At 31.5% G+C, this 72,089-nt stretch overlaps 4 protein-coding genes across 12 annotated transcripts; 1 reads left to right on the plus strand and 3 right to left on the minus strand.

Moving 5' to 3' along the window:
* Positions 1–12,705: 12,705 nt before the first annotated feature.
* Positions 12,706–13,470, plus strand: LOC113862199 (zinc finger protein 1-like). Its single transcript, XM_027495313.1, has one exon. The coding sequence runs from the start codon at positions 12,706–12,708 to the stop codon at positions 13,468–13,470; it is 765 nt and encodes a 254-aa protein (XP_027351114.1).
* A 9,881-nt stretch (positions 13,471–23,351) lies between these two features.
* Positions 23,352–24,710, minus strand: LOC113862200 (phosphatidylinositol 4-kinase gamma 1-like). The gene has a single exon (XM_027495314.1). It carries the CDS (start codon positions 24,708–24,710, stop codon positions 23,352–23,354), a length of 1,359 nt encoding a protein of 452 aa, XP_027351115.1.
* A 2,724-nt stretch (positions 24,711–27,434) lies between these two features.
* On the minus strand, positions 27,435–42,560 carry LOC113862638 (4-alpha-glucanotransferase DPE2). Of its 7 annotated transcripts, none has more exons than XM_027495729.1 (23): positions 42,119–42,535; positions 41,477–41,832; positions 40,398–40,521; positions 40,218–40,276; positions 39,954–40,081; positions 39,709–39,835; positions 39,425–39,621; positions 38,022–38,100; positions 37,884–37,922; positions 36,817–36,936; positions 32,850–32,951; positions 32,687–32,770; positions 32,350–32,592; positions 32,132–32,257; positions 31,929–32,003; positions 31,721–31,792; positions 30,931–31,050; positions 30,444–30,541; positions 30,084–30,243; positions 29,870–29,968; positions 29,040–29,237; positions 28,211–28,304; positions 27,435–27,963 (listed from the first exon to the last, which is right to left on the minus strand). In XM_027495729.1, the coding sequence occupies exons 2-23, from the start codon at positions 41,828–41,830 to the stop codon at positions 27,758–27,760; spliced, it is 2,904 nt and encodes a 967-aa protein (XP_027351530.1). In that variant the 5' UTR covers positions 41,831–41,832; positions 42,119–42,535; the 3' UTR covers positions 27,435–27,757. The 7 variants fall into 7 exon arrangements, 5 of the variants coding, with proteins under 5 accessions (XP_027351530.1, XP_027351529.1, XP_027351533.1 ...); XM_027495728.1 differs by having other exon boundaries at positions 27,436–27,963; positions 41,477–41,872; positions 42,119–42,560; XM_027495732.1 differs by having other exon boundaries at positions 27,436–27,963; positions 40,218–40,273; positions 40,404–40,521; positions 41,477–41,874; positions 42,120–42,353.
* Positions 42,561–45,579: 3,019 nt separating this feature from the next.
* On the minus strand, positions 45,580–50,603 carry LOC113861165 (inactive histone-lysine N-methyltransferase 2E-like). Of its 3 annotated transcripts, XR_003504134.1 has the most exons (6): positions 49,914–50,555; positions 48,144–48,256; positions 47,687–48,061; positions 46,649–47,408; positions 45,941–46,074; positions 45,639–45,850 (listed from the first exon to the last, which is right to left on the minus strand). XR_003504134.1 is itself a non-coding variant. In XM_027493793.1 (5 exons), the coding sequence occupies exons 1-5, from the start codon at positions 50,131–50,133 to the stop codon at positions 46,007–46,009; spliced, it is 1,536 nt and encodes a 511-aa protein (XP_027349594.1). In that variant the 5' UTR covers positions 50,134–50,603; the 3' UTR covers positions 45,580–46,006. The 3 variants fall into 3 exon arrangements, 2 of the variants coding, with proteins under 2 accessions (XP_027349594.1, XP_027349595.1); XM_027493793.1 differs by having other exon boundaries at positions 45,580–46,074; positions 49,914–50,603; XM_027493794.1 differs by having other exon boundaries at positions 45,639–46,065; positions 49,914–50,378.
* Positions 50,604–72,089: the final 21,486 nt, after the last annotated feature.

Below are 72,089 nucleotides of genomic sequence, written 5' to 3' on the forward strand. Positions count from 1 at the left end.
CTCGGTTTCCTTTTCTTATATACAGGACCGAACCGTTCTCTACCCAGTACAGAATTTATATATAATAAATAAAATTAAAACATAATATATTTTATCTTTATAGAGAGAGACGTAGAATTTAATAATTAATTAGAGTGGAGGAAAATCAAATTTACCTTTTGTTTGTTTCTTTCTTTACCGTTATTACATCTTGGTTGTCACTAATACTGGGAAACTTCACCAGGTAACTATTATTTCACGTAAACTTTTTGGGGGTGAAACCATTGATACCGTACTCTTGCCATGTCATAAATGTACGTCCTGGCCAGTTTAGGAAGATACGATTTGAATATTTGGAAATCAATTTATGTGGGTGCATCCTCATTTTCCTCAGGATTTGCCTACTACGTACTTACCATATTAATTAAGCTAATAATGCATTAAAGTAATGTATATGAAAAAAATCTTCAAGCTGATCTACTAAAGCATGCATATCTAATCTCCATGTTACCATCTATGTCTTTAAATTAAATTAATTCAATCAACACTAACGAACATGCTAAATAAACATTTCTCAAAATCCTTCACCAAAACGCAACTCTCTCTACACGATGTTAAGCATAGACATGAAGGGGAAGGGCAAAGTGAGTGAAGAATCTGAAGCCAACATGAAGGATGACAAGGTGGAAAAGGAATTACGTGCAAAGGAGAAACGGAACAAAGGGAAGGAGGTGTTAATAGATGCACAACCTAATTTAAACCGTGACAAGCGAAAGGCGATCATGGTGGAAGAACCTGAAGGGGGTGCAATGGATTCCCCCGAAAGAAGCATTTCAGAGCGTTATTTTGGATTCATTGTTGATTCTATTAAGAGAAAGAGAAAGGCTGGTTACCCATGTGATTTCTGTGAAAAGATCTTCCTTTCTCCACAAGCGTTAGGAGGCCACCAAAATAGCCACAAATGGGAGCGAAACCTGCGACAAGAGTTGCAGGCTGTGAATATAGCCAAGGGAAGAAACCCTTATCATTGGGTAGGCCTAAGCCCCATGATCTTCAATCTTGAGGAGTATCAAACCCTCAACCCCTATTCTCAGACGGGTAATGGCTATCAATATTACGGACTAGACAGAATGTTTCAACATGAAGGTAGGGACGGATTTAGAGGGGGGTGAGTGAGAACACTCTCACTCCTTCCTCAATATATATTTTTTTAACATCATATATATAAAGTCTAATAACTAGCATGTTTGGTCAATTATTTAGAAGGATCTATGACGGCCACTATTTCATTATTTTTGTTTTTACCTTTCTTTCACTATTAAAAAATTTGAAGGAAAAAAAATAGGTTTTATTTGATAGTTGAAAGTTAGATAAAAATAAATAAGGATACGAGCCTCCCAAACTTCTATTTTATTCAATATTTGATACATATCAAAGGATTTATCAGATAATTATCCTATTTTGTACTTTTTATGATTACGATAATGAGATATGAATTATATTAAAATAATAAAATTATTCTTCTATCAAAATTACATGTGATTTTTTAAAATTATTTTTACTTTTAATTTTGTACATAATTCATTTTTAAATTATAAAAAATTATGGAGATTACCCGACAGAAGTGAAGGTGTTGGGTAACAGTGGAGAGTAACAAGTGACAGTATTGGCAGTGAAGGGTGTAAAGTGGTGGACGTACAGGATCTTAGGTGACAATGGCAGTGGAAGATGTCAAGTCAGACCGACAATAAAAAAGTGTTAGATGATTGTAGCAACGGTGAGAATGAAATGTGTTAACAATAGTGGTGGCAATAACAATGAGTGTTGTGTGATAATGATGATATATAGAGAGAGCATTATGTCACAATAATATTGATGGAGGTTACTAGATGAGGCATCGTTAATTAGAGGGTGTTGAGCAGCTATGATGGATGGATTTTAGTGATGAGGCAATGGTAAACGGTGTCGTGGTAGTGATAGTGGAGGGTGATGCAAATAGTGATGGAGGAAGGAGTCAAGCAATGGTAGAAGTAGTAGGAAAAAAATGATGCCAAGTGGTGATGGTGGTGGAGGGATTTCAACAATGGCGAAAAAAGCAACCACATGACTAAGGTACCTAGAATATCATCAATGAAGGATTTGGGCATTGGTGATTGAGGGTGTCAAGTAACAGTGATCACATGGGGATTTCAAGAAACGATGGTAGAGTTGGCAACAACAATGTCAAGTGTTAGCTAGGTGGTGTTGACAATACTAATGGGGAAAGTTGCCTAATGATCATAATAGTAGTAAAGGGTTTAAGTTAGGGTAAGAAGGTGAAAATATGTATTATCGTATTCTATTTTTTTAACCCAATTTCAAGATAAATTATACTAGAATGATAATATAAAATAGCCAATAAAATCAGTTTATCTTATTTTATTGGTTCATCGAGCAAATTCAAATAAAATAACTTACATTTTCTTATTTAACTATCAAATGAATCCTAAATTATATCTTTACCTTCAAAACTTATTATAAATGACTTTATTTGTCTCTTATAAAATTGTGATGATAAGTAAATCATTTTACTTCTCCTTTCTCTTATAAATTAAACAAGGTTTCTTATAAACAAATATGTTAAAAGTTTGATTACTTTTGACCCCTCTTCTTTACATGTTTCTTGAATTCATCCCTACAGCAAACTTTGATAATGGAACTTCGCATGGTGCCGCGGAGAGTCGCAAGAACAATGCATTCCCTTACCCACAGATGATAAACACTGGTTGTGGCACCCATGCTGATTCGCTAGACATTGGAAATGATGCATTTCAACATCAAGAACAGGTACTACTCTATCCTGGGTTTGTGACTCAGGAAATTGGCAATACTCGAAGTAGAAATTTTTATCAGCACCCAGTGACTGGGGGTTTCAATTCTAGGTTTGGGACAAGTTATGGTACATTGGGTGTTGAACATGGTGCATTCCGGCATCCAGAGTCGGCATGGTTAAATCCTGGGTCTGAGACTAATGATTATGGCAGGGTCGAAAACATTTGTGGTATGCTTCCAGTAATAAATGAAGTGGAAGAGACTCATCAACAGGGTGGAAAATCAACAATTGACTTTGTTTTGCTGCCAACGATAAACGATCATCTCATAGGGAGTGAGCAAGTTAAAAGGGCAGAGATTGACTTTGGTTTGGTTCCAAAGAGAGGTGGTATAGACACAGAGATTGATGAACAGGATAAAGCCTCCAAGATTGACCTACTCCTTAAGCTTTAATTAATGTCTAAGTGTATGTTTGAATACATTTATTTTTGAGAAAATAATCATTTATTTTTATCACCTTTTATGAAAAGTTTTTTTTAAATGATTGTTTTTCTAAAATGACATCCAAACATGCACTAAATTTATAATTAACTTTGAGGGTGTCAGTTTATCTGATAGGTTTTTCATTGCATATGAAATGCAACGTATATAGTACTATACAGTAATTAGGGTCATAACAGTATATCAGTAATGTGTGTATCGTCATATGTTTGGTTGAGAATATATGGAGTTGAAATTATCTCTTTCTCTCTCTCTTTTGTCAAAAAGGGAAAACCTTCTCATGAAATTAATAAAAAGAATATATTTTCCTAAATAAAATTTATCAAATACACTTTAAGAATATTAATGTATAGTTAGTTTGTATAGATTATTAGTTTGGCAATTGGTATTCTAAGTAAACACATAAAACGTTGGAAAGATGAAGATTGAGCATGCGGAGATAGTAATGGAACCTTAAGAGTGTAATACGAAGACACCTATCAGCGAGTTTTGTGGAAAAACTCAATGAGAGTCCGCAATAGTTCTTTCTATAGAAATGGCACACTAAAGTGGTGCTAGGAAAACCCATCTTTTAGATCAAAAGGTTGAAGAAGAAGACAATTAAGAATATGTTGAACTTTGTTAATTATTGAACTAAGAATTATCCATTCATGATTTAATACATTCACAGTGCCAATTCATTTTCATACAGTAAAACTTTTTTCCTTTAAATAATTCTTAGCATAGATATTGTTTTAAACTTCGAAGGGTAATTGGCAGCTTTTACTTTTTTATCAGAATTTAAAAATTGACTAATATACCTTGTGTCGTCATTGCCCAAATCCTGTCAAATTCCCTGCGCGAAAGTTATCTTTATAAACCACAAAAATATATTCAGAATAACAATCATCTCCTTAACAATTCAATCAACTATGAGGTCAAGATAATCCTAATAACATTAACTATCATATTGTGCATTCCTTTATTCCACAACTTATGTTAACTCGCACCATCTCACGCAAATAATGAAAAGGAACAACAATTGCCTTCATTTTCTCAAATTATATAGTCTCATTAACTTCTCATCCTAATTAAAAGGTGAAAATCATATGAATTAATTAAAGCGTCAACATGGTTACGTTTCTATTGATGTTGCCTAAATTCTAACACCAACTTCATTGATAGAATTTAATAATTGAAGTATCAATGAATAAAATAAGTTTACGAACCTCTAAATGCTGATATAATCTCTTAATTTAAGCTCCACGTGCCATAAATTAATACTCTACAAGAATAATCACCCATTAATTTTTTATTTTTTGTATTTCTATTGTTATATCCTTGCAATCTTTTTCTTTTTAAATTCTGGGTTCAATTTTTTAAAATATATACGTGGAAACCTAACTTTTGCTGATTAAGAAGAGCTCTAGTGGACCATTCTTTGCTTCCACTTACCTTTCTTTCCTACGATCATTGATGATATCTATCTATATGTATAATCTGAATATATAATCTAAATCTAACAACAATCTGTAATGCATAATCAATGGTGCAAGAATCAGAAGTAGAAAAGAAAAAAGAGTGAAGTAGGCAATCTAGTATTTGGAAGCAGAGACTGCAAACTAGTGGCGGTATATGGACAGTTGGCAGCAGAGAAGATGTAGACAACGGACCGGTGACGAACATAGAGAGATGAGAGAGAAAGATAGGGCATTGAAATGGAGAAAATAAATTAAAACTTGTTCTCCATATTTAAAACAATTTATTAATGCATCAATATATCAATATATTTATATTGTTCACTATTTTTCACTAAACAACAACCTTTGGAGGTTTGAATCCTATAGAATTATAATAATGCTTGCCTTTTATTTTTCTTAAATCAACCTTGTTCTTTATATTATTTCCCCAAAATATGGGTACTTCTACGTGTTGAGTATGACTCTAACGAGACTATAAGCGAGTTGGGGTATAATTAAAAATGGCTTATCTAAATTTTGCCCATTTTAATTTCCTAATGAGTCTGGATGTGGGTTGGTGACTTTTGCTTACAAATTGGCCATAATTTTAAATAATAAACCATAGATTGCACAATAAATTACTTTTTTTTTAAATAATTGAATTTTCTTCATAAAATCAGGGCTATTTACTAGATTTTTTTGAATCTTATCTAGATATCCTGTATTGGCTCATGTAATTAAATGGATTGTATAAGAAAAAATAAAAATCCGACGAGTCCATATGAAGCTGTCTATCGATCCTGTTCTTAGGTAAGTAAATATGCTTTCTTTGCAGCTCATTGTATTTATATTTGATATCTACAATAACGCTAGAACAAAAATATGGTGCAACATATAAGAATTGATATCAACAATTATCAATATCAAAACCAGCGCAACAATCAATTAGATGTTATAGCTACATTCTGATATCCAATATCAAAATTGCCTCTTAACTTATAATGTTACTAAATAGATCTATAACATTTTATGCTGACTTTAATTGTAACATTGCATTGCCCCATAAGAATATTGGATTAAATTTGTTTCCCAAAAATACAATTCGAATTGAGATAAGAAAATTTTAAAAGGTTTGGCTTTTGCAACTGTGTAAGAACTAGACTTTACACGCCTTCATAAACAACAATTATTTTGATTTATTTCATCATTTTAACAGATAGAATTTTGATTTCCCCATATATTGAAATTCTATATGACCTACCAGTTATATTATCTATCAACACTCAATCTGGTGGTTAGCAATGAAGGTAAAGAAAATTGGTTGGTGGGTACGTACAATATAAAAAGAAAATAGGAAATGGAAGGTATACATAATTTTGGGATGAAGATTAGAGTGGGAGGGAGAAGTTGAAAAACAGATTCATTAAATTATACCAACAGGTTATGTGGGTGGTGAGTGGAGAAACCTCAAATTGAGAAGGGGCTTATTTGAGTAGAAAATACCTGTTATCAAAAACTATTGACAATTAAGGTTAGATCGACCATGAAATTGACTTAATGCCAACTTGAATAGTTGCTAGTTTTCTTTTATGGATTGGTACAAAAAAACTTCAAATTTGTTTTGGTACTTTCTCAGGTAAATCCGATATATGTTCATTGGGATATCTCTTGTATGCTATTTTTAATATTACTTATTTCTTGGAAGGATTATTATGATATTCACTCATGTTACAATTCACCTCTTGTTCTTCTCTCTCCAAAATGTTTTATTTCACTCACTTATAACGGGTTTTTGACTTAAATAGGTCAAATATACAAATAAATTTTTAAAAAAATGCTAATCTAAAAATAAATTATTAAAATGAAAAAATAATAATAAAGTACTTATAAAACGCAAAAATAAAACAAGTCACACGTTAAGTATGACACGTCACACTCTTATGTATAGCACTAATTGAAAGATCGACGCAAATGACAGACACGTAGGTTTCAGTTTCATGCGACATTTTTGTTTATGGTACTGTTACAAAGTGAGTTACGTAGCAAGTAAGAAATATTGTAGCAATTTTGATAGTAACAAATGTATAATTTCGATTTATAAAGTAAACGAAATAGACCTACTAATATCATGCCCAACGATGGAGACAGTTGATTTTTAATGTCTTCAATAAAAAAAACATAAAAGAGTTAGAAGATAAAATATTCAATAAAAACTTAACTAAAGAAAGAATATAATTAATTCTTAAGTTAATTATGCAATGATGGCAAATTGGCAATGCTTAAAGCACTCACCCATTAGTCTTAAAAAAGGAGTATTTGATATTATAAGAAATAAAAGAAATCAATTCATTTCGTTGATTATTTAGATGATTAATTGAAGTGTATAAAAATTATCAAAAAAATTGAAGTGTATAAATTACTTAGTTTTATATATAGACGAATTTTTTCCATTATGAAATATAATTTAATATAAATTAAAATGTCAATATTCTTAAATGATATTTATCTGTTTATACCATATAAAAAAATATTTTAAAAATATATTATTCTTAATAAACTTTGTCAGAAGTTTAATTTGATTTGGTTAAATAAATCTACAATAGTATACATGTGACTTCATATATAAAGACCAGTTAAAACTGAAATTTAAGGTTTCAAACTCAAGTCTAGTAGTGAATATAATAAAAGATCCTTCTAAATTCGACTGGTTCGAATAAGATTGTTTTTTGTGAAGTACAATTAATTATAATTTAGGCTTTAGTTACATATATTAAAATTATGTTTGTCTTATAGAATATGGAAAAGTAACAGAGATTAAAAGAAATAATCGGAATAGATTTCAAATTCGTGAGATAATTATAAAATAAATGTTAAAATATAAAAATAAAGCTTAGAAACATAGACTTGAAAGCGGTGGCGACAGAGTAAATAAAACTAAAAAAATTATGGAACATTCTCAAAAAGAATAAACACCATTAAATTGAGAGAAAATAAAAATACCCAATTATAAGAGTTTGCACCATAGTTCAAGAATGAAAAATAGATACATCTTGATATATTAAAGAGACATAAATTTTATATATTTTTAAGAGGCCTACAGAAAACGTTTGGAAGAAGAAAAGAAAACATAGAAGAATTATTAATAAGTGATAATTTTTAATAGCATAGATAATGATAATATGAAAACACTCAGTAATTAAGAAATATAAAAAGTAAATGATATATGACAATATATTTAAAGTATTACAAGTTTTAATTATTAAAATATAAATAAATAATATTATCAGAATGCTTAAATATGCTCATTTTGGGGGAAAATACTTTTAAGGCAACTTCAAACTACCTTGCTTTTTATATTTTATTTCTCTATTTAATTTTCAATATAAAACTTTTAAAGATGTTAATTGATAAAAAAAAATTAAGACTTCAATATATTTATATTAAATTAATCAATTTAAAATTATTAATTTTTAACATTGAAAAATATGCATTTAATTTTACCTTATTATTAAAATATTATCATTTAAAAATATATTAAATTATTTGATTTTGTAAAAATATTAAATTAATTTACATACATTAAATATGAAATTTAATATTAAAGGTGTTAACTTTTTACATATAATAATACACAATAATATAAATACATAATCAATTACTCTATATCTTTTTAAATTTATTACATTATAATTATAAAATCATATTAAATTAATATCTAATTTTATTTAAATATTCCTAACACAACACACCTGACATTCAAATATAGATAGATAGACACTTTACGCAAAATATATCAACACCAAAACATTTGTATCCTAAAGAAATCGTGACTTTGTATTTAACCTGTTTTTCAATTAATTTGCGAATTTAACAACAGAACTATGAATTAGTTTTACAATTATCTGGTTGATTTAAAAATAAAATTGTATCCAATATATTTTAAATATGACTTTTGATCAAGTTGAAGTGTTTTTCGTATTTGGTTGAGAGAGAAAAGACCTAAGGCGTTTGAGTACTCTATAAATTGACGTACAATATGTTTGGTAATTAGATTCTTTTAGCAAATTGAAAGTTCTTATACTATTTAATTAAAATATATTTGAAGTAAAATAATTATTGATGAAGTATTCAAATTAATGGTTATTTATGTTTTTTTAAACATTATTGCATGTAGTGTTCATGTTTTTCAGGTCCTTGTTAAAAGCATTTCTTTATTTTTTTATTCTTCATATTTTATTTTCATAATTTCTCTATCTTAAACTCAAAATATTTGATTTTAGCAAATAAAAGTTATATTAAAAATTATTACTTTTATAGAAAAATTATTTTAAATTTTATTTTATAAATCTAAAAAGTAAATACTGTTATGTCAAATAAATTAATTAAATTAAAATTTTTGTTTAAAAAAACATGTGTTAAAAATTAATGATAAAATGTTATAAAATAATCATTGCTTTCGAAAATAATAGATTGTTAATCTATTGAAAAGGATTTAACAAAATTATGAAAATAATAATATAAGTTTATTTATATTATTTTGTTTGATAAATGTGTTTATAAATGAGAATAAAATTAAATTTTTATTCTAATTTTAAGAATATAAATATTCTTTAGTAAACAAAAAATACAAAAAATTACAATTATAAGAAAATATATTGTCTAACAATTAATTAATTTTTTCATAACTTTGAAAAAAATTAACTATGTCTGGATCTATCAATTTTTTATGAGCTTAATAAATAACTAATTTGATCAAATACTTTTAATTCAACAAGTAACTTATTAACTTTTATTTTTAAATTTCAACTTACTTTTCATCTTCTAACCATTTTTTTTAATAGTTGTTAAATTTATATTCATAGAAAATTAATAAAAGACTTATATTTAAAATTTAAAAATTTCATGAGTTCTTTTTATTTTGTTTATTTGTGAGAATATTTAATTAATGAATGAATGAAAACAAATATATTATTTTTTATTTTAATTCTTTTTAACCATGGATATTTTTTATGACATAAAAAATTATATATAACTTTCTTTTTTCAGTTAATAATGAATTCAAATAATTATTGTTAGGAAAAAATTCATAAAATGTGTAGTTAATATTAAAAATATAATTAAGTATTTCTCATAAGAATATTATATTGAATCATTTAATAATACCATAATTTTTTTCAGGTTCCATACAATTTAAGGTGTGAATTCTTTCAATCAAATTTTACCATATGAAATATGAAATATACCATTGTTGAATGTGCTAAAAGATTTGATAACCATACTTCAGAAAACAGGACCAAATATAATTTCTGTGAGACAGAGGTATATAGAAATGCTTATTTTCAGTTTGTCATTAATATCTTGCGTTTTTTCTTTCTTTTTTTTCTTAAATCTCGTTTCAGTCAATTAGTTTGAATGTATTGAAATAGTATATGTTTTATAAATAACTTTTAATATTTTTTCTTTTGTTCCTTTATGACAATTAACAAGTGATTCAACTATTATTTAATTATTTTAAAACTTTCTTAAATAATTTTTATTATTTTATAGATAATTTTTTTTTATGTATATGCATGCACGTACATTTATGTGTGAGAAGCTTTTATTATTACATCAATCTCTATTCTTGTTAGTTTATCTAAAAAAAAAATTTCTCTAGTTTACTACTACTTTAGTTTATTTTTACATAATAAAGTAGCTCAATATTAATTAATTTCATTGTTCATCATTTCACAATATAATAAATTAAATCCCAATTAATTAATATATAAATTTTTAAAATTATAAAAAATGAAAGAAATCTATCTAAAACTTATTTTATTGAGATGTATTTCTTTCAAGTTTAATCAAAAGATTTAAAATTATGCGTAACGCCGAATTTATCTGAATATATATGCTTACACAAATATATAGTTATATTCAATGATAAAATAAGAAGCAAGCCTTTCAATTAATGTCATAAAATATGTGAGTTTTCTTCTCTCTTTTCTTCAAATCAATATTTTGATTGTTCCTTTGAAATGTTTATTTCAGTTACATAATTATATATGCAACATAATATATAAAAATAATATTTTACCTAAATCTGTTTTTATATTGTTAGGAAACTATTTATATTCTTAAAAACAATTATAGATATCAATAATATAATATAACTAAAATTATTATTTTTGGGAATATTTATGTTAAGTTTTATTTTTAAGGATAAAAAGAACCATATGGTAATTATATAATTAAAGAGTAATATTTTAAACTTAAAACATATTCAATATTTGTTGGGTGCTATACCAGAGCTTTTGGAGAAGTATTTGTGTGAACTTAATTTGTCTACAAAATTTACGTAAATTAAGTTAATTAGTAAGTAATATACTATTACTTCAAACGTAAATAATTATGTGGTACAACAAATTATGAAATTATTTTATAAAAAATGGTTAAGTACATATAAATATATAAATTGGAAAATATAGCCGAAGTTTTAACGAGGGTTTATCAGTCGGAATATGAAAATATATAGTATAGTGAAATAAATTATTTTCCTATTAAAAAATTCTAATTTAAATTTATTTAATTTTAAATTTGACCATTTGATGAATAATTATATATGGTCTTTTAACATAACTCATTTAGACTTTTAATATAACAACAAATTCATATGGTTTAAATTTGGACATCCTAGGAGTTATTTAAAACCATAAGGGGTTATTTTCCATATAATGAAAATTTAAATATATCAATTGTCAAAACTAAAAGAAAGGTGATCTATTGGCTCTATTAAGTACATATACTTCTCTATCATTTTCTTGATTTTAATCATGTCTCTTTGAATATATCAATTAGAAAAAAAAATGCGACCTTACTCAAATTTTCAAACAAATGTTTGCTTTCTAAATATTTTGATCGTGGACTTTTGTTATAATGTTACTAATTTGAATGTAGCTGAAATATCTCTCGGTTTTATAAAAAATTATAATTATTATGAATAATAAATTTAAATAATTAATGTAATTCCTGAGCGATAAAATCATAAATGATAAATTTATAATATCTTTGCAACACTCGTAGAATGCCCAGGATAAAAAAATATATATTTTTTTTAACCGTAGTTAATGATAAATCAGTTTTTAAATTAAAAACGCACCCTTTTAAGTTGCCCATAAATACTATGTGCACATGTAAGTGACTTATAGTATAGTACCATAGCTAAGCTAATATAAATCTCATTAATAGACAGTCAAATCTTTAAAATAAATTAATCTTCATTCAATTTTTAATCATATGTAAAAAGAGTATTTATGAACCAATTTAATTCAAATATAAATCGTAAAAATTGAATTAAAATTTTGAAACTGAATTATTAAAAAAATTGGATTGAATTGACTTTTTTTATTCTTTTTAAAAAATCAATGGAATTTAATATAAATAATATATATATATATATATAATTTTATTTATTAAATTATGTCTTATTATTGTTTTTCAAGGATATATTTTATTATTTTTGATATATTGATATACTTTTTTAGATCAAATTAAAATTTATTTTGTGTATTATTTTTTATATAAATTTATATTTTATAAATTTTTTTATTTCAAATATATAAAAAATTAGAACTATTTATTTTTAATGTTTCCATTAATTTAAAAATAATATTATAAAAATTGAAGAATAAGCCACAACAGTTGCAACATACATGCAGCATCTCATAATTCCAATTTTTTGCCCATCCATCACCATATATCGTTCGACTCTTTGATTTCCTTTTAAATTCATTCCCATCTCAGCATATGAGGTGCTTATGTCTACGTAGATTTCCTTATCTGGAAGATGCAACACTCACTCATCTCCCTATAAATACCCTTCCTTTCCTCTCCCAAAGCCACACACAACCAAAACCCTCTTTGCAAATTGCAATTATCTTCATTTTCTTCTCTCTCTCTCTCTCTCTCTCTCTCTCTCTCTCTAAGGCTCTCAACAATGTCAGAAAGAATATCCATTGATGTTGAGGAGAGGAGGTTGAAGCGCAAAATGGAGGGGCCACCCACCTTGGCTGAAGAGGAGGATTCAAATCATGATCAGTTACTCGCTCTTGAACTTAACATGAATGAGTCTTCCTCCAACCCCACTTCCAAATCCTTGAAACTCAGTGAGGATTCAGGCTCTCCTCCAAAACATGTTGATCCCTCCAATGACCAAGTGAAAGAAAAGAATCAGCATCATTGCAAGTTTTGCAAGAGGAACTTCCCCAATTCACAAGCCTTAGGAGGACACCAAAATGCTCACAAGCGTGAGAGACTCATTCAAAACATGGAGAAAGAGATGGAAATGAACCCTTTTGGGTTTGGACCCAAAAATAATAACCTTCACTTTTATCCATATTCATTTTCATCCATGTCAAACCTTCCCTTCCAAGGGGCACCCTTTTATCAAGGTGCCCACTTGCACCCCATGGCACACGTGCCTAACATGTCTTGGCCTTATGCACCAACGGGCTATGGCAGCAAACAAGGCTATCCCTATGAAACACACTGTTTTGGGATGTCTAGTTCCTGGGGTGGAGGTTCTGCAACAACTCCAACGAGATTGAACCCTGAGAGTCGGAAGCTTTTTTATAATATTCCTTCACTTTTTGAAACTTCATCTAGTCCCAATGGTGGTTTTTTGGCTGACCTTAAGGGAAGTTCAAGTGTGTCAACTAAAGATTCATCTTCAGAGAAGCTTGACTTGTCTCTTAGACTCTGAATATGTATGTCTTAATTGTCCTTGGCAATTTTGAAATGATTGATGTTTCCCATTAGTCTGTGTGGTTTCCTTGTCTGTGTGTGTTTTAATGGTTTTGTTGTTCGGTTTTGTGTTCTTATTTTCAAGAAAGAATGGTTATCTCAAATAAAGAATCTTGATCCCTTTGTGTACTCAGTTCATTTGAGTCAAATCTTCATTTGTTCTGCTCAGCACTTGAATCTATTTACGAGTACAAGATTGTTTTAATTTACAAATCGAATATTCAAGTTAGTTCTTTTTGTATGATCGATCTCACTTTACTTCTTACAAAAAAATTAAATTGAAACGGGTTTTGGTAAATTTAAGAATTATTCAAAAACCATAAATATTTAAAGACTAAATTCTAGTGAATGATAATTTTATATATAAGAAACTGACAAGTTATAAACCAAATAATGTTAACAAAAAATTGATGGACATAATAAAGAAAAAAAAAGAAAATTTAAACCATTCAAATAGAGTTTTCATTATGAATAATGAATATATGACCGTTATTAAAAAATTGAGAAGAATTATTCAAATTTTGGTTCCTCCTAACCACTTGAGCTCAATTTACTTCCTTTTATTAATATGTTTTCTAAGAATAATCTTTAAATTATTTTAAGTTTTTATTATAAATTTTAAATGCTAATCATAAATAAGTTGTGGTAAAACTCTTAAATGATTTTTATTGTCTAATTATGTTTTAATGGTTTATCATAAATGAAAATTATACTTATAATAAAATAATGAATAACTCTAATAGTACACTCTCTTTAACACATTTTTATTAAAAACTGAAAAATATAAAAAGGAAATATTAATTTAAAATAAAAAATTAAGTACTACATAATTTTTATAATTTTAAAAATAAATTTTAGTCATTAATGGAGTATATGTTATAAAGAATGTGTTGCTAATATTATTTATATCTATAAAATAATAAATTTGTCTTAAAATATGCGATTTAATATTTCTCTTTTATTCTCCAGAGTTAGTGAAGAAAAGAGCAAGAGAAAATCAAGAAACTAAGTTGGTCAAAGGTTACGACCTATCAAAATGGAATCTAATTGCATTCCATACTCGGCAATTTATCTACTTTTAATTCGCTTTTCCGTCCTCTAATAGATAATAAATACATATCTGTGTATGTAATTAAACATAAAATAATACATTTAAAGTTTCTTTTTATTGATAAATAATAGATATATACATTTACACAAATTTTCATAAATAAACTTTTTAAACTATTTATATTGTGTTACTATACATACATAATCACGATTAAATTTTTTATTTTCAATTTGAAATGAAAAATTATGAAATTCAAATTTTCAGAAAAAATTATAAATATTACTTTTAGTTGAAAATTTTGAAGAAAAAAATAATATCCCAATTCTTCTTATTCTTCCAAATTACTTGAGCTAGACTTATGTATATTTACAGTTTTTACTTTCTAAGAAAAAAATTTAAAATGTTAAACATGTTTATAATAAGTAAAAAATTATAATTAGAATGAAAAGTAATTTTTCTCATTATTTGGTTAAGTTTTTCCCTTTTATTGTCATGAGAGGGTGACGAGAAGAGTAAGCGAAAACCAAGAAACTGGTCAAAGGTAACGAACTGTAAAAATGGAATCTAAACGAAATAGAAAAACTTTTTAATTCTTAAACGTAGTTTCCACGCGAAATGAAATAATATTACCATAAGCATGACAGATTTAGGATTAAATTATTATTATTATTATATTGAAAATATTTTTAGGCTAAAACAAATCTCAATATTTTCATGACCAATTAATATAAAAGTTAAGTCACATAACTTCTAAATAATAAACATCTAATCTTAATTATTTATGAATAGCTATGTAAATAAAAAAAATTTGTTATTATTTTTATATAAATTTTATTTTTATTAAATACATCTTTATTAATTATTACTAATAATTATAATTTAATATTTTTTATTTTAAAAAATTATTTTATCATATAAAATTATTAAGCGTATAAATATAATTATTGATATAAGTGTGTGCGCGCGTGAAAATATAGCATATTCATACTTCTTTGAGTCATATAAGATACACACTACAAGTAATTTGATAAGAATTCTTTTACAATTGTAATATATAAAATTCATTTACAATTATAATATATGAAATATAACGAGTCATATGCGATAAAAAAAAAAGTATAAATGTGTTTACACAAATTTTATATATAAAGTTCATATACCAAGTATATTATTTTTATCTTATGCACAATCATGACAAACATGTTTTTTATTTTCAATTTAAATTTTCAAAATTACGAAAATAAAATATTAAAATTCAAAGAAAAGTATTTAAAATTAAATACTTACAAATTGTAACAAGAAAAATAAAAAAATATTTATACGTTATACCATTCATGAGTATATTGCAATAAAATAAATAACTTACCAAGTATTAACTAAAACATTGTAAAAATGTAAACGCTTGTGCAGTAAAGAACTAAAATGATATTTAAGACAAAAATGTTTTTATTTTCTTTAGAACAAACGAAAAATTTGAAGATTTATATAAGTCTATAGGCTTGATATTAAGTAATAAGAACACTTCCTGCAGTTGATTGATTTGCACATCAATTATTTAATACTTTTTCTTCTGAAATTTAACTTTTTTAAGTGACCAGTTAAGTTATTCTCTATTTTTATTGTTTAATATCATTTACCCTCTTTATTTGTGAATATAGCAATTTTTAAAATTTTATATTAATATTATTATATCATCCTTTTCTATTTTAAACTTTCCTTATATGATTATCAAATTTGAGCAATGAAGAGACATATATTTTGTTATTTCCAAGTATTTACTTTCTTTATTCTTATTTGTCATCTTTAGGTATACATTTCACTGTAATAATATTTTCTAACAAATAGATATAAAAATTGCTAACAAATAGTCATTGAAAAAATTAACAGACCAAATTAATTTAATCCTTAAAAAATAAAAATTACTATATTGTCTTTTTAAAAAATTATAAATACGTTAGTTCTTCTGATAAAATTAAATACTCTTGTTTAATTTACCAAGATTATTTAAGTAACACGTTAAATAGCTTGAGACGAATCATTAATTTTTATCTAATAAAATAACTTTTTTGGTCAAATTAGTCTCTTACAATTAATTCTAGTGTTTATAAATATATAAATTGATTTTAGTGAATTTTTTAGAAGTCAATTTGATAAAATAAATAAATAAATAAATATTTTTTTACAAAAATTATCGTTTCACTAAAATAAATTAAAAAGTATTTGATGATATTATTTTTCCATAATTTGAGTGTTTAGTCTTTAAAGATAAATTTTTTATTAGCACTATTCTTTTGAAACTAATATAAAGAAATAGTTGTTATCTTGTTCTTTGCACAGATTACTTACAAATAAAAATTAAATGTTTTATATTATTAATTATATAAAAAATTATCACTCATTAATATTTTATTGTTTTATCTGTAATTTAATAATATTCTTACACTAAATTTAAATAATTTAATTAAGATTTTATATTAAATTCATATTGATCTTTTAATATTTTTATTTATAAAAATAATGATAAATGAGATAGTAATTTCATTTTTTTTTTTCATTCAATTATTAGGCTACCGATCCTGAGTTTGAACTTTGCTTAAGCTTTTCTCTCATGTAAACAATATTTACATTGAAAAGTGGAAGTGAAAGGAACAAGAGTACTATAACAGCATAATAATAATAATAATAATAATAATAACAATAACAATAACAGATAAAAACAAAAAATATTACATTTTTTAAATATTTTTAAATTTTTAAAGAATAATTTTTCTTTAGCATTTGTCTTAAATGTATTAAAAGCATACCATTTATTTATTACTCTTTTAAATAATTAAAAATACTTGACAGAAAGTATTAAATATTTTTAACAAAATTTTCCTTAAAGCATTCAGCAAGACCTTGAAAAGATTAATGACGGAAGTGTAAAGAAAAACAGTAAGACAATAAATGAGATTAAAGTAAAAAAATTATTTAACAATTTAAATAAGAAATAACTAATGCTGAATATGTTGGAGCAATATAAATCTTTTAAAAATGTTTTCATTTCAAATGATAAATTCAAATCAAATGGAAAATTAATGACTTTTAATATATTAAATGAATATATATATATATATATATATATATATATATATATACACCAAGTAATATTTAAAGATTTTAATAAAATATTAATTGTTTGACTTTAATTATAGTTTAAATAAATATAATAATTCGTACACAAACAGATTAAATAGTAAAGAAAATTTAATGAAATTATTTCATTGCTAAGATATTTATTATTTTTAAATCCTTGGAAAAGTATCTTAAATGTTAATTAATTTAAAATAGAAGAAATGCATGAAAAAAATAGATCATTAATCAATTGTATGTATATATACTATGAAAAAATTTTAGCTGCGGTTAATTTTGATTATAAAGTGAAATGGATACGAATCAACGTAAGTTAGTTTTTATTGGTAAAATAACAAATTAGTTGATAAAAACAAAAGCCCAATTCATTGATAGAAGGTAAGGGATGGCATTTATATAGTTTTTTTTTTTCCTTTATAGGTTATAAACACTACTATATATACCATTTATAACAGCAAATCATTTTACATTTTTACCATTGATTTTCAAAATTGAACATTTCCTTTTATATCGAGGGGTGTCTTTTTAATCGCATTCAACTCAAATATTTGCGATAACTAGGTTGCAGATTAGATAAACTTTTAAAATAAATATTTATAAAAAATAATAGGACAAAGGAGTAAAATATTTATAAATTAAAAGTAACTTATATTTTTAAATTTTTTAAAAACTAAATAAAAACTTCTAAAAAATAAAAAAATATGTTATATTTATCTTAAAAGAGTTATTCATTTTACTATTTAATTTTTTATATATTAAAAAATTTATCCTGATGTATTTCCTTTCCAACATAGAAATCCACATTCCTACCTCTGATGTATTTGATACATCCGACTTATATAAGACTTGGATCAATGCTGATTGAGCTACAAACTCATGTACTTAACTTATACATGAAAATTCTTTAAATTATTGATAAACACAATAAAAGAGACCATACATTTAAATTATCACATTGATATAATAATGTGAGATTCAAAAATTCAAAAGATAAAAATATTAAAAAAGGAATCGATTAACTTAATCAAAATTTCTAAACAACTTCTTTGGAAACAATATTTAAAGTAACACTATCATGATATCATTGTTTTGACATATAAAAACTTTCAATCTTTTATAACTTGTAACTCTTGTAAATGTCCTATATAATTAGCTATAAGAGTAAAAAGTCATGGTAAATAAACTGTAACATGTTTGAAAGATTGTCTTTAACTTTTATTGATTATCATTGAAAAAAAAAAGTTATTAAAAATTGTCTCCTTTAAAACTTAAAAGGAATTCTATTTTTAGATAATGTTATAGATAACTTTGGAATTAAATCTTTTTGACTTCTCAACAACATTAAAAAAACCAACTTTTACTTTAAACTCATGATGAGTAATGTAAGAGGAGTTAATAGTGTTTAGAAACTCAAGAGTATGTAAATTATTAGGCCTGTAAAAATCAACATTTGCTTGTATGTGTATTAATCCACAATAGAAGCCAAAGGATCACCTTCATCTTGTATAAGCAAATCCTCAAGTATGTCTTTCTTCTTTTGGAATAACTGGCAAAATTTGTCAAAAATTTCCTCCAAATGGTTTGTCCAAACTATCATGGTTTAAGAATCTTAAGATGTCTCTAAATTAACATTCTATCTACAACCTCAAAACTGATTCAAAGTATGATTAAACATGATTAAAGAACCAGAACCATTGTCATCTATTACACTCACGTTAACCTTGAACTTATCCCATAAAAAAAAAAAAAAGAGTTGACATAAACATATTTTCTATAATATATATATATATATATATATTATAGAAAATATGTTTATGTCAACTCTTTTTTTTTTTATGGGATAAGTTATATATATATGATCAACATTGTATATATACACTTTAATTTCACTTGTACCTCAAGTAAGGTGCACAAAACTTTTAACAATTTTCACATTCCAACTTCGGTCAACTTTCTTCAACACTTAAAAGCACAATTCGTATTTAACATCCTTTACCCAGGTCAAAGTCAAATAGTCTGGCAAAAATTATACCATAACATGACTTTAAATTACCAAATTAACATTTAATTAGGATTTAAACTAAATGGATTGGAAGAAAATGATTATTTCAATATTATACATAATTCAAAAATGTTCATCCCTCGATAACATCATAAATTTAAGAAATTGACATCTTTTGTGTTTGCAATAAATCCTCTTCTAAGAAAGTGATGTATGCCTTAACATTTGACTTACCACCTGAGTGGAAGAATCATCAATATCCAACAGCCTACAGTCCAAAGAAATGAAAACAAAATAAATAATTTATTTATTAAGATATAACTTTTCTTAGAAGAACAACTAAAGAAGAAAATGGTGTACCTATTCTTATAATCAATACCTTTGAAATCGAAATTTATAAGTAACTTTATCCATTGAAATTAGTAATGTACCTAAAATATTCAAATGCAAATTTTATTAATCAATTATTTTGAAATACATACATTCATAATATATTTGATTCCAAATTTTTTCTTTTAATCATACCATTAAAAGTTTTCATCCTACGTAATAGAAGAACAATAACACATGAGCTGCTTCAATTCTCCTTAATAAGAAAACTCATCATTTGCTCAACAAATTTTTCCCTAAGAGTACAAACTATCCCTTCATTCCTACAATTAATATAAAGGTTAATATATTAATAAAAATAGGCAAACTAGAAATACATGAAAAAAAATTCTTAATGAAACAAATTTGAAGAGAACACACTCCAAATCATGTAGAATAATCTCAATGTGCTTGCTCTTTCCATCTCTCAAACTTTCTCTTAAATCATCTTTTTCCACTAGATGTTAATAACATCTACTATTTATGGAAAAAAAAACAAAAATAAATTCATTTACTATGGATTAGGCAATATCATTTCATTCCTTCTAAATACCTTCCAATGAGATTAGTTTCATCAATTTCCTTCAAAATTTGTGAGAAAAAAAATGAAATCAAAGAGTTAAATGAAATTCCCTAACTATTGTAATTCCAATAAAAGTTAATTTCCACTTGTATTCTGGTGGACCAAACTTCATGTCAACCTTTGCCACCATAAGTTTATGAATTTCATAAACTTTTCTTTCTTTCCAAATACCCTCAAAATTTGAAATTAGACTCCTTATGATCACATGTATATTTTCTCCCTGGAACATGTTGTTAAGTTAAAGTCTTTATATACTTATATAATTTTGAATTTAAAAAATTAAAACTAACTTTTTCATCCAACAATATCAAGTTTAAGTTGTTTTCTTAATTGTGTTTATTGTACTCATACTATTTCAATAAATGTATGACATGCACTTTAATCTTCCAATCAACTCGGTAGGCATAATTGCAGAAATAAAGGAGAAATTTGAAGTCATCCTAACAACTATTGAAAGGTAAGTATTTTGTAGATGAAGTTGTAGAACTGATATATTCAAAATTAAAAATGAAAATATAACAGTACTTCAGTTATAGTTATCAAAATCTAAGAGAGAAATTCTATATACCTTCAGTAAAAATGTAAAACATCATCATCGCAGCTTAAGGAGAGTTCTTAAGAGTAAACATAGAGCAAAGAAATTGAATCTTTATATATACAAAAAACACCATGTAGGACTTTATAACGGGAAAGACAATAAATTTATAATTATCTAATCATTTTACTTTATCTATTTAATTCTATAAGTGCAACACAATGTTTGCTAATATTAACTTGTACAGGTTTGCATGTAATGCATTTATCATATTGTATTTTTCCAAAGAGACATAATAATTCATGAGCAAGGTTCAGTTATTTAAGAAAGATATACCTATTTCAATTTATTTTTGAATTGAACCTTTGAGATCTTAAAAATACTTACTAAATCTTTATATTAATTACAATCATTTTAAATTTGAGCCTGTAAATGCTTAGAGAAAAGGAAAAAAAGTCAATCTAATGTTAATTGAAAGAAGTTAAAAAGACAAAATAATTAATAACAGTGGGCGAAAAAAATTAGGTAAACTATTACTAAAAATATTAATTACCGTGTAATATGCAAGTTTTGGAGGCAAAATTCTCACAAGAATCAAATTATATGATGTAAATTACATTTATTTTTATACCATTAATAATTTAATATAAAAATTATTTTCATTAATCTAAATGTTAAATTATAATTATATATTACATAAAGATTACAATCAAAATGTCTTTATTTTTATATATTTCAAATATATATATTACATTAAATTTGACGCATATATAAAATATTAAATAATTTTAAATCAATCTCAAATTTTTTAAATTTATGTAATGGAAAATTTTAATCGAATTATTAGTTTTAAAGATAAATTATCTAATAAAAAATTATTAAATGATGTAAAACAAATGTAACTTACATCAATTCAATTTAATTAGATTGATCATTACAGGTAAGGTAGTTAGCGTGACAATGATCATTTCAATCTGTATTTCTCGTGGACAGTCTGTCATATTTACCATCTTCAAACAGTGACATACTTAATTATATTAATTTTCAAACAACTTTGATTTTTTTTTTCACACTCCTATTTTTATAATTACCTCCATTTCATTTTACCTTTCTCTTTGTGTTTCATTATATCATTTATTATATTGATTACCTTTTTCTTTTCTTTTCTTTTTTTTCTCAAATTGATAGGTACACCTTGAAAACAATGTTTTTAGTTCATTTAAATTATACTTTTATTCCTTCCAATTTTGAATATTATACAATTTTAATCTCTCAATTTTTTTTAAAAAAATTAATCAATTCTTTCTCTTTTTTAATTATATAAACTTAATCTCTCTATTAATATTTTTTACTTAAAACTTTTAAATCAGTATTTTTTTAATTCAAATATTCATTTGAGTGTTTATGATAGCTTTGAGATATGAAATAATTTTATAAGTTCAGAAATAAAAAATTTAATGAATACTTGATAAAATTTAAAGAATTATAGATGACATGATATAAGAGATTGAAGAGAAAAATGATAATATTTTTATATTTTGAATAATTGTAATTTAACTGATTTAATTTGTAAATATTTTAAGTAAAAATGAGAATTTAAATATTTTAAATGAAAAATGAATAAAATATTAGATTTTCTTAGTCTTAAAAATAGAAAAATTAAAAAAATAAAATGTCACAATTTTTAAAAAAAAATGAAAGAGCAATTAAATCTTTCCAATTGCAAGTAACCAATCGTGTAAAAGCAGCTGTCATGAATTGCACTAGGATATGATTATGCATGCAAGTATAAAAGTAAGGTGCCCAGCAGTGTACAATTAATGCATCACATTGCAATATGAATCACCAAAATTAAGAAAACATAAAAATTACATAATCACGGGTATATGAAAACCCACTTGGATAGCGTACAACTCTATTTTGACAAAGAATGGTAAAAGGTTTTTTCAAAGGGAAAAAATAATATAAAGTTGATTGATGGAATGGATGGCATGTGCACCTAACCAATCCCTATTCCATCCTTGTCACATGAACTTAATTAGTATCTACAATCTACACTAAGAATATTTGGCATATTATTGTACAATTACAAGCGACAGTGATTCATCTCTGGCTTTGGTTACCTATCTCCCTAATAATCATATACTTCCAGTGTCCCAACTTTTGCTTCAATTCTTGCACTTCTTTTCCTCAAAAACTGCATGCAAAAGATCATTAAAAATCTCCAAAAACGATTCCCATTCACCTTGGTTGAGGTCTCCAAAGGAAATGCCACCAGTTTCATCACAAATAGACCCTCCTTCAGTTTCTTCTTTGCATCTCTCATTGTTGGAAACACGAGCCTTGACTTGCAAGCAAATATTTTCCATTTCACTTGCAGATTCTTCACCACCACAAAGTTCCCTAGTCATCATTTGGCCTATATCAGCAAGACAAAGGCCAGCAGCAGCAGCATGCTTCAAGAAAATGGTGCAAACTATAAGAACACGAATAGAAGACTCCCTCAATAGAGGAATCTCAGTTCTCAAAATCTCTGCATCTTTAAAAGGGTCAAGTTTGGAAATGTACTCTAGTTCATTTTCAGAGAAAGGAATGGAGGCTTGTGGCCAATGCAGCCACTCAAAATAAGGATCATCCAGCCACTCAGGGAGGCAAAAACCATGGTCAATAGGAACAAGGTCAAAAACTCCTTGATGAACATAACTAGTACTATTGTGCTCATGTTTCATCACAAGCATATTCCCTGCATGTCTATCAAGATTCAGAATCCTAATGTCTAGAATCCCAATATGGTGGACTGAATCAACTGAGAAGAATGAAGGACCCAACTCCCCAGCATCAAAACCATGACCAACAAAGCGTTGGAGTGAGGCAATTTTAGGCATGTGAGGATGGACTTCGGTTGAATCAGTAGTAGCAGAAGTAGCAGTACTAACGAAAAATGCAGCATGAGAGAATTGCACTAAAGCAGTAGGAGGCACACCAGCCATGCCTCCATGATCAAGGAGATAAGCACCCAATTCTCTTATACCAGTTTCACCAATCCTAATTGATTTCTTTAGGCCAGGTTGGCCCAACATGTGACCCCCTAACCCTTTTGGGTTGTTGAAGGCTAAAGGTTCTTCATCTATAGGCTTTGCCACAGCAATGTTGTTGCCACTTTGGTTGGGGAAAACATAGGCACCACCTAGGCCACTTGGGAGTGGTGTTGGTTGAACCCCTGAGGCCATTGCTATTGCAACCTCAACAACTAGAGCATGCACTGGAGCTCCACTTCCACGAACTATCTCAACCCTTGGATGGTTAGAACTGAGATCTTCCCCTGATAGGGGGAGGCATGGAGTGGAGACACTGCGGTGAATATTATCGGCTTGAACTGCTACTGCTAGTTCTAAGGAGTGGGAAAAAGTACTAGTTAAGCCAACTTCTACAATGTTGGGATCAATGTGACCAAAGGATTGGAGTTTGCATCTCTGGGATCGGCTAAAATGCTTAAATCCATGATGTTGATCAATGGCCACAGCCATTTCGAACAATCTCATTCAGATGAGAATGGCAGTGGTGGTGCATTCCTCACCAAATCCCCTCAAACTAAGCTACTTTCTCAAGGCGATGCCATCTGCAGGTTCATAACAACCACCAAGTTAAGCCACTTACCTCATAAGGAATCAATTCATCAAATTAGTTGACATTTAATGTATATAAAATGCAGCGAAACAAGATTGTAAAGACTCATTGACTCAATACACTTTCCTTTATAAGTGTGTGTATCTGAGCAAGTTCATGAAATTCATTTTGATCTACAATATCTCAATATTAAATGATACAATCTCATGCAGGAGACAAATAAATAAATTATAAGCTTGGCCCATAAATACAGTCATTCTGGTTTATTAATGATCTTCATACAATATTAGGTGCAAAACATGCATATGCCATTGATAGAACAAGAAATAAAAAATATAAGCTAAATGAGAATCCTAATTTGATCTTATTTCTACTACATCATTCCCTTTTAAAACAGTAACATACTAACATATGTGTACACAAAATCTAAATTTGATTTGATGAATTTATCCTTAAAAATATATCCTTTTTTATCATAAAACATCAAATGGAATCTGACTACTAAATAAGAAATTAAAATGCAGCTAAATTTCTTACTGTGTATTGGCTTTAATGGGGTAAAATTCAAATGTTGTACTCATCGCTTAAAATTTGGATACCAAATTAACGGACAAACAGGCTAACTCTGCACATTTTTTCTTGAATCCCTTATAACCTGCAAATTTCCCAACCACAAACGTAAATAAAATGGTCCAAATCAAAATTTACATATATGTAATACTTTTCAGAGGCCAAATCCATCCCTCGCTCCTCGTCACATAAATTGCATTGCCTTGCCACAATCTTTATTTTTGAACCAAAGATCACGACCAAAACTAAACCCTTCTTTAGTACATAATATATCACGCCTTTTTATCCACCCATGCAAACACATAGCAACCATAAGACATCAACACAATCTGTCACATAATTCATTAACGAATTGCGTAGAGGAATCTTTTACGTGCATGCATGGCAATGCACCAATTTTTTTAAAATGCTAACAAACAATTTTTTTTTAAAAAAAATGTTATATGCAACTTGATCCATTTTTTCTTCTCTTGATTTCCCTCACAATTTATAATAAGCAGCAACCAAATAAGAAAAAAGGAATTATACTATATAGATAGATAGATATACCCTGAACACTGGGAAGGTATTCAGGGAAACAAGAAGCAACGGGAGCGCGAGAGAATGAAACCGTCGCCGGAGTAATATGGAAATAAAAGTCCACTTCCACTCCCACTCCCACTCCCAAACGCTAATATTCCCCTGCCTCGATTCACAAACCCTTTCTTTCTTTCACTCTTTTCCCTCTCTTTAACTATCTTCTCTTTTTCCTTCTATTTTTGCTGCTTCACGCCCCACATCGACATTTGGCATCTTTTCACACACTAATTCTTAATTATCGAACATTTTTATTTAGCGTTAACTAACAAACTGTCTTAGGTTGTGGTCAACTTCTTCCTCTTTTTCCATTCCAAGCTGTCTTTTCCTTTTATTAGTTTCTGGCCGTTTATATGTTCTCCGTACCACTCGTTTGTTTTCTATTTCCTCAGAATGAGATTCGGTCTCACATCAACATTCTACTTTTTTTTTAATTATTATTATTATTTACTTATCGATGATGAAGTTATTGGTTAATCAGATATAATTTAATAACTTATTTATTCTGTTAAAAGAACAATAAATTTAAAAAATTCATTTTGTACAAAAAGAGCTTCTCGAAGACCCCTCTAGAAAATATTTGTTCTTTTAAATATGGCTTCGCTTTGTTATAATTGAGAAAGCAGTTTCAAATACAAAGCCTTTCTTTGAGTGCATTTTCTATTTATAAATAATTTTATTTAACATGACCATTTTAAGTATTATTTAATTCAAACGCAAATATAAATGATGGTTTGAGTGCACTAGGCGGCGGGCATCAATGGTGAAAATCTGACTCAATTAAAGAGAATGGAAACATGCACACAATTCATTTGTGTGGAGCGAACAATAAAAAAAACTAATCATTTGAGGGTAAGTTTGTATAATAACTTAACCATTTATTCAATAAATTCTTATTATATAACGAGTTTATACCATGATGAATATCAATAAAATTTATCGACATAAATTAAAAGAAACTTATTTTAAAAAATATATTTAAATAACTGTAAAAACTTAACAAGAATTATAAAATATTTTCGTAAAGACCTTCTAAATGTACTCTAAATCTTTTGATTAGATAATAGACAAACCGTTGTTAATTAATTTAATATACCCAAGTATAAATTTCTCAAATTCCAAGACAACCAGAGTATACATCAAGTCCATGAATAATGCACAGGCTCTTCTAATAGATAACAGCAATGTCGTTTGCAGTACGTAGCATTGAACATATAAGAATAATCTTTATTGAGCTTATCAGAAAATATGATTGTTTCTTAATTTCCAGATAAACCATCAGTTAAAGACTACAGCTACGGAAAGCTTGCAACGTAGTCAATTTCAACAACTTAATGTCTGTTTTAAAATTAAGTAGAATTAATCCTGATAAAATTAATGACAAATCATTAAACATAATTGAAATTTGTGGCCAAAATAACCTCAACCATAATAAAATTTACATTAAAATGTGTGGCCAGTGAAAAGAAATGATTTTGGAAGTCAAACAGATCCTCATCAGTGATTATCAATGATAAAGCCTGACTTAAATCTTACGTGAATTTTTATTATTAATAATTATAATTGCATTACGAGTTCCTCTTGTAGGAAAGAAAAAAATTACTATGATTATTATAGCTAAAACTTAGAGGCACATAAGGCTACACTATACAAACACATGCTTCAAGATTTATGGGTTCTTTATTAAGAAACATAATTAAGGAAAAAGATGGAGCACAGGAAGGATGATCCTTATTGTTTTCTTCATTGTTTCAGGTTATGATATGAATAGTATGAGCATGGATGAAATTAGCTACAATTTCTATTTGACGACACGAGGCTTTTCTCCATTGCTGGCAATCTTCTGCTTCTCAGAAACAGCTTCTGATACTGACAATTTTGACGCTATGCTCCCTTCTATTTCTAAATCTTCCTGAGGGAGTGATCTTCCACCCCAACGTACAAGATCTTTGATGATGGTTTGAAGCTCCTTATCCTTAATCAGTGATTCCAGAGTCACATGCACACCTGACAACAGTCCAAAAGCACACTTAAGATCACAATTTTCCAATGAAGAGTGCTAAGAATGCACTCTCGGTTGTTAGATGAAATTTAAAAAAAAAACTACAAAAAAACGAGTGAGCATCTTGTGAGACTCTCATAGTTTGAAAGAGTGTGTTAGAGATGCTGCTGGCATTTCTCTTGTCCAAAAAGCAGTTCTATAGTCACAGATTATGTAGAATAATATAGCTTTGAGACAAAGCTCAAGACATACGGTATCTCCAATAATGCTTTGGATTGGTAGGGTCGTTGATTGTCTCCTCTGTTGCAGGGCGTGTTCTGTATTCTCCTTTTAATGCTAACAAGTCCTGTCCACACAGACACAGTGCACCCAGATTATGAGCATGATTTTCATCCGCAGAGAAATAATTATAATGAAGCCAGTCCAGAAAGCCATAAACAACTAGTGCAGTCCGAAAGGGCAATCTTAGGAAATTAAACAAAATCTAACAACTTTTTTTAGCTAAATTGTACTTTTGGTCTTTCTAATTTGGACTCTATAATTTTGGTTCCCTTAATTTCTTTTAGTTAATTAAGTCCCTCCACTGTTTAAAATATTTGGTCCCTTCATCAATTTTCTTTGACCTAAATCTCATTCTCATTTCTACTCAAAATCCTTACAAATTGAATTGATTAAATTATTTTAAACCTTCTTTTATTCAAAACTCACCAACCAAAATATCAATTTTCAGTCAAAATAAAAAAGAAATTCAATACTTACTTTCTTCGAATTCTAATCCCACTTCTTATTAAATCCTAAAAATCTTATCAAATCACCACAAAATTTTTGGACTTCTAAACATTTAAAATAATTCCATATTATAAACCTATCATAACCTCTCTCCCCCCCTCCCCCCAAAATAGTCAGACAAAAAAATAATAATTTGAGTTTTACGTAAAACAACCAAATTTGCTTAATTTTTCAAATACATGAACTTAGTTAATTAAAAAAAAATAGGGGATCAAAATTGTACATGGTCCAAACTAAATAGACAAAAAATGCATTTAAGTCTACTTCTGTTCATCATGTCAGAATAGAATACCTGAAGAGGGAAGATTGCCCACATTGATGGGGCTTCAAAATGTTGCCTTATAATAAAATGGGCAACTTCTGGCACACATTGATCAGGTGGCAACTCGTCAGACTCCACCACATTCTTGAAAAACCGGTGTCTTCTTTCTTCATCTTCTTCCCACCATGCACGCAAGGTGGAACAGTCATGACAGGATGGGGCACATACCTGCACATTGTCATATGTCATCCAATCAGTAATCTTACAGAAGCCCTCTCTGACTTGAAAACTGACATTAGTTCTCAATAAAGCAACTTAGATTTAGCAGCTAATAATTAAGGAACCCTAAATATCTATTCCCAAAACCAGCAACTTTTCACTCTTTACGGTTTTGTTGGAATTATAAGGTTTTAGGCATTGAGTGGAAAAGGGATAGAAAAAAGAGTGAATATTTTGAAATTGATATTAATTTGAAATAACATGTTGACATGATAGTTGTGATACTATATGATCCAAAACATATGGCACTAACTCTATTTATACTAATACTCTACTAGTCATAATCCTAACTAAATAATGAAGCAATATGAAATCTAAATGAATATGGATACTAACCTAATAGATACTCAGATATTCTAAATTATACTAATATTATTCTTCATATATTCTAACAGGTTTTTAAACACTTCAGATAAAATAAGATCAGTTTTAGAGGATTCATCATTCTGTGGATCGTTTTTTTTTTTAAATATGGGATCATGAAGCCTGAAAAGGAAAAGAAAAACTAAACATGTTTCTATGAGTTCAACCAAAGGCACCTAAATAAAATTAGGACAAGCAATAGCACTTAGAAACGTTACCGTCATGTAGCTGTATTGAGAAGGAATACCAAATTCCAGACCAGGTTCATTGGGCATGCGTTGAATGCGCAACCCAACTAATCCCAATTCTTGCATAACCTAGATCAATATACCCAAAAATAATGAAAATAAAAAATATTTTTATAATATCTTTAGGATAAGTTTGTGTGAGTGTGAATTAGAGAGATGTGATGTTGTTCTGGAATAGGCATACAGGATGGACACAAGATGGAATGAGGCCCAAATCTTCCCCACAGGCCAGTATGTCGGATGAGTTTAGAAGTACAGGCAGGGTCTTCAATGCATTTTGCCTCCAAAGATTCTCTTGACGATGGAAATAGTACTCATAGTATAATCTTTTGAGAACATTCTTGCTGTGTTATATGATAACCAATAAGAGATCTTATGAGAAGATATCTCAAGGAAGTCAAATCAGAATGTGAAAAGAATTTTTGCCATGAAGGCAGGACAGTTTTCAGCGTCAAAATATGCTGAGAAGTAGGCATAATTGTAGGACCATCATCAATGGGATTGTACAGAGACACACACACACACACAAAGATAATTGAGGTACCTTTTGTCATCCAAATCCATGAAACTTGAGGTATCTTCAAGGTTGAAGCGAGGATAAAATTTTCTTGGATCCTCTGGATCTCGGATTAGAACTATATTCTGCAAGCCAATAGCATAGAACATATTGTAGGACTCGTAATACCAAGATGGCCCAAATCAGAAGACAAAAAGATTCAAAATGTATAAAGAAAAGCCAATTCTAAGATTGAAGAGTGTAAATTGATTTATCATCAGTGTAAAAATTTTCGTTCTCCGAATTAACAAAAAAGGGTACCACATCATTGCACCAGCTTAGATTTTCTCTTTCAGTGGATGTACCGTAAAACAGCAGAACCATGGTTTACTGAATAGTGTAAAACTCTTAACACGGTCAGTAAATCAAAATCAAATCCAAAATTAATTAGTTTTGACTTTCAGTATAAATATCAGCACAGTGAGTGGGGGAGAGAAGAGGAAAATGATCAAGGAAGCAAAGTTGACAAAGCTACCTGTATAAGATTGAAGAGATTGCGCAGCATTTTGTCTTCACTCTCCAACAAGAGAGAACTTTCAGTACAGGTTTTCAGTTTGGAAGCAATTTTTTTCTCCGTGTTGCTGTCCTCCTTGAACTAAAACCATTTGTGGAAAATAAATATATTTTTTAGCAAGACAATTCAATACTCAGACAGAATATTTATAATGATCACAACAGAATTGACAACAAATTCAATCACAGATGGGCATATTTAGAATTAATCAACAAAAGTGGACATGTCATGCTTTCACATCATACATGATAAAATCTCTAGACCACTCAGATTGGTGCATTACCTGCAATTTAGTTAACTAAAATATGATCTTTTCACAATTTTTTCAGAACTAATGAACAACATCAATACTGTCATAAAATAAAGAGTATTTTTCACAATTTTTTCAGAACTAATAAACAACATCAATACTGTCATAAAATAAAGAGTATTCATTCAAACAAATCAAGTATGGTTTGAAATTACATTAAGTATAAAAAACATAAATATAATACACAGTTCAAACATTAAGGTATCAAAATCAAATTAAAAAGAACACTGACTGAACCAAGCAGAGTTCATTCACATAAATTTATGATCAAATTTAATGTTCTGTAATATAAGCCTATAGGAGTTGGTTATGAAATATTAAATAATTAAACTAAGTCATTCCCTACTTCCCTCATGGCTAAAATAGATGATGGTATCCTATGCAACCATGCAGGAATCAATAAATATTAGAAAGAAAATCGATAAAGAAAAGGATGATCACCTCATAACAGTTCTTATCCAATTCATTTAAAAAAGTTGTTGCAACAAAAGTCCAAGCAGCACCAAATTTTTCCTGTAACAAGAATGAACATGATATAGTACAACTTACCCCCAATAAACACATTTACAACACTTATGAAAATCCAGCTAGCTGCCTGAAGGTAAATTTTTCACATATTATGAAAATGCAGTTGTAGTAGCCTGATAACCTGTAATAGTTTCTGCCTAATATATGGGCGACTCAAGCGATTAAAGTCCCATATTCCTTCTCTTTCAAGTTCTTCCTACAATAGATATGACATGAAGTATAAATTGACTAAGAAAAGAAAATTTGTTTCTTTTGCTAGTTAGAGAAGTTCAGCACGTCTTCACTGTATCAAGTGCCCTTTCAATTTATAAGAACATACAATACCTGACTAAGAGCAATAGATGGCCGGAATTTTCCAACTAGACCTGTTGCGGCATGATCTGGAAGTTCCCAGATTCGGAAGAATCCCAATATGTGATCAATCCTGTAAGCTGTAAAATATTTTGCCATCTGTCATTGATTAAAAAAAAAAATTCAGCCTCTATAAGTTGGGATAGATTATTGTCCAGTTAAGTACAAGATAAAAAATTCAAAACCAAAACCTGTGTCAATCTAGCTCGCCACCAAGCATAGTTGTCCTTTGACATTTCTTCCCAATTATAAGTAGGAAAACCCCAATTCTGGCCATTTTTATCAAAATAATCTGGAGGTGCCCCAGTAGAAGTGTTCATTCGGAACAAGTTTGGATAAACCCAGGTATCCACACTGTTTCTGTCAACTCCGATAGGAAGATCTCCCTTCAGTACTACTCCCTTCTTTCTTGCATATTCAGCAGCTTCTGATAACTGTCAGAACAAGACGAAAGCAAACAAAAAAATTTATTTGTTTTAGTGCTTTACTGCCAAGAAGAACTTACAGAGGATAGGTTTCTTCACTCACTTGTAAATGTAGATGGTATTGAACATAGTAGTGGAAGCATATTATCTCATAATGCAGGCTTTCCTTGGATACAAGTTTCTCCAGCTGTAAAACAACAGCAAATAGAAAGTCTCAACATAACCAGATTTATTTTACAGAAAAGAAAACACCAAGGCATATATACCTTATCTTCTGAATAATGAGCAAAACGACCCCATTGACTGCGATCTGATGTTTCAAAAAAGTCCCGCAGGAAACAAAAAGCAGCATAAGGTTTCAACCAACCCTGTTACCATCAAGAACAAAGTTGAGTCAGATGAAGGGTTGCCCTATAATTAGAAGTAAAGGGAGACAAAAAAAAAAAAAAATGAAACCATTAAAAAAAATCTACAGATCAAAGGTTTGTCTATAGATATGAATATCTTTCATAATATTATAGTGTTGTTTGATCCATATAGCCGAACTGTTAGGAAACCAAATTAGAAAATGGAGAAAAGGAAAGAAAGATCGCATTTCTTGACTGATAGCAAAAGAACAGAACAAAGAAGAGAGAACTCTCCTCCAAGAGTTTTTCCTTCACAAAGGATTTTTTTCTTTCACAAGGAGCAAAAGCTCAATTCTCAAAATGGTGCAAGACTGAACGATTCCTTTCTCCTTACATTCTCCTATTTATTTAACTCAATAACTTCCTTACTAACTCACTACTATAATTGTCCTAACTAATTATCCAAACTCCTAACAATACCATCCTGTTGAAAATCAACCTTATCTTCAAGGTTGAAATTGTGGAAGTTGAATTCACCCAATAGCTTTTTTCACTGTCTTCTTCAACTAAATGTTGTAATAACACGGCGATTCCAAGTTGAAGCTAAATGCAAAATCAGAAATTTGGTTGCAGTATTGTCAAGCCTTTGCCCCCTAAACATAGCCATATAGGTTCCACTAATTAAGTCCAACTCCAAGAATGAGGTTTGTTTGCAAAATATCCAGTTTGCCTATGCTTCTTCAAAGATCCAATTACACCAACCAGTTTGGGCCATATCTGTTAAAAAAATTGGACCCACTTTGCAGAATTCAACTTCCTCCCTTCTTTCTTTTGTTTGTGCAGAACCAAAGTTGTCCCAGCCAGCTGCATGTATCCTTGTGCTCGTATAAGTGTATAACATGATTCTTCTGTTAGTGTTCCATTGGATGCTGAAAGCAAGCTCACATCTGATGGCTCTAGTCGTGGGGGTGGGCAAGTGGGATTTTCAGAAACCCTTAAAATTGAGTTTCAGTTCTAACAAAGGAACCTCAGTCCTGCACAAAAGCCAAAACTTCATGTCAATCAATGATCTACCACCTCCTTTCATGTCAATAAATGATCTACCACCTCCTCCCCCCCTCCACAGATGAACTCAAGTCTGACGGCTTAGCTGGTGGTGGCTGCCTAGTTGGGCTTGTTGAATTCTTAGTTAATGTTTCCGTCACTTCCTATACCTCTCTTCAAAATAATCTTTCATATGTTTTTGGACGCGCACACATCCAAGTTCAGCAATAAAAGTCTAACTAATAGATTTGAGCTCCAAGTTTGCATCATTGTTGAAGTGTCACCCACCTTCATAGGTGAATCTTCGTCAAACTATGATTTTGGATTCATCATAATATTGTTAGGAACCCAAATAGAAAATAGAGAAAAAGGAACGAAAGATTGAAAGAAAGATTTTACTACTTAATTGATTGAACTTAACAAAAGAGAAAGAACTCTCTTCCACAAGTTTCCCCTTTACAAAAGATTCTTCCTTTCATGAAGAGCAAAAGCTCAAGTCCCAAAATGATACAAGACTAATATTCCTTTCTGTTATAGCCGTCTATTTATTTAACTCTAACAAACTAACCAACAAATTAATATTCTAAATGTCTTAACTAACTTCCTAACTCCTAAAAATGTTACCTTCCTAAAAATCAACCTTGTCCTCAAGGTTGAAATTGGAGATGTTAGATCTACCCCCAATAGCATTTTCAATTGTCTGTCAACTAGATTTTGTTATAACATGATAAATGAAAGTTGGGAATGAAAACAAATGAACCAACAAGCTTGTGCTTCAAATCTAGCCTGTTTGAACTGTTGCATTGTTGTGCTTTTCTCCCATAGACTTGGACTTTGCCAATTAAGTCCAAGAATAAGTTTTATTGATGTAACTTTCCATTATTTTCTCATTTTGGATCCAATTTCTACAATCCATTTGGGTCTAACCGATTAGGTTTAAATTTGAATCCAATCTGTAGAATTCCAACTACCCTTTCCTCTTTCTCATTCATCAGTGCTCTAAGAGAATGTGCTTCTTCGGTGTTCATCCATGGGAGTTCAACTGTGAACAGTCGATTAGTCACTACTTGTAAACTCAGTCAAGTGGCTCTGGTAGTTGAGGAGATGAGGATAGACATTGTATAACTTGAACCACCATGCTGCCTTGGTGCATTTCTTCTGACTTGGCTCCACTATCATGTTGTTAGCCATAGATGCAATGAAATTTAACAATAAAGCCTCAACTAGCAAATTTGAATTCCAAGATTTCAATGGCATTGATGTTCCACCCACCTTCATGGTCAAACCTAGGTTAGAGTGTGAGTTCTATTTCATCATAACAAGCTTTTTCTAGAAATTTGAGTTTTGAAAAAAAAATGAGCATTTGCACATTTAACTGTCTTGATCATCTACCACTTGATTATCCCTAAAATGATCTTTGCAACTCACATTCTCTTTTCCTTGTGTTTTTCCCTTTTCATTGATGGATCAACTTCTTCATCTACCATAACTATTTCAATCTTTGTATCACTTGCTAATTTTGTTTCATCATTTTTTGTTTCTTCTCCACCACAAGGGGTGTGGTGGTGATAGTTCCAAATTACTAAACCTTCTTTTTCACTTTTTTTTTTTCAGACTTCAAGAATTGCCATGAATCGTCATCATAATCAAAACTGCTACTCTTTGAGTTTGTTCCTTCTTCAATGCTTCCATGAAAAGTGGGTAACTTCACCTTTAACCTCTACTTCACCACATTTTGACTCATTCTCTTCCCCTGTCGTTCTTGTCCTGGTCTGTTGGATGGAGACCAGCCTCCTCATTCAATATCTGGAGTAGTATGTGTTTCAACTCTGATACGCTGGTCTTACAAAAATGAAGCTGTAATCTTATGAGAATCAATTATCCCCTTCACAAACTCCACTTTTTTCAAATGATCCATCTGGTTTTGGTGTTTGCTGCTTCATTATCAATTGCTTCAACATTGCTCAAGATCAGAAATACTAGACTTCCAAGAAAATTTGCGATCGTTGGTCTATTCCTTCAAGATCACCATAAGATTCTTCTTTGACTAGGGATCATTCTCCCCAGATTTTGGATCCAACAAGTTGGACCAAATAGTTAGGAGCCTGTTACGAACCCAAGAATAAAAATGAAAAAGAAAAGAAAAATTTATAATTGAATAAAATGAAAAGAACAAAAAATAGGAGAAGATCACTCCTCCAAAGGTTTCTCCCTCATTAAGGATTTTTCTTTCACAAAGGATAAAAACTCAATTTACACATGTTAAGAAATCTAAATATCCTTTCCTTTACATCTTCATCTTATTTATTTACCTCACAAACTCTTCTAATTAACTAGCTTCTTTCATTAACTAACGACAATAACTATTTTAACTAACTTTTCCTTCTCTCTCTCTTAACTCCTAACAGGACCCAAATTAGAAAATAGATAAAAAGAAAGAAAGATTGTATTTCTTGATTGATTGCAAAAGAACATAACAAAGGAGAGACAACTTTCCTTCAAGGCTTCCTCTTCACAAAGGATTTTTCCTTTTACAAAGAGTAAAATTTCAATTATCAAAATGTTACTGAATATTCATTCCTTCTCCCTTACAACCTCCTATTAATATACTATCCAACTAACTAATTAATACCCTAACTGTTTTAACTAACTTCCTAACTCCTAACACAACCCTACCAAGTGAAAAAAGGGAAAAGGCTTGGTTTTCTGTTGTTGTAGTAAGAAATAATTGATCAAGACATGTTCATTATAAAGGAGGGAAAAAAATGTACAAGAAACAAAAAGACAATATAGATAAAACATTGTTCCCAACAATTAAGCAGTAACTATGCATTAGTAAGACCTCATTCTCAGAAAAGAACTCCAGAAAGGAACTTGAATTAAGTATCAAATCTTTCTCTTGAGTGAAAATTTTCTTAGCAATTGAGAGCTTAGTAGCCATTGTAGCTTCATAATCAACATCCTGTGGGAACACAAAAAGAATATTAACAATAAGTTGTCATCTACAAATATGTCTACTTACAGAACTATGATAACATAGTGAGATAAGGTTTGATTGTTATTGTTGTTGTATAAAACTATGATGACAATAACAACATATTCATAGAAAATATAATTAACAACATAGGAGTAAACCTTCATTTTAGTCTTTAAAAATGTAAAGGTCAATTGCTTTAGTCCTAAACTGTACGGTACCCTCACTTTGGTTTGTAACTTTACAAAATGTCATTCACTTTAGTCTTTTTTGGTGCAAAACATCAGCAAAAAATAAGGTGGAAAAGAACTAAATTGACTTTTGTATTATTAATGACTAAAGTGACAAACAATTACAATTTAAAGAATTAGAATGGGGATTTGCTCATAATATAGGTATCTCAATTCAAAAGTACTAAGTTTAATTATACAGGTAAAAGTAAAGGCTGCATCATCTCATATCTGATTGTAAGTTGAAAGAGTATTCCTTCAGTTTCTCTTATTTCAACCCTGGAATTGAATCTAAAAGGTATTCTAGTAAACTGATTGCAGCAATTGGATTCTCAGTAAAAATGTTTTTATTTTTATATACCAGAATATTTGCAATGTTGATTCCATCCAAAGGTGTTATATTGTTATTGCATTTAATGAGAGGTGAGTGAAGTGACATTGAAGACTGAAATAAATTTACCATCAATCTTTACAACCTTAGCAGCACCTCATTTCTAATATACAAATATAACCATGTTATAATGGGGTTTACTGACATCTGATTTATTTAAAACAGCACCAGATTTAGAAGTGACTAAAAAGACAAATTAGACATTGTAACAGCCTTTTAACGATGCATGCATATATATTAGAGAACCCTTTTATGGTATCAAGATACACACACACACACACATATATATATATATAAAGATTTGGTAGCATTACCTTCCCATCCAACTGCTGTTTTGCCTCCTCAATCTCTTTCTGTTCAAAGGGGAAGCAAAATACTTCAAATATAAGCATTTGGAAGCTGCTACCAATGCTATTAAATATTCAATAGAAAATAAAGTTCCTAAATATAACCTTGATCTCCTCTGATATATTCTCAGAAAGTGCTTGTACTCTCAGATACAAGGGATGCAATGCAAAGACTGAGAGTGAACTGAAAAACAAACATGTGCAAAATCACCAACTTTAAGTCTCAGCTAGTCTACAAATTGTTTGAAATAACAATTATAGACAAGTTTTTTTTTCAATCATACCTGTGAAAAAAATTAATGTCAAATTACTTAGTTTGATTTGCTGTATGCAATTTATATCTTATCTAACTAAATCTGAAATAGTTGTCAAAAAGGAAACTTTGAACTTGAGAAATCAAATACATGCAATCACGAAGTTGTTAGGAGATCAACAATGAGAGTTTTAGAAAATTCAATTTTCTATATCTTAAGTTAGTTTGTTTTTGGCCTGAGTTTCGATGCTCTGGTGCCCCAAGTCCATGGTGAAAGGAAGAAACAACATGAGCTGAAAAAGAAGGTTGGTTGTGTGTACGTGAGAGGAGGAACACTGGTGTGATGAGTAGAGAAGAGAATGATTTTGGGTAACCAACATAAGATGGGATAAATAGGAAGGACTCCTCCGAGGTCAACTCTCGACTCCCATCACTGACATTGACCCACCATGCATGATCATGAGGCCAACTCAAATGGTAGCCCATCTCGCTGATCTGTAACATTGTCTTCTTGTGCACCCTTGACTCCCACCTACGCATTTGATTGAAAGTTGAAACCAGATTGATCCATAAAGATAAGCATTCCCCTTGTCAAACCCCAACCAAGAAACCAAAGGTGTCCCTACCCTATTCCCAAACACTTGGGATAGGGTAGGTACACCTAACCCTAACAAAGGGATAGCCCACCACACTCCATAATGGGTGCACCAAACCTAAACCATTACTCATTACATCACCCTCCTTCATGTCATCACCAAGATGGGAATTCCACCTAACCCAGATGCACCCATGCCTATAAATAGAGGGAAGAACCAGTAATATGAAGGTAAGCAAGAATTCCCAACCAAGTCTCTGTCAAAATATATACTCACTTGGACGTTGGAGTGTTTCTTGTAGGAACACCCCACAGCTGCACCTCCGTCAATTGCAATAATCAACACTATGAGGACCTCCACACCAGAACAGTACCTCTGGCTTCGCCATTCAGAGTCAAGGATCAGAACAGGGAGAAAAAGAGTGGGGAAAGCAGTTAAGAGAATAAGGAGTATTCAAAAATAACCTTGGCATTGGGACCAGGATTTTTTTGTTCTTGTTATTTCACTGTATTACAGTGGGTTAACTCTGCTGAATTAAGGAGTTAGTCCCCATTATTTCCATTCTGTAAAAACCATGTTTGCATAATGACAGGTATAATGGTATTTACAAAGTATCTACATATTTATCTGATGTGTACTATAATTTGAAGATTTTGTACCTGTATGGATAAGAATCCCACCACATCCCATGCACAGATGTATCATTGATTGGTAAAAGTTGAACTAAATGGAAACCGGAAGCTACAGCCCAGTCAACTAGTAACTTAAGGTCAAGAAACTCTCCAACACCCAGATCAGATTCCGACCTAACAGAAAACATGGGGATTGCTACCCCAGCACCACGCCAAGGCGTTTCCTAGAAAAGCAAACCAACAACAAATTAGAACTGTAAATTCCCGCAACGCACAATCTCCACACCCATAATGTAATTTCAGCAATTCACCCGCATCATGCCGTCTGAAAGAATGATATATTTTGCCTCATTCCTCGAGGAGTTAATAAATACTTCTCGATTTGGACCATTCTCTATAGAAAAATTCCCAGACCTGCTACATTTGCCATATCTATATGTGGAAACACTGTTAAGAAACAATATAAAGCTTAATGAAAGTATTGGTAGCAACATATGAATCTAATAACACCAGAAAATCATCGTATAGTTCATGATGAAAGGTTCAAAATGGATATCTTATTGGAAAATCACTCCTTTGCATCACACATTCAGCTTTCCAGACAGATTCACCAAAATAGCTGAGTTTTAGTCCATTTTCAACTTTCCACTGCCCCAACTTTATATTGCTACCAATCACATATATCTGCAAAAGTTCGAAAAAGGTCACTAATTCAAGTTAAGTGCCAACCTTTTAAACACAAATCTTTATATATGCTTTTAATGAATTTGCAGTGCATGCAGATAAACAACATTAATCATTTGGGATAAAAAGGTCTCACTGATGTGTCTTTCTCAATATTTGGGCAACAAATTTTGAATTGGATCACAATAGATGCTGCTGGTCATCAGAAATCAAAATACAAGAGTTATCAACAATATAATAAACCAACACTCTGCACACACATTCACATCCTATAAGTTTCAAAAAGAGGTTAAAAAATTAATTTGCATATAGATACCTTGACCTTCCTGTTCAAAAGTAATGTTGTTGACTCCTGTGTTTCTGTTGACGCTCAAATCCCAGCTTTGCCGAAAAATGACATCTCGGAAAGCACTTCTGAAAGGGAGGGCATCTGAGCCAGTCTGTACTTGTCGATAAAACAAGGAAAGATCTTGAGCATAAAATTTTTAAAAACAATACTTATATCTTAACAAAAATTGATTGAATTATATTACAAATGAGGATTCTATTCAACTTCCAGACACACTGACAACTTTGAGAGGCTGCTACAAGTGAAATATTTTGGCAAAACTCTGAGAAAAATGATCAAGAAATAAGACCTGATTTGTGAAGCACTTAAAAGACCATATCCTTCTTGTATATTTATTATGCGTAGGTGTTACAATTTACAGTGTAATGTACATAGTACAAAAAACAGAATTTGGAATCTTTTTCTGCCAGCAATCAGCATCTCCACACCTTAAGAAGTAGTATGCACTAACTACACTTTTCAAACAGCTTGAATGGATTGAGCCAGATCAAACAACATGCCACATCAACTTTTTTCTTTCTTTCTTTTATTGGGGGAGGGAGGGGACGCTAAATTTCTCTGGAAATACATGCGGTCACCTTAAATCGTTCATGCAAAGTGTGGATTTTTTACACAAGGTCATGAATGAAGTTCAAGGTTCTAATAAGCAAACCTTGCAAATAAGTTTATTACAAATATTTTCTTTCAGATGGAAAATTATGAAACAAAAAACACAATCAAATTGCACATTTCCTATAAAACACAATTGAACTGAGAAATATTAGACTACTGAACCCAAGTGGATAACAAGAAAGGTATCTTCTGAATCTACGCAATTTGTGCAACATAATTCTTGTTAAGAGTATATCTTTCGTTCTTACATCAGCCAGACCAAAAAAAAAAAAAAAACATGCTGAAAAGCTCTACTAATTTGTTACATGATTTAACGAAAAGAATCGGAATTCATTACAAATGGCAATAAAACTAGGACATATCTTCACAGAAGCAACATAAGAAAGAACTACCTAAAAGATACAGAAAAATGTGGAATGAGAGAAAGGCAGCACCTGCCAAAGATCATGGAACTCAATCTCCTGGCCACTCTGAATACCTTCAGGGAGCACCAGTTCGCGCTTCTTCCCCATCTCCCCTCTCAGTACATTTTTGTTATCATCCACAACATAATAGCTGTACTGGCATTGGAACCCTCTAGGAACTTTGATGCTTCCACCCCATATAAGCTCATTCCCTTGATGAATAGGGCTAAGCAACACACCCCTCTTCACATTCCAGGAACCAAGCACTGGCACAGAGCCACACACCAGTAAACTCTGACCCCATTGGGTAAAATATGGTATCTTAAAGCTCACTTTCACTGAATTCACAGACTTGTTCCCAGAAAACAATCCAGAATTCGCCATATCTTCCAAAATGGATAATGAAAGAGCAAAAACACTCAATTCCTGGCCAAAAATTGAAATTTTGAAAGCAAGAAAAAAAATGTGCAATTATCAATGCGGAGAAAGATCAGACAAATCCACAATATATTGAAGCATCAAAGCGACAAAGTTGTGGGCACTAAGCTCACATCCTCTAAGAATCACACCACATAACCATTTAACATAACTGAAGTTAACAGAAAGCAAAAACAGAAAGTCTCAAAAATATAATCTTTTCTAAGAAAACAAAAATGGGTGGATGAGATTTACCTTGATTTAAGCAGAAGATATGATATTGGAAGTTATGAATATAAATAGTAAAAATGGGAGTGCTTGAGAAGCAGGAGTAGAGAGTGTTGTGTGGTTGGAAGAGAAAGAAAGGGATGAGATATTTTGATGGAAAAGTAGAGACTGGAACTTGAGAGGGAAAACAGAGAGGTAATAATACTAACAGAGTAGAAGAAAGACGTTTCTGGCTCTCAGGATTCGATTAGATACCGAGAGAGAGAGAGAGAGAGAGAGAGAGAGAGAGAGAGAGATTTTGAGATATTATTTTATAATTTCTTTCCTGATATGAGTTCAGGTAAGAATGTTGCTATCATGGAAGAAAGGATGATACACTCAAGATGCGTGTGAAATTCGATAGCTCAGGTTTCTCACTCTGTAACTGCCTCTAGAATCAACCTTGAAAAACCTCAACAAAAATATCTCGACATATATCATTTTTCGTTAGTATTATTGTTACATATACATAATAGATAGACAAGAACAGAGTATATATCCTTAAATATTTACATTTTACAAAATGATTTGTAAAGTTAGAGACTAAAAAAAAATAGCTTTACATGTTGTAATGTAGCGACACACTCGTCTGAGGTCTAACAAAAAAATAATAAATAGTAAAAAGAATTATTATAGTTGGAAGTAAAATGCTATTATTGTGTAAAGTAATATAAAATTTAGTTTTTTTTACGATGAAAAGATTTACAAAGTAAATAAGAAAAAAATATATTTATTAATTTTTTCTGAGTAGTAAGAAATCTCTATTAATTTAAATTAAAAAATTATAAGCATAATTATAGTTAAATTCGAAATCTCTACTTTCTTACTTTGGGTATTTTTTATTTTAGAAAAACTAATAATATGATACTCAACTGCACGTTACCATGAAAAAGTTTATTTATCAGCTTTTGTTTTACATACACGAGTGCTGAATAAAATATTACGAACCAATTTGACTAAATTACTCTATTTCCATTATATTTTACGTGTATTACGAACTAAGTTCTTCATATTATATGAATATATATTATCATTATTTTTTTTTTAGTATTAGAATACTTTTTAACGTTTATTATCTTTTCTTTTTCTTCAATCTTTATTCACAATTTTTTAGAAAGCTTTTCCGATCTAGTGTCCATGACAAAGAAGTTAAACACATTTTTTCTTATTTAACAAAGTCATATAAAATTTTATCAAGGGTCCATAACTATTATGTTTATTATGGGCACACTTCACGAAACTCTTAGTCAACAGTTACGAATTATTATATGAGAAATAAACCAAAACTTCCTTAATATAGGAACATTTTCATTAAAGTTGCATAATTAAAGAAATTAAAATTATAAATGGTAATTAAGAAAATCAAGGGAATGAGCTCATATAAGAATTAAAAATTTTAATATGAAATATAAGAATTAAAATTGCATAATTAAAAATTAAAGGACTAAAATCGAACAAACGTGATAATTGGAAGATCAAAAGTGTAATTAAGTTTAAAATTAAATGTATTTAACATTTAAACTACATAAATTTTAAAATAGCATTATATAAAATGAAAACAAACCATTTTATAATTTCATATTTAAAAATAAAGAAAAGTATCCAAAAATTGTTAAAGCAAAAATTTAATAAAAACTTGATCACATAAATTGTTAGCACACACTAACAAGACAAATCAAAATTATTAAAATTTGATCAGTTTTGTAAGAATTAAATTATATATATATAATACATTTTTTAAGAAAGTATAAGGTTTATTTGTTTGAAAATTATTTCTTGTAGTCATTTAATTATTGAGAAATCAGTCGTAATAAATTAGTTTTAATCCATCCTATAACCATGCAACAAAATTTCATACGATTGAGTTTTTACTAAAGTTTCATCGTGACAAATTTAAAATCTTTTATTTTGAAGATATGAAGTTATGACTTACTTTATTATATATTCTTTTGGGTCACCTAATATTACTACTTTCAGTTATATCACCCAATTTAAATATTTATTTTTATAATGTAATAGAAAGAATTTAATTGTAATGCATTTATAAAATTCGAAAAATTGTGTAAAGCATAAAAAAATAAAAAGTTCTATGTAATGGGTCAATATGCAATTAATAGAGGCATTTTCTCAATTTTGCAGATGGTCAAATCTTAGCTTATCTTTCACTTTTGTTTCCTTAGCATTGTTGATGTTATTGTGAATTGTGGAAGTGGTACTTTTTTTCTAATGGTTCATCATACTAGTACTCTCTAATTAAATCTAATAACTAGTAATATTTAGTTTTTAAAATCTATGGTGTATTTTGGTAGGTAAAAAGCAAGTAGTCAGTGATTGAGAAATCAATAGTTAAAATTTAACCACTTAATATTTTTTTGTGGCACACATACATGTATTTCATCACGACAATTAGAAGAGCCAATTCTAATTTGTAAAAGGTGATAAGTCTTTTGACTAAAGAGTGACGAATATGCATATGAATAATGTTTGGGATGATGATATTTGGAGGATGAATATTCTACGTACACTTGCCTATCAAACATTAGCTAATATTGAAAATGATGGGGGGTATTGAACACCTTCAACATTTAGAATGTAGTGAAATTGTGCATAATTTCGTAATAAGGGGACATTAACCCCCGTTACGTTTTGAAAAGTTAGACTCCATTCAACGTTTCTAAAAAGTCAAAGGCAATTCACATGATAGGATCTTTTGCCTTGGTGTCTTATCTTTGCAATCGTAAGCATAAGGAAATATTATATGCTTTCTTTATTCTATATAAACAGGAATCATGTGCTACTAATTAAAGGCATCATATGCAAAATAGTAGCCAAAACAGTATCACATGAAGATTCATAAACTTCCAAACGGAAAGAAAATATGCAAAAAAGTATCACAGCTCTACCGCATCACTTAATTGAATACACATGTATCTCAATCTTTCTTTTTCACATCTAGCATAGTTGAAAATTTATACAAAAATACTTGTAGAAATAGAAAATAAGGAGGTAAATTAAATGAAATTATTTCATAAATTAAAATTAACATATGCACTTCATGTTTCAAAACAAATTAATTTAAAAAGCTTATAAAAAAATATAACAACATTAGTTGATTTTAATTAACAAAAGTTACATTTTTTTCCCTACTCAAACTAGGTCAAGCCCACTACCGCAATTTAGACGTGCTGTAAGAGGAACAAGCTTTTTTTTTTTTTTTGCCAGTTAGCTGTTTAATTATAAAATTACTAACTTATTGTATTTTATTTTTTTGTTTCAAAGATTTTTACAAAAATCAGTAAAAATAATAAAATAGTACTTTCATTATTTCCCATACAAATTATTAAAAATAAAATCATGTGAAATTTTTATAATTAAAAAAGGGGAACAAACATTTTCTGTAACAAAACCGCCCCATAACTAGTGCAAAAGGAGGAACAGATGGAAAGTGGAGAACCAAAGGAATTCACAATTTCACATCTTAACAACAAAACCGTGTTACATTGCCACCATTGGTTGAACATTTTGCTGGTCAAGCTCGGCTAACATAACCTTTAGCTGGCATAGAGAAGCATACAGTATGATTTTATTGCAAGGGATGAGAAACAAAAAGAAAATTGTTACTTTCTTCATTTTTGGCTTTCATTTTCATTTTTTTTTCATCTTACATCACAAAACAGCGGTACTGTGTGTAATCAAGGACTGCCACTTATGGACTTTGACCTGAAAACACATACACCATCTGGATCTTTTAATCAACTATTTACACGCATGATGACAACTTATATCCACTCAGATGAATGTGTTGCTTGCCTTTTGCTAGCTCACATTTTTAGTACTCTCATTTGTCTGGTCGATTGATACACTTCAAGTACCATGTTATACACGTAACACAAGTACAATGAACAAATATGTCCATTTAACAGTTCCAAGACAACCTGCAGAAGCTGCAAAAACAGGATATCAGTGGACAAGAAAATATCCAGAGAAGGGTTGCACATATGATATGACCCAACAACAAGATCCTCAACTTCATGAGTTCATGCAATCAAGTAGAATGTACTCAAATATGAGAACAAAGGAGAAAACTTTAATAACCGTTTGTTTGAATTTGTATTTGTTAATACTTAATACTGAAGCATCGGTAACCTCCATTTGGAGGTTTATGTCCTGAGTTTGAGTCTCCAAGACTATTTCTAATGTAAGAAATAAAAACAGAAGCAAAATGGTAGACTTGCATGTTTGAACAGACGAGAGAATTTTTGGGGAGCCATAGTCTGAGTCCATACAGAATGTGAAATTACTCCTTTCCAACTTCACATTAAGCCAGACTTCATTGACTAACTTAATTTCCTTAGTAAATGGTGTAACCCCAGACAATTTTAATATCATGCTCGAAGATTAATGGTTTAAAAGATGCATGCACAAATATAAGTATAAAACATGTCTTATCTGATTTAACACTAGTAACACATCAGCTTTCAACCATATAATTATTGCCATATCACTAAGCATACTTACACGAAGATAATGGTGGTCCACGAGAAGGAATGTGTGAACGTTCTGCTGCTGGTTCATTCTTAGGAGGGGGCTCAGCATGAGCAAAAGCTACATTTGGTAAAGGGCTCAAAGCAGGTACTGAATGAGGGACATGTGCTGGGGATTCAACCTGTGATTTTGGTGATGCAACAGGAACAGGATAATGTGGATCAATACTAGGAGCAACTACAGGTGTAAGATGAGCATGCTTCCCAGCATGATGGGTAGACCTTTTTCTATACCCAAAATGACAATTAGGAGGCTGAGCCTGAGAATTTTTCCCAGGTGAAGGCGCACGTTTTGTAGTGGCAGGAGAAACAACCTTGGGTGGAGTTATACCCTCCTCAGGTGAAGATATAGGTGTAGGTGCAAGTGCAGGTACAGGTACAGGAGAAGTTGCAGGAGTTAGATGGGCATCATGGTGATGATGATGATGATGATGTCGGTGTTGATGGTGGTGGTGGTGGTAGGATGGATGTGGCATAGGAGCAGGAGAAGGTGACCATGTACCATCACTGCCATGAAGGGAGTGCTGCAAGATGGATGAAAGTCGGACCTGCTTAACCCTACCAAATTCAGTGTTATTCAAGCCAAGATTATGAGGTCCCATGATGGTTTGTGCCAGCTGCTTTAGCCTCTCTTTTGATGGAGGAATCCCAACTGCAAGTAGAACAGATGTCTGAACAACAGTAGGAGAATCTACTGTTGAACCTTCAGAATTTGATAAGCTGACATGCAAGTTCTGAAACCAACCAGGAAACCCAACAAAAATCAGCAATTCAGCATGGCATCTTATGACTAGTATTCCATCAGGAATCTTCTATAAATACTAAGAGCTATAAATTGCATATTATAATGTTCTTTATTGCATAGTCCAATGCCAAACATGACTCACTTGAAATAGACACATAACATATAATCAAAACTGAAGGTTGACCTCAATCACAAAAGCTATACACAATTATAACCATTGAGATTATATGATGAAAACAGTAAGAAAATGAAGAAGAATTGACAAACCTCAAAGGATGCCAGATGTAATCCAGACTTTAGCTGAGTAGTTAACTCATTAAAATTTGATTGTATTTGATAAATGGGGAAATTCAACTTAAAGCTGAATAGTGTTTGCACTTTCTGCAGAGGAAATGCATTCTGTGGCAGAATTATAGTAATTCCTCCCTTAAATTTGAGCACTTCAAAAAAGAAGGGATCTCCAAACAAGGATGAAGAAGTGAGCTGGAGAATTGATTGGTGTATAACCAGGGATGTAAATGATGCTTTTATCAAACTAGTGGCAGCTGAAGACATTTCTGTATTTTCATCATCAGAATCAACTGCAAACACCACTCTTGTCTTGTTTGGCCCAGGTAAGGGATCTAGAGACAAGATGACTACCTGGAATTTTTTAACAAATAGGAGAATGATATTAATATGTAAATATTAATAAAGTGTATGAAAGAGAAGTAATGAGAGGTACTTTGGTAGAGAGAACATCTATCTCATCAAAAATTTCATCTGCGAGCTGAAAGGAGTTTTCTTTTAGCAAAGAGACTGACTTATTAAGATTAAAGCTTGCAACAATATCATGACCTGCAATATTAAACAAAATCATTAAGCAAATAGATTTTATAAATTGCACTAATATCTTTAAAAGAACGACTTTTAGGTAGGCGTCATATTCAAAATCTTTTAGTGATGCGGCAATGCATAATTAAGAAATAGAACTTTTACACTGGCAATGGTTCAAAAGTTTATCCATAAATTGGCACATGCAGATGTATACAAGCATGAGGATAAATCTATAAAACACATTAAACTTGTGCTGACAATATGTGAGGAGATACAGAATATAATTTTTGCTAGATAAAGGAAGAGAAATTGAATAATGAAATTTGAAAATTGATCATATGCAGAGGTATAATAGAACTGTACACTATTAAGAAAATATATTTATAATTACAGTAATCCCAATCTCCCAACAGCCCCAATATTGGACCAACATAAATTTGCAAGCAAATTCCCACTTTTCACTCATTGATTATTTTCTCTATCCCTGCCTTCACAATCCTTTTCTGTGATCCAAATATCCAATGTTACATGGTACACCACTTTCTATTACAATTTCATTCCCCCTTAAGCTCTTCTTATTGTTCTTCAAGTAATCACTATTAGTTATAACCTACTCATTCATTCCTGCATTAGTAAGAAACTCTGTGTGGCAGTTGAAAATCTCAATATCTGATGGTGTAAAATATGCTCAGTGCAATAGCTGCATAATGAGGTAAAAGATTGTAATGGATGGAGTAGCAATGGCGGCTAGCAGGTTGGCATATGGTGTCACAGAGCCATATTAATACACTATGGACATCATAATGAAATTTCCCTCATCAAGCAAAAGCTTCACAATTTTAAGATTACAGACTTCAAAAAAAAAAAAAAAAAAAACTATTAAGTTTATTATATTCACTATCTCCTCACATATTGTCAGCACAAGTTTAATGTGTTTTACAGATTTGCTATACAAAGCCGCTAGCTTGAATAAACTAATAACAAAAATGCTAGGACAGGTAAATGGATACAAACTAGTAAGCATATTGATTTCAGAAACGAAAAACTTATTGTCACAGCCTAAAACAGAAAACCGTTTAATTTATAGGCAAAATCGACATCGAGAACCTTTTTCTACATGAATATATGATTTATGACCATAATTCGTTTTAAGCATCTCAAATGTGTAAAAATGGATAGCCCCAAGTTTGACTCCTTAGTTTATGATTTGAGAAAAAAACACTGTCAAAACACAATTCCCAAATAAAGAATTACAAGGAAATTTAAATAGATAAAGCCTAAGCAAGGGAACGTCCAATGCAGTGCCAAAACCAATTTCAAAAATGAAGTCTGTACAAGATCAAAATCCTCAAACCTTACTTAAAATAGCATAAGAAAAGTAATTTCCCAAATGAGAAACACGATCCGACAAACTAGTTCTTTTTCCCACAACACATAAATCTCTTCGATTGGCCAATTAACAAAACTACCATAATTAAAAGACGAAACGAGTCATTAGATAGCCCATTTAAGTAACCCTTCATTAACCATTTTAACCCCCAAATTAAAAAATAAAAACAACGAAGAAAAATAGCATCTTGTAAATAACCCATTACTACCCAAAAACAGAAACAGATCTAAACCCACGAAACAATGCCACCACCCACAAACCCCCAAAGCACAAAAACCAAAACCCCACCGTTGTAATCGGCATTCAGATTCTTCCGATCTGCGAGACGAAGAAAAGGGGGTAACCAAAACAAGGCAGAGAGAAACACCGCAACAGACAGCACCAGTACGAGAATGCATCTAAGACCAACGAGTTTCCGAATCCGAGAACACCGACACTCTGTCTCCGCATTCTGCGGTGGATCCTCGGACTGAGGCAGAGGTTGATGTTCTTCTTCGGCTTTTCCCATTGGGAACAATGCAGCATAAGAAGAAGAAAAGGGTCAGATTCCATTCCCATTGGATACACCCATTTCACACACTGAACAAAACCAAGCAGAAAAATGAGATCTTTTTTCTAAAGGGGTTGTTGGGTTTGTGAAGATTAACAATTTTTTAGGGTTTGAGTTTGAAGGGTCGAAGTGAAAGAAGGAAGAGACAGTGAAGTAACTTGTGCAGCACAATTGACAACTAGTGTCATTTTCTCATTTGGAGAGAGAGATTGTCTTTTTTTTTTTTTTCTTTTTGAGATTTTGAAGTGGAAGCAAAGAAGATGAGAAGAAAATGCGTTTAATATTAAAAACTACGCACTATTAGGTGTAGAAATTAGGAAGGTGGTGTGAGGTGTGATGACGAAGAAAGCATTTGTGGAAGCAGTGAGGTAAGGTTTGACTCTTCCAAGTTATATGCGCCACGTTTTCTTCTCTCTCATACTTTGCTCGTGGAAAGAGATAAGGAAATTTATTTTTAAATTCAACTTTTTATGTTATTAAATTTTCGGATTATATATAAGTATTCACGATTCCTTTTTAATTCCACGATATACTTTTAACTATATGCATTTAGTATAATAAGTATTCACGTATAATTATTTAATTTTAGAAGATGTTATTTATCAAATGCTATTCTAGAGAAATTAGTGGATAAAAGTCAAAATAATTTACAAAAGTGGAATACACACTCTTCATTCTTTGAAGTGGGTTTCCTTATTTTTGAACGATTGTATAGAATTTGAGAATGAATTCTTCTTAGAGAAAAAGATATAATAGCTTCTTTTAGAGACGAGTTGAATTCTTTAAAGTTTAAAAAAATTGAATGACCTATATTTCAAATGTAAGAAGTTTTAATTTATTCTGCATCATAATATTTTTTTTAAATCAATTGTTAATTTTTAAAAAAATTAAGAAATAGATTAAGTTAGTAAATTTTGACAATAAAATTTGGTATACATAAAAATTATTTATACTATTTGAATAGTGTATGTAAATAGGGAGAGGGATGAAAATAAAAAAGAAAGATTATTTATTTGAATGTTATGCGATGAGTGATGAATCTACAATTTATAAATATTTTATTTTTTTGTTTATAGATTTTTAATAGAAAAAATGAAATTAGAAATGATAAATACATAAAAATCTTATTTAGATTAAATATTATAACTTTTTTAATTTTTGTCTAGTTTATACTAATTTTTGTAAATATATTTTATAATTTTGATCATTTGAATAATTGTATAGGAATTTTTAAGCAAATTCCTTAGATTTTTTGCTATTTGGAAAATATGGGGTCAAAGTAACTACTTTCGAGCACCATAGTAACCACTACAACAAGCCAATTCCAAGGGATAAGCCAAAGTAGCTACTTTCATGTGTAATAATAGTTACTATAGAGAGAAAAGGAAAATCCTAGGAGTTGCGCGTGTCTACTATCATAAACGATAGTAGTTACTATTGAGGACGTCAACTTCACTATAAATAGATTTTTACCATTTAGAGTTGGAGACTTTTACAATCTTAGATTTTTTGCCATTTTGAGACATTTTTGCAGAGCTAAGTCAACCTAGAGTTTGATTTCCATTTCTTTTTACTTTTCTTTGATTTTTACATTAATGTCATTAGTTTTCCTTTATTTTCATCTTGTAATAGTGAGACTCATCCTTATGGAGGGCTAATTTTCTTGTAATCCATAGTGAGTTCATATGGATTGTTGAATTCTTGGGGTCTTTCATGTTAATACGAATTCCTTTTTCATGAATTTCTTCCTTGCCAATCTTTTGAGCTAAGTTAAGAATTGAATGAAAGAGTGTTGCTTAATCACTTCTAATTTGTTTTTAATGAAGGTTATGAATTTAGTTTGCTTAATTATGAATTTAATCCTAAAGATTAAAGATTGGAGCCCATTGATTTGCTTAATTTCGTATAGAAATTTAGGGTTAATTTTTGCCTTTTAAATTGACCTAATTCAGGGAAAAGGAATAGGGTGTTAAATCTTAAGAGGAATTAGGATAGAACCCATGTGGATAAACTAGGAGTTACTATATTTCATTGATTGAACTTTACATTTTAATTATTTGATTGAGTAATTTGCACTTGGAATCACAAAAACTCCTCCTTTTTACTTACTTTCTGAGTTAATGTTTACAACATGTTTGATGTATGTTCTTATCTAATGTCAGTGGAGATAACTTAGGCTTGCATCCTAGACTACGTTAATTTTTATGCATATTTTGATAAGGATTAGTGGTAAACCTTATACGCATCATCAAATTGCACCATTGCCGGGGATATTGGTGTTAATTTTTGCATTGAAAATGTTAAGTACTCTATTTTAGTGTTCTGTTTTTAGTGTTTTTTACATGTTTGATGTTAATGGTTTTGAATTTTCTGCTTTGTGAATACATTAGCATTAATATAGCTTCATAGTAGATTGAGTAATTCTGCATTTAGGTACATATTTCTACTGTTTTCTGCAACTTTTGAGTACTACATTCTGCATTTTTAGTTTTGCCACTCTGCATCCTTAATTTTTTTTACACTTTTTGTTCTAATTTTGCTACATAATTCTACAGAATTTTTGGCTTAGGATTGCAATTTTCTATTGGTTTTTCTGCATGATTGTCATATGCACATTTTGCATTTTTAGTCACTTCATTTAGTGTATCTTTTCTACATTCACATAGTTAAATTCATAGTGCATGACCAGATCAAAACCTAGAGATATATATCCGCTTGATCCAAAAATTGATAGGACTTTTTATAGTAATATTAGGACACATAGACATCATTTTGAAAATTTAGAAGAATCTTCTTCTCCTTTATCTATTTAATCTTCCCCTCATTCCCTAGATTTTGAACTTGAAAAAATAGTAGATAATAAAAGGACATTAAAGAAAATAGCTGCACCTGATGTAACTTACCAAACATTGTGTATACAGTATCCTGATATTGATGCTAATTTTGTTTTTAAAACTAGACTAATATACTTGTTGTCTAGATTTCATGGCCTTGCAGGTGAAGATCTACACAAGTACCTCAAAGAATTTCATATAGTCTGCTTGACTATAAGGCTACAAGGTATACTAAAGGAACATGTGAAGTTAAAAGTTTTTCCATTCTCTCTAATGGACACAGTCAAAGATTGGATCTCTTATATCCCACCAAGATCCATAACCAGCTGGGACAATTTGGAAAGACTCTTTCTAGAGAAGTTCTTCCCAGCATCAAGAGCTACATCCATCATGAAACAAAATTTGTGGGATAAGGTAACTGAAGAGAAAGACACTTTATGAGTACTGAGAAAGATTTAAGAGGTTGTGTGCTAGCTGCTCCCACCACCAAATTAGTGATCAATTACTCATCCAATACTTTTAGAGGAACTGCACCTCATGGATAGAAGTATGATAGATGCAGCGAGTGGAGGAACATTGGTAGACAAGACACATGTAGAAGCCAGGAACTTGATTAAAAATATGGCTATCAATTCTCAATAATTTGCTACCAGACAAAATTCTTGTGTGACTAGATGTGTGCATGAAATTCAAGCTACAGATCCAAACAAGTTGCAACACAAGATTAATGAGTTGGCCTCTATGGTGAAGCAATTAGCTTTACTTCAATCACCACCTATTCCAGCCATGCTATGTGGGATATGCTCAGTCACAGATCATTATACTAACAACTACCCCACATTGCAAGAGATTGATACTCTAAAAAGTAACCCCCAAGTCTAAGCTGCAAATATTTACACTAACAAGTTTTCTTTTTAACAGCCGCAACAACAGCTCAATTGGGACTTGTCTTCAAACAGATACAATCCTAGTTGGAGAAACAATCCAAACTTGAGATGCGGAAACTCTTCACAGCAGCACAACCAACAATAAGGCAACCATTATCAAGCACATTATGTTGGTCCAAGCAAATCCCACCAACCACAACAAGCTCAACATCACTAACCATCTACCTCACAAGCCATTGCATCCCAAAAGAATGAGTCATCACTAAAAGAGCTTATGAAGCAAACGGTAATAAACATCACCTTGCAACAAAGGACTAAAGCTATTATCAACACTCTTGAGAACCAAATGGGACAATTAGCTTCTTCCCTAAATCAAATTTAATCTCGAGGTTCAGGAAATCTTTCTGCACATACTATAGTAAACCCAAGGAATGTGAGTGCAATTACTATGAAATCTGAAAGAGTGATATAAGAACCTGAACTGCCTAAGGAGAAAGAAGATACAAGTTGTACTTCAACTACAGTTGATGAGAATGGGGAGGAAAATAATCAAGAACAACCAGGACTTGCACCTATCCAACCAAAGGCAACAAAGAATGTTGAAAGAACAATTCCTTTACCATTCCCTCAAAAATCCATCCAGCCAAGCAAGAAATTTGAAGAGACCGATAAGGAAATCTTAGAGACCTTCAGAAAGGTGGAAGTGAATATACCTCTGCTGGATGCAATCAAGTAAATCCCTAAATATGCCAAATTCTTGAAAGACTTATGCACCCACAGAAAGTGTCTAAAAGGTAATGAAAAGGTAAATATGGATAGAAATGTTTCTGCACTATTTGAGAAAGAGAAGTCTACAATGCCTAAAAAGTGTAAAGATCTAGGGACATTTACTATTCCATGCACTATTGGCAATAATAGGATTGATAATGCTATGTCAGATCTAGGAGCATTTATTAATGTCATGTCATTGTCTATTTTTACCTCTCTGTCTCTTGGCCTTTTGCAGTCCACAAGTATAATTATTCAATTGGCCAACAGGAACACAACACATCCAGCTAGACTTGTTGAAGATGTGTTAGTGAGGATGAATGATCTTATTTTTCTAGCTAATTTTTACATACTTGACATACAAGAAAAAGAGTTGGTAAGCAGTGCTGCATCAATCATTTTGGGAAGATCATTCTTGAAGATTGCAAGAACGAATATTGATATGCATGCTGAAACACTCACCATGAAGCTTGGAGACAACATTGTGTGCTTTAATATACTGGATGCTATGAAGCACCCACCTAAAAAATACTCTGTCTTTCACATTAATTTTTTTGATGCATTGATAGATGATAAAATGTTTGAACTGTTAGAAGGAGACTATTTTCTTAATTTTTCTGATTATGTAGATACTTCCATTTGTGAATCTTGTACCAAGCTACTACAAGCTGGGATTATCTATCCAATCTCATACAACACTTGAGGTCAGCTCGGTCCAAGTGGTTCCAAAGAAGTCTGGACTCATTATGGTCAAGAATAAGCAGGATGAGTTCATACCCACCAGAGTCCAAAATAGCTTGATAGTCTGCATAGACTACAGAAGACTGAATCAACCAACAAGGAAGGACCATTTTTCATTGCCCTTCATTAATCAAATGCTAGAAAGATTAGCTAGTAAGTCTCATTATTGCTTTCTTTATAATTTTTCTGGTTATTTTCAAATATGTTTGCACCTGAAGATCAGGAGAAAACTATATTTACATGTTCATTTGGTACGTTCGCCTATTGGAAGATGCCCTTTGGCCTATGTAATGCTCCTGGCATATTCCAGAGATGTATGTTAAGCATTTTTTCTGATTTAGTAGAGCATTGCATAGAAGTTTTCATGGATGACTTTATAGTATCTAGTTTATCTTTTGCTACATGTTTGACTAACTTGGATAAAGTTTTGCAAAGATGCATAAAAACTAACATTGTGCTAAATTTTGAGAAATGTCATTTTATGGTAGAATAAGGTGTAGTTTTAGGTCATATTATCTCTAAAAAAGGCATTGAGATTGACTCTGCAAAATTAAATATTATTTCACAATTGGTTTACCCCTCTAGCATTCGAGAGGTTTGTTCTTTTCTAGACTATGTAGGATTTTATAGGAGGTTCATCAACGATTTCTCAAAAATTGCATTCCTCTTTCCAAGCTGCTGCAAAAAGAACTTGAATTCAACTTTGATGGGAAATGCAAGGAGGCATTTGACTTTCTTATGAGAGTCTTGACCACCACACCAATCATTCAACTTCCAGATTGGACAATGTCATTTGAGCTGATGTGTGATGCATCAAACTATGCAGTGAGAGTTATCCTTGCACAACGGGTTGGTAAGATTTTTCATTTTATTTATTATACTTCTAGAACCCTAGACCCTGCACAATCCAATTACACCATAACTGAGAAGGAATTATTGGTCATAGTCTTTCCTTTAGACAAATTCAGGTCATATTTGTTAGGATCAAAAGTTGTGGTATTCACTAATCATTTTGCTTTAAAGTTTTTGCTGAAAAGGATAGATTTTAAGCTAAGACTCATAAGATAAATGCTCTTACTACAAGAGTTTGACTTGAAAATCAAGGATAGAAGTAGAGTACAGAACTTGGTAGCAGACCATTTGAGTAGAATAAAGGGAGTCCCTAAACTCATGCCACTATATGATGATTTTCTTGATGAACAACTCTTAGACTTGTGCACTTCACACGTGCCTTGATATACTGATATCATTAATTTCTTAGTTGCAGGAGTTTTTCTAACAAATGCACCAAGGACTTAAAAGGACAAGATCAAGAGCGATGTCAAAAACTATATGTGGGATGACCCCTACTTATGAAAGTTTTGCATTGACCAAGTACTCAGCAGATGCATCCCTCATGAAGAAATTTCATCCATACTGCAGTTTTTTTATGCTTCAACTGTAGGAAGCCACCTTAGACCTCAAAAAACAGTAAGGAAGGTGCTAGATTCAGGATTGTACTGGTCTTCCATTTTCAAAGACTCTTGGCAAACATACTCCACATATACGAGATGCCAAAGGTCAGAAGGAGTGATTACCTGGAGACAAGAAATGTCTCAGTAACCCGTATTGTATTATGACATCTTTGATGTTTCGGATGTTGATTTCATAGGACCTTTCTCATTATCTTTTGATTTCTTGTACATATTAATTGCTATTGATTATGTTTCAAAATAGGTGGAAGCTAAGGCCACCAAAATTGATGATGCCAGGATTGTTGTAGATTTTGTCCATACTAACTTGTTTTGTAGGTTTGGAATTTCTTGTGCCATCATTAGTGACCAAGGAGTCATTTTTACAGCAAAACTATAAAGGTTTTGTTGAGAAAATATGGAGTACTGCACAAGGTTTCCATTGCCTATGACCCATAGACGAACAGACAATTTAAGCTTTCTAATAGAGAAATAAAAAAGATACTTGAGATAGTAGTACAGCCTCACAGAAAAGACTGGAGCCGTAAGATAAAAAAGACTGGAGTTGTAAGATCAATGATGCATTGTGAACATATAGGACTGCATAGCTCCCTTAGGCATGTCTCCGTACAAAATTGTATTTGGCAAAACATGTCATTTACTAGTGGAGATTAAGCACAAGGCATATTGGGCAATGAAGACCTGCAATCTGCATTATGATTCAGCTGGAGAGCAAAGTTACAATTACAAGAATTACAGGAATTGTGTTTGGAGGCCTATGAAAATTCAAGGTTTTATAAGGAAAGAACTAAAAGGTATCATGACAAGATGATAGTTAGGAAGGAATTATGTATTGGTCAAAAGGTACTCTTGTTCAACTTTTACCTTAAATTCATGTCTGAAAAGCTTAGATCAAGGTGGATAGGTACATTCACAATTACAAAGGTATTCTTTTACGCTGGAGTGGAAATCAAAAGTGATTCCACTAGCAAAAGCTTCATTTAATGGATACTGGTTGAAGCATTTTCTGCAAAATTGAGTTTCCTTGGAAGAGGTTGAGGAGATTAATCTGCATACTTCTATTACAGATCTCAACCACCACCCTCGTTCTGAGTAATCTTTTCCATTCGTCAAGCTAGTGACATTAAAAAAACTATATGTGAGAGGCAACTCACAACTTTCTTAGAAGTTTTTAATTATTTTTCTATAATAAACATTGGTCTTGCATTTAAGCTTTGATATTTCATGAGTTTTGTTGCACAATCACTTCATTATGTACTTTACCTTATTATTTGAGGTGTGTTTCTGCATAATTTTAGTTTTGCAGAGGGGGATTGCATATTTTGGACTCAATTTCTGCATAAATTTAAGAGATAGTCAAATGCAACAGCAAAGTGACCACTCTCAGACCTTAAGGTAGTCACTTTGGTGAGAAAAATGAGAATTTATCATAAAGGTAATCACTTTTCCAAGCAAAATTAGTTACTTTCAGCCTAGGTATATATCTCTGCTCACTATAGTGAGCACTTTCATTGCTTAAAGTATTTACTTTCAAGGTTTTTAGGCTAATAGAATGTGCGTGTCTACTATTGTTCATAATAGTAACTACGCGTAAACTCTTTCACAATAACATAGGATCTGCGCTTTATGTAGCTACTATTGTGAACCATAATAACCATGCAGAGCATTTTTTGGGCAAATATAGTGAGCAAGTCTTTTAAACATTTTTGAAATTGGGCACCCTTGTAGTGATTACTATTGTAAACTGTAACACCTAATTTCTGCTAAGATCCTATCTCATAATACTGTAATTCAAGACTTCTATAAAATGTCGCATCTAAAATAAATGTGAGCTAGAGATCAAACAATTAACATTATAGCGAATCTACACAGAATTACAATTTATATCACAGGAAAGTAAACATCATTCTTCAATCCTCACGATTAACTTAAAGGCGTAAACACTGTTATCCGTAATAAAATCCAGTTTATTGTACAACTCCAATTAAATTGAGATAATAAACCCGACGAGATACCTTTATTTGAGTCTGTTTATCACAAAGCATATATTTTAAATTATTCCAACATTTTATCAATGTGTCAATCATCTTCATTATTGACCCTAAATTTTCCAGAATGATCTTATATAAATAGTGGAGATAAGCGCTTAACATCATATATATATATATATATATATATATATATATATATATATATATACCATTTGGAATAAAATTCTAATTTCATAACGAGAAGCATGTAGATAAAAAGAAAAGTATATTTATATAAGTCCTCTATCCAAATGATGCAAGGTAAAACTACCTTAAAACAAAAACTCCAGAGTTTAGTACTTTAAAATAACAAAAACAATCTAAAAACCTATGAGCAATGTTCATCCATAATAAAGTAAAACTCTAATAGAAGGGAATCCTCACCAGGATCGAATTCCATTCCATCAGAATCGGATGAGTCGTCCGCGGGCTGAGGGCGAGGAGAGGGTAGCAAGTCGTCCAGGTCGCTGTCGACCCAACCTATGGCAAGTGGTGGTGATCGCGAGGTAGGTGAGGGTGGTGAAGGGCGTCGGGTGGAAGGTCCAGCTTCATCGCAAGGGAGTGCCTGAATACTAAGAGAGTGACGGGGTACTAGCCTAACGGAAGACTCAACAACTCCGATGTCTTTCCACTCAGGTGCAGGTGCAGGAGCAGGGCTGGGACAGGGGGTAGGTTCGGGGTCAAGGTCAATGATGGTCTTACCTTTATCAACAAAAGTTTTAAGTCGTTTGGTAGGGGGTTCTTGAGACGATGGAGAAGGAGGGGGTGAGTGAATAATAATACTTCGTTCAGGAGGTAGGGGTACGGAGATATCAGCAAAAATGTGGTCGTTTCAGTTAGGCTTCCATCGGTCTTCAGCGAGAGGTCCCATGGTCATAGAGATCATTCCCTGGTACACGAGGCAGCGCGTGGCTGGATCGTATGTCCATCCCTCCTTCCCTCTGGAGTCCTCTCCCCAAATCCTCACTCAGAGTGGGTCCATCTGTCAAACAATCATGCATACAACAACGACAGCAAAAATAAAACACAACACCAAAACAAAAACAGAAAGGGTGAGCTCCAAAATAAGTATCATTCAAGAATCAAATCAGTGAGATAATTAAAAGACTTGATAATATTAACAAAATCAGGATTCCAGTAAACACATAGTCTCAATTTAATACCTACCAGACAACCAAGAAGCACAAATAGATTCACAAAAAAAATCATTAATAATGCAATTCAAATAATGTAACTTAGAACACCACTACTTCCTCAATTTCCAGCATTCCTCCAGTCAAGATGATCGGAGACCCTCATTCCCTACAAGCACACATTGACTACAATACTCCAGGGATATTTCTCGGTATTACCATTTTGGTTCCTCAGGAATGAGTTCTGCCACGATCCTCGATAATGCTTGCTTGCGTCAGGATTAGTAGAGGTTTTGATGGCGACATATCCCGGCCGCAGTGAGCTATTATGCGCCATTAGGTCAACCCCCCTCCACTACCCCCAAGGTTCTCCCCTCGAACTTGAACACTCACATCCCCCAGCAATGCTAAACTGTGGCCTTGACTCTCCATCCTCCTTATCAAGCACACAAAAAGTTTTGTGTTTGTACCCTACTTCACCGCTCTTGGAGCACGCATTTAATTCTCAAAAGTCACAAATCACATAATCAACTCACGCTCATAAGAGCTATCACATTCATAGAGAAGCACGGTCACGCGTTTATGGTCCAAGAATAAACGAAAAGGAGGGAAGATGGAGATAGTTGCAATAATTTCATTAAAATATCAAAGTCCAAATGTGCCTTCGCAAGCAAATGTCACCAAAGAGTCATAAAATAACTATAGCTTAATCACACATGCAAACTCATTTCTACCAGAATTTTTCATAAAACTATAGTGAGGTGATGAGAAAATTCCTTTACGGTTAGGAAAAAGGGCTACTTGGTCAAACAAAATCAAATCGAAAGAAAAGGGTGAGTTCTCTTTTTCATATATGTGTCTTCCATTTTTGAAGAGTGTAGAAGAGAAGATATGAGCGTTTTCTTAGTCAAAATGATCGAGAAGAGAGGGAATCAATTAGAATAAAAAAGAAAGCAAAGATTCATGTACAGATTTTAACATGCAGTGAGATATCCATGAAAAGCCATTATCTTTATTCAAAAATAAATGCGAACAACCAAGGATCATGAGAGGATTTCAATGTTATTGACATGCAAAGCTAATTTAACCTCAATTAAGTTCATGCAAGTTACCAAAACATGGTTTTTACAACTCCATTCAAACAAAAACACCACAATTCGAAGGAAATGGTTTGCATGCAAATTCCTTTAATGAAGATCAGGGACAAAAACGAGAAGAAGGAGTACATGCAAATTTTTCAACTTAACGGACAACCACATGCATTCAAGCGCAACAAAAGCTCTCCTAACCTTGTTCGGTTTGAGAATAAGAGGAGGAGTGGAAGACTTGACTTTGGCACTTGTAAGACCTCGATCACAGCTTGAGTCTTGGATGGCGGCACAATCATTTGGAAGAGAGGTGCGGGCAAAGCTCCTTAGTGGTTGTTGTATTCTCGAGAGAGTGGTGATGGAAAGGGTTGGTCACGAGAGAAAGAGTGCAGAGGGTTTAGTGTGATGGTGAGAAGATGTCGAGAGAGAGAAAAAGTGATGAGGTTGAGAGTGTTTTGAAAATAAGGAGAGAAAAAGGGCGCGTGAGAATAAGGGAGTCCTTATATAGTGTGATTGTAAGCCTAAGTCTTTTTGTCTTCAAAGGGTGTGGCGGTTGGATGCATGATCACGAGTGTCACTCTCGGACAAATTAATAAAAACTGAATTGCATAAAAATTATATAGTAAGAGGTGCAATCCGAGTTGTCTCCCAACGATGATAACGTTATATGATTATAAAATTTTTAGAGGGGGTTTGATTTATAGAATAACTAATTAGAATCAAAAGTTAAAAATAATTAAAAACTCTAATCCAAGAATTTAGAAGAACTACGACCACTCTATCACTGAATTCCAAGAAGATGTATCAAACAACAAATTAGTGATTAACATTAAATTCAAATGAAACCTCAATTCAAATTAAGCATTCACACAAGATCCCTTATGAATTCGATTAACACACAATTCGTTCAAAGTTCAGAAACCTCTAGAACCTAATCGATTTGTGTTAATTTAATTCACCAATGTCATTAATCTTAGATCTCAAACCTAAAAATCTAATTCACACTCTTTCAAGAATTAATTACATACATCAATCGAATAATATGTAATCAAATAACTGCACAATTATCAATCTAAACGAAGAACTTCAATTCAAAATCATAATTAGTAAAAGAAGAAAGAAGGAAGAGATGAAACCGAATTTGTTGTTGAATAAATTATGAAACCAATCCTCAAGAGTGTCACATCCCTTTTAATCCTTGAATTATTTGAAAATCTAAGCCTCCATGGATGGAGGGAAACAATTCGTAAAAGGGAGAGAGAGCAAGAGAGAGAAGAGAAGAGCCAAAAAATTAAATTCAAAATTCAAAATTCTGTTTGTCACTTTACTCCATTTTTTCGGCTATGAAAACGGCCTCTTTTTGGTTCGTGGCCTGAAGGACAATTGTAGCCTTGCATGTCAACTTCAAAACGCCACTGGAATGAGCTTAATTGGATGTCTGTGGATTGAGATATGGCCCAAATACTGCACCTTGCTTAGGATCCACAACTGCAGCGTTTTGACTTTTTCCAGGCCCAGTTTCAGCTTCTTATCATCGGAATTGATTTCTGACCTCTTTATAGTCATATTTTAATACATCTTTAAAGAATAAAATGGCATGAATCTCAACCATCCAAAAATAAGGCTCAAAAGCTCACAAAGGTAAAGTCTAACATACTCAATCATACAAATCAAAATCAATCACCTAATTCACATATATCAAGAGGAAGAAGCAAAAATGAAATCATGTAGGAACTCTATCCTCCTTAATGACTAATGCCTTAGCTCAACAACTTCCAATTCAATAAAGAAAAACAAAACAAAACAAAAACAATGCTAAATAATAAAAACCTATTACTCTCCCCCCACACTTCAACTTTACATTGTCCTCAATGTAATGTATAATGGAAATATAAGTAAAATGTAGTAAGGAAAGGGAAAGTGGAACTCCCTATTCAAGCATAAGTGGCCGCTAGCAAGCAAACCTCCTCAATGGTCTCCAAAATTTGTGTTCTCCCATTGTAAAATTTTAGAATTATGCAGAAACGCGTGTCAAATAATAAGGTAACGTGCAACATGAAGTGTTTATGCATCAAAGATGTGTAACAACTTCATGAATTATCACAACTCAAATGCAAAACCATTATTGAATGCAGAAAATAAATTGAAAACTTCTAAAAAAAAATAACTGTAAGTTGCCTTTCACACAGCGCTCTTTTAACGTCACTAGCTTGACGCCTTATGATCTTTAATTCTAGGAGATACTTTTGATGGCAACGGTTTTAGTTGTATCCGTAGATATTCCTCCTCTTTCTCATAAATTTGCAGCACTTCATTTAATTGGGAACATGAAAGAAATAATTGTGGATAGACTTCCAACTGTTTGATAAACTCAATGAGCTTCTTTCCATGTTCTTGATTGCTTTTATGTGCAGAATATTGTGTACTCTTGCTATATGTTGGCTGCTGCACTCTTGGACATATAGTGATGTAGTATCCATACTTCAACTGCTTAGGAAATGGCTTTAACTCAGATGTAGGAGGCAGTGTAAATATTAGAACTGGATCTACCGTGGATGCATTATGATTTACTTTTTCAGAATCTGCAATAGCTGCATTAAAATCACCATAAACATACGTATCATTCTTAACACAGATGCTACATTTTGCAGAATTATTACATGCATCGCAAGTAAAAGAATTAGAATAATTGGCTAAGTTAGGATAATTAATACAATCTGAAAATTCAGAAAACTCAGCCAAATTATAGTTAACTACATCATTCAACAAATTATCATGTAAAACCAAATGAAATGGAAGAGGAACAGGTTGCTCAAAATTTTCTGCTGCATTGGTAGAAGTGGCATGAGTAGTAGGAGCAAATTCTACAGTTGCTGGCCTGCAATCACTTGCTGGAGTAGTAGCATTAAGATCTTCATCTATTGGTTGCTGCTCTTGCGAGTCTTGAATGGTCTTTCTTAAACTCAAAGTAACATTTTTTGGATCAACAACTGGTTGTGCAGAAAGATTACCAGGACCTTGATTTTGCAATTGATTCAAAGTGGAAGCCAACTGTCCAATCTGATTTTTCAAGTTTTGAATAGATGCTTCTGTTCTTAGCTGAAAATTCATATCGTTAATTGTCATTTCTCTCATCAACTCTTCCAAGGAAGGCTAATTCTTGGAAGGTGCAGCAGTTTGTGGTGGGGGTTGATATTGTTGCTGTGTAAAATTACCCCATCCCAAGTTTGAATTATTCATCCAACCTGCAGGCTCATGCAATATAGGACAGAAATCAGTATGATTTTCAGGTGAAGTACAAATTTCACACAACATTATAGCCATTTGTGACAATGTCAACTGCTCGATCAAAGAAGCTAAATCATCTAGCTTATTCTCTAGTCTTCTATGATTAGCCATATAAAAAGTTCTCTGAGCCATAATATCTAAATAAGAATGAAAATAAATAAATTTTTTTTCAGAAACCACCAATCGGCCTCTGGCCTGTTGCCATTGCGTAGATCTCGTCAAGTTATATAAAATGCATATATTACAATAAGAAATCGAAGCTGTATGCAAAAAGTTATGCCACTTTTAAGTTTGGACAAAGATCTACACGTTCAAATACACGCCCATGTAGTTTTCAAAAATTGTTGGGCAGAGATCTACATAGTCATGTACATGGCCGTGTACTTGACCGTGTACATCTCTGTGTGAGAATTTTTTTTTTTTTGAAATTTTTGGGCAGTGATCTACACAGTCATATACATTGCCGTTTACTTTTTTAACGAATGCAGAATGCAAAAATGCAGAAACACAACACAGAATGTAGAGAATTGAATGATGTAATACTAAGCAAGGATAGATGACTACCTACTATGCTATTCAAAGGCTATTAAAACATAATGCATAGACACAATTATGCTAAATGAAAAATGCTAATTATGCATAATCCTAATTAGATGTAAAACGCAACACAGAATATGCAATACAATCAAATTAACACAAAATGATATAATCAAATAACATCATTATTCCCGGCAACGGCGCCAAAATTTTGATCACGAGTGTCGCTCTCGGACAAATTAATAAAAACTGAATTGCATAAAAATTATGTAGTAAGATGTGCAATCCGAGTCGTCTCCCAACGATGATAATATTATATGATTATAAAATTTTTAGAGGGGGTTTGATTTATAGAATAACTAATTAGAATCAGAAGTTAAAAATAATTAAAAACTCTAATCCAAGAATTTAGAAGAATTACGACCACTCTATCACCGGATTCCAAGAAGATACATCAAATAACAAATTAGTGATTAATATTAAATTCGAATGAAACCTCAATTCATCGATTAACACACAATTCGCTCAAAGTTCAGAAACTTTTAGAACCTAATCGATTTATGTTAATTTAATTCACCAATGCCATTAATCTTAGATCTCAAACCTGAAAATCTAATTCACAATCCTTCAAGAATTAATTACATAGATCAACCGAATAATATATAATCAAATAACTGCACAATTATTAATCCAAACGAAGAACTTCAATTTGAAATCATAATTAGCAAGAGAAGAAAGAAGGAAGAGATGAAACCAAATTTGTTGTTGAATAAATTGCGAAACCAATCCTCAAGAGTGTCACGCCCCTTTTAATCCTTGAATTAGATGAAAATCTAAGCTCCATGGATGGAGAGAAACAATTCGTAAAAGGGAGAGAAAGCGAGAGAGAGAAGAGAAGAGAAGGGAAGAGAAGAGAAGAGCCAAAAAATTAAATTTAAAATTCAAAATTCAAAATTCCATTTGTCACTTTGTTCCATTTTTTTGGCTATGAAAACGGCCTCTTTTTGGTTCGTGGCCTGAAGGACAATTGTATCCTTGGATGTCGACTTCAAAACACCACTAGAATGGGCTTAATCCGATGTCTGTGGACTGAGATATGGCCCAAATACTGCACCTTGCTCAAGATTTGCGACTACAACATTCTGACTTTTTCCAGGCCCAGTTTCAACTTCTTATCATCGAAATTGGTTTCTGACCTCTGCATAGGAATTGTGCACATTTCTTTTAGCTTTCCTACAAATCAAGAATCACAATGAAAAGAGTTCTACAACTCAAGATATGGTCCAAAAACCAAAACAGTATCAGAATTTGCCAAATACTGGAAAAATTAAATAAAGCCCAAATAAAATTCAAACATCATAAAATGATCCAATTCAACAAATTAGGCATAAAAGAGGATTAAGGAGTTAGGAATGAGAGGAAATAATGTTATAAAAATTCAAGTGATCACTGCACACTAGAGTTAGGGTTGGAGCACTAGAATGGCGTGACTCTTGGTTTATCTCTAGAAGGTCACGCCCCCTCTAAGGCTTTCGTGCAGGGGAAACGTTTCCATCATGAGCCATCATTACAGTGGGAAAGGCAAGGGTTAATTGCATGTATGTTTTGCAAAATTGGTTATAATTGATGGTGGGGCCGGTGGTTAGAATTGAAGAAGGGGATAGGTGTAATCTCTTCACATTCTTAGCATTTGAACGAGTGTGTCTCTTAGGTTTCTCGAGACAAGGTGGCGCCTTCCTCTTTGCCGTGAGCGTGTGACCGTTGTCATAAAACAGGAAATAATTGCATGTAATTAATGGGGTATGGTTTCCAGAATTAATGTTTCTAAGTTTTTGGTTGCCCATTAAGTGCAGGCGGGCGGCTGGGTCAACTCGAGAAGAAAGTGGAGTAGGCTATCTCTTCATTTTCTCGTGAGGTCAAATACGGTTAAAAAGGTAACTTAAATGACTTGAATGATGGTTAAAATGAGGCAGGTAAGGCCCCTCGGTTAAATGCAATCAAGATATGATTATTAGGGAAGAATAATGTGAATGGTTGATTGGTTTTGGTAATGCCATGCAATTAATGCAAGGTGGCTGCTTAAATTTTTCTGATGGAGGGTGGCGCCACTTTTGGGTCATGTGTTTACACAAATCTCTATAAGGTTTGGCCATAAATGCAAGGTAATTAAGGAAGGAATATATGGTTAATGTCAGGCACGGTTTTGGGGGATTAATTGCTCCAGGTGTAACATCCCAGGCTGATTGGCACGCCCAAATAAATGTAGGTAATCATTTGGGTTATTGTGGAAGGAATCAAGCAGGCGTCTCTTCACTTCCCCATGGTATTTAATGCAGGTGGGTAATTAAGTGAATCTAATGGCGGTTAAATGAGGAATTAGAGGGTTTCTCGAGTAAATGGGAATATATGGGGTATCCTCATAAATGTTTTGCAAGATTCATGCTAATTTATGATTAATGGCCTACCCTAATTAAATATGCATGAGAATCGTAAAATATGAAATCATGGACTCTATTTTCGGCTACACCATTGATGAGGGATTTTCAATTGATTGGAATTTAACATGTAAAGGTTTATGGTGGGGCAGCTGCACTTAATTAGGGTAAGATGGAATAATAAGATTGCATTAAGTGTAATTAATTTGGGTTAGAACCCAGGCTTATCAAAATCGATTCTCTCCCTCCCCTAGGCATTGAATGGCCTTTCAGTTACTAGGCTTAAATGAGGAAAGATTGAAACGTGTCTCTTGGGTTCCTTGTTTTACACGTGGAATCTAAGGAAAAAGGGTGGCTTTCCTTAAGTGGCCATCTTAGTGTGCATGGTACTAGGGCAAATGGAAAGTTCATGCTCATCCATTTCTAGGGCCAAGTGGACATGTAAGATAAGTGAGGAAAAGTCACATGTGTAGTTCCACTTAATTTAAGAAGGTATATCACACAATCAAATAATATGAATTAAAAGGATAATGTATGCATTAATAATAGTCATGAAGTAAAATAGGGTCCACTTATTTGACCTAAAAGACAAATTTCACCCCAGGGTTAATCTCACTAACATAGGGTTATTTAAGGTAATTTCATCACATGATCATTATGACACATGCACATAAAAATACATCAAACATTACTACGAAAGAAAGAAGAAAGAAAGAAAAACAACATGCTCTATTGTGCACTAGGGACTCTAGCAATTCAGACAATCATCATTAAAAAGAGAAAATTCATAAAATCAACTAACCACAAAATTATCAAAATGCAACGAGAAACAATCAAAATGATAATAATAGTAGTACTAGCGAAAGCTAATTAACTCGGTCAACCCTAAGTATAGAAACCAAAAAATTGGAGATGTTACATAAACAATAGTAAACACACGCCATTTACTTGATTGTTAGAATACGGTGTGCATGTTTACTATCATTCATGAAAGTAGCCATGCTCATCACTTTCTCACTTATTTTCTGCAAATTTCTCTGAATACACTCACTTCTACTCTTAAATTTCTCTACACTCTCCCTCTCGCGTTTATTTTTCTGCCTTAAGGATCTCATTTCTCTGTATTTTTACATAATTTGCACTTCTAATCTAAGGTAATTACTTAATTCCTCATTCTTTGAACTAGGGTTCTTCATTGTATAATTGAGAATTTTGAATTAGAAACCCCTAGGCTGAAATTGTTAAGTAGAATCTATGATTAAGGGACAATAGAGGCATTTTATTACATCAATTTGTTGTGTTTTACCATGATCATACCCTAGGGTAGTTACTTTCGTCTATAATAGTATTTACTTTGTATATTCTGATATGATAATGCTTACCTAGACTCGTTTTAGGTACATAGTGATTGCTTTGCCCGACATTTCATCTTTCCATGGTCAATTACACAAAATTTTGCTCTGATTAAATTTGGCATGTACAAATCCCATAGTAGCTACTGTCATGTATGAAAGTGATTACTTTGTGCTATAAATTCTGATTTATGAGTGTTCACTTCAAGATATTTTGACTCTTTGGATTGCTATGTTATTATTGTCATTGCATTGATGTTGCTGAATTGGGCAATAACATATAAATGCACACTCATCCTTGCTAAAATTCTGCATTTCAAAAGTGTTTACTCCCATTTGTAATAGTATTCACTTTGTGTGTGTGTGAACTCTTGAACCAAAACTCACTATTTTGAACTGCATCGCACTTGCCTTGCATGAATTTTTCTACAAAATGCTACTTCCCTTACTTATGACCTGCATTTTCACTGACAGCTACACTTTCATTCAAAATTGCACATGATTTGAATTGTAATGCTGCATGAATACTCTAACAAGTTTCAGTTTCATAGTGGTTATTATTATATGTCATAGTGAGTACTTCAGCAACATACTTATCTCTCTACTCTCCATTTCCTCTTGCATAAATATTGCATATTTGTAATTTTTGAAGTACTCTGTGTCTATTTTCCTGCATAAGTAATCTGTTACACTGCACCTTAAGTAATTACTTTTACTAGGTATAGTATTCACTTTGACAACACATTATTCCATAGTAATCACTATGCTATCCACTCTCACTGTACACATTCTGCAGAATAGTTGGGACTATATACTTATTGCTACATTTTGTTGCACCTACACCTATATACCTTGCAAATCTGCAACTTTGTTTGATTTTCACTAGTGATACATAATTGTTTTTCTTCATACCTGCAGCAAAAATGGTGAATACTCCCGAGAACAAGAGGGCAAGGACAACTGGTGCTTTCTTATCCAGACCTCCACCTGCTCATGACCTTATATTCAAGTCAAAGGCCCATGAGAATTATTTCAGAGCTGGCATTTTGAGGGGACAAATAGTGCAAGACATAATTTTTTAAATCTAATAAAGCACTTACCCTCAATTCCAGTAGAAAATTCAGAAGTGAGGATGGGACCTTTTCATTACTTGTGCAGGAAGGGGGTGGAAAGAGATCACCCTGGAGTTTTATACTAATGTCATGAAGGTGAATGGTGATTAGCTAGCCCCAAGGCACACCATGGTAAAAGGAGTGAAAATAGACTTCAGCTCCTCTAATATCCAAATAATACTGAACATACCCCCAGTAGAGAGGTAAGCTGGACAATTAGACTTCACCACCTTTAATTACCTGGAAGAGAAGGACTACAAGCCTATCCTCTAAGCAATTTGCAAAGCTGGGGAAAACTGAGAGTTTGATATGAAGCTCCAGCCCAAAATTTGACTACCAGGTTTGGAGCATATTTATCCTCAAGTCCTTTCATACATATACTCCATTCATCCACACTAGCAGTGAAGAGAGCAGAGCTCATCTATGCTATACTCACTAACATGCCTATCCATGTTGGCAATGTCATCAGCAATGTCATCATAGACATTTTGGACACGAAGAAGGACTCCTTAAGCTTTTTATCCATCATCCCCATGCTCTGCCAAGATGTTGGGGTAGACATGAGTGAATATCAGCAGAGGATCAAAGTGGCACCTCCTATCACTACAGTTATAGTGAAGGAGTTGTTCAATCCCAAGAAGACTGCTGATCCAAGATTATCTCTTCCAGCTAAATTCAGGGAATCAGCCCCCATGAAGATGAGAGACCTAGTGAAGCAGATAGCCCTGAGACAGGATGCTTTACATAGGAATCAGAAGGCTATGCTTATCATGATAAAGACTATACTGCTAAACATAGGAAATAAGATAGGGATGACTCCAGACCAGCTCTATGACTCCTCTATAGTGAATGCTTCTTTTCTCATAATAGCAATCATGAATGAGCTCCCTCCTTTCCATCCTACTACCCCACCGCCTCAGGAAAATGTTGAAGATGATATCTCCAGCTCTTAGAAGAAGAAAAAGAGGAAGATGAAGAAGTTACCCTTTTTTCATCAAGCTCAAATGAAGACCTAATTTAGTTTTAGTTTTCTTTTAAGATATTTACTTTTCTGTTACTTCATTTCTTTGTATATATTCCTATCATTTTCCTGTAACTACTGCATATTTTCATCTTTAATTTCACCTTTACTTTTACTTTACCGCTTTATCTTTGAACAATATTTGATGCTTTCCTGCTTTCATACATAAATATCCGTTCAGTTTCCATACCTTTCTTCCTTGTGCTAAATCCATTTTGCGTCTTTGTGCAAATAATGCTCCTAATCCCATCAAGAGGAGCATCAATTTGACCCCTTAATTATGAATCCATCATCTATGAAAGGGAGGTGATCTCTTTGCCTCTGTTTCATATATTTTTAGTCTAATTTTCCTGCACAGTTAACATATAAAATACAAAAATATTTTTATTATTTTCCTCTTTTTAATTCAATTCAGTTTCGTAATTCTAATTTTATGATTCTTATTGCACTTTTCATTCAACTCATAAACACATTCTGTTTTGTAAATAATTCTCTTTCCTGCCATACTAAATACAATTTCTTGTAAGGTGAACTGTACTCACATATTGTTCAGTCATTATCACCTTTACCATGGTAGAGAATTGAGTCTTGAAATTCTTTTTGGTGTGCGTACATGTATTTCTGCACTCATCCTCTAAAACAATTGAATTGCATTGTGCATTTTTTCAACTAGATGATTGAGGCCTTCCTTGCACACACTCATCCACCCTAGAACACCCATGTAAATAATTACCTTGTCCAAACCATGCTTTTTGCCAAACATAGTCTACAAAATTTATTTTTCTTACCTTAAGAGAGACAATTTCTTTTGAGTTGCATCAAGAATGAATACAAGAAACTAAGTTTGGAGTACTGATTTTTACTGTAGTTGTTTGAGGACAAGCAAACGCTTAAGTTTGGGATTGTGGACATTATACATGTTAATAATACATGTAAAAAAATGCTTGAATTTGAAGAACAAAATGACTATCAAAGTCCATGAAATTATAAAAATAAAAAACAAGAATGATGAGTGAATGAAAAAGAGAGAAAAGAAAAAATATAGCAAGGGCCATGAATTGAAAAGAATTCCCACATAAGGCAAAATAATGAAAAATATGGTGAAAGAATGCTTGAACCTCTTAAATTGCATCATTTAATGCATTTCATTCTAGTTGTTATGTTCCCTCACTCAAAAGAACTCCCTTATCTTGAAAACTCACTTGAGCTTTTTACC

Source organism: Abrus precatorius, unplaced genomic scaffold (assembly GCF_003935025.1).
Source record: "Abrus precatorius isolate BTA unplaced genomic scaffold, Abrus_2018 Scaffold3, whole genome shotgun sequence".
NCBI lineage: Eukaryota > Viridiplantae > Streptophyta > Magnoliopsida > Fabales > Fabaceae > Abrus > Abrus precatorius.

Excerpts from the sequence above, each read along its gene's own strand:
- LOC113861165 (XM_027493793.1), bottom strand. The coding sequence starts at position 50,133 with ATGGGAAAAGCCGAAGAAGAACATCAACCTCTGCCTCAGTCCGAGGAT. Across the intron at positions 48,257-49,913 it reads TCTGAATGCCGATTACAACG|GTCATGATATTGTTGCAAGC; the intron begins GTGGGGTTTTGG and ends TTAATATTGCAG. Across the intron at positions 47,409-47,686 it reads TACATCTGGCATCCTTTGAG|AACTTGCATGTCAGCTTATC; the intron begins GTTTGTCAATTC and ends GGTTGGTTTCAG.
- LOC113862200 (XM_027495314.1), bottom strand. The coding sequence starts at position 24,710 with ATGGCTGTGGCCATTGATCAACATCATGGATTTAAGCATTTTAGCCGA.
- LOC113862638 (XM_027495729.1), bottom strand. The coding sequence starts at position 41,830 with ATGGCGAATTCTGGATTGTTTTCTGGGAACAAGTCTGTGAATTCAGTG. Across the intron at positions 40,277-40,397 it reads TTTTGAACAGGAAGGTCAAG|CAGCATCTATTGTGATCCAA; the intron begins GTATCTATATGC and ends TCTGATGACCAG. Across the intron at positions 37,923-38,021 it reads ATATATCAGAGGAGATCAAG|AAAGAGATTGAGGAGGCAAA; the intron begins GTTATATTTAGG and ends CCCTTTGAACAG.
- LOC113862199 (XM_027495313.1), top strand. The coding sequence starts at position 12,706 with ATGTCAGAAAGAATATCCATTGATGTTGAGGAGAGGAGGTTGAAGCGC.